This window comes from Lontra canadensis, unplaced genomic scaffold (assembly GCF_010015895.1).
Source record: "Lontra canadensis isolate GAN:19392208 unplaced genomic scaffold, GSC_riverotter_1.0 scaffold33, whole genome shotgun sequence".
Lineage (NCBI taxonomy): Eukaryota > Metazoa > Chordata > Mammalia > Carnivora > Mustelidae > Lontra > Lontra canadensis.
Window position 1 is genome coordinate 546,802 of NW_022631027.1, and position 72,089 is coordinate 618,890.

At 38.3% G+C, this 72,089-nt stretch overlaps 2 protein-coding genes across 2 annotated transcripts in view; both read left to right on the forward strand.

Annotated features, from left to right (window-relative positions):
• The first annotated feature begins 220 nt into the window (after positions 1–220).
• Positions 221–39,168, forward strand: CLCA2 (chloride channel accessory 2). The gene is made up of 14 exons (XM_032867041.1): positions 221–663; positions 1,547–1,684; positions 4,499–4,649; positions 7,385–7,493; positions 8,564–8,723; positions 10,745–10,972; positions 14,844–15,074; positions 15,907–16,084; positions 17,086–17,192; positions 19,490–19,714; positions 22,288–22,558; positions 25,590–25,760; positions 29,909–30,142; positions 37,897–39,168. Exons 1-14 carry the CDS (start codon positions 478–480, stop codon positions 38,337–38,339), a joined length of 2,832 nt encoding a protein of 943 aa, XP_032722932.1. The 5' UTR covers positions 221–477; the 3' UTR covers positions 38,340–39,168.
• Positions 39,169–58,080: 18,912 nt separating this feature from the next.
• The window catches only part of CLCA1 (chloride channel accessory 1), a 36,093-nt gene continuing 22,084 nt past the window's right edge, over positions 58,081–72,089 (forward strand). The window contains exons 1-3 of the mRNA XM_032867042.1: positions 58,081–58,298; positions 63,099–63,239; positions 63,986–64,133. Coding sequence (XP_032722933.1) covers positions 58,137–58,298; positions 63,099–63,239; positions 63,986–64,133 — 451 coding nt within the window. The 5' untranslated portion in view covers positions 58,081–58,136. The remainder of the gene's footprint in view (positions 58,299–63,098; positions 63,240–63,985; positions 64,134–72,089) is intronic.

Consider the following 72,089-nt stretch of genomic DNA (forward strand, 5'->3'; position numbering starts at 1 on the left):
GTGAAGTAGAAAAGCAGTAGAAGTCAGAGTGCAGCTGACGGATGGAGGAGGTTGTCAAGGATGAGGAGAGAAGAGTCACAACAGATTTCTGTCTTTCTGCTGTAAGTGGAGTGAACAATCCAGATCCTCTGATTTTTCAGCCCGGCCAGCCAGGCTTCCCTCTTTCAAGCTCCTTTTGTCTTATTTCCCCCTTCCTTCTGAAAAGATATACTGAATAAGGAGTAATTTCTTGACCAACCGTGATTCAAAAGGAAGCTCAGCCACAGAACAGGCAAGTGTGGTGTTGCCTAGAGGAAAAGGACATGTAGAGGCAGGTCTCAGAGAGATCCTCCCAGGTTTTGCAAAAAAAGGCACCTCCTTCACCACAAGGTCTAAGACCTTCCAAGTTCAGGAAGAAAGTATCAGCTCCCCCATGAACAAACTGGTGCAATGTACCCAGTAGGACCAGTGTGAGTGAACTGGAGGCTTCTCTACAACATGACCCATATGGACAACATGGGTCCTCTTGGCAGCCTGAAGTTTGTGACTCTCCTGGTGGCCCTAATTCCAGAACTCGTATTCCTGGGAGCCGGAGTGCAGCTTCAAGAAAATGGGTATGATGGATTACTCGTTGCAATCAATCCTCAGGTATCCGAAGATCAGAACCTCATCCCAAACATTAAGGTAAGTGACAGGTGTGAAATCAATACCATTATCCCATTAGAACAGGATTGTAGCCTTCTTTAAAGAGCTAACAACCTTACCTGGTCTGTATTGGGATAGTAAAGAGATCAGCATTTCTTTTAAGCACCAAAAATTATAATTATGGTCCAGCCAGTTTGTTCACTTAATTATGCGCAGTCTTGGCTCAGAGTGTTGAGCTAGCACTCCTTGATTTGTTCTTGCCGGTTACTACCGCTTTTAGCTTTTTTTGTTTTCCTAACATGACTGTTTTGGGGGTAGCAACTTAAAAAAAAATAACCTATTGTGGTAACAAAGACCAAATGTTTGACTGATGAATAAGCACAATTGTGCTTATTAAAATCAGGTTGTTGAATTCCATCCTGAGGCTGAGAATTCTCAGACAGAGAGTCTGGGTGGAGTGCCGAAGAGCAAAATTCTTTTCACCTGAATGTTCTGTAAAGTAATTGACTATTTTCTCCTCAGTGTGGTGGAGAAGGGTCATAGCTCCCTTACTTAAGATCCTCCTGTTGGTATTGCTTTAGAGAAATCAGTGTCATCATAAGGTGTGGTCTTGAACATGCCCACAGGAATGATATGAAAGGGATTTGTTTGGTAAAAGCTTAAAAGTCTTTCACAAAACTGGGAAAAATTACATAGGCAAACCCAGACTCACTGTTTGTGTCCTAAATTCTCTTCCTGTTAACCATTTGAGGTTTACTTTACTCCCAAGTTTTCCCATAGTCTAAGGCCATCTCTGAAAGAAATGGGCTGCTTTAAAACATTTTCATTATTCTTTACTGCTGCTTACTCAAGTATAATCAGAAAACCAAAACATGAAAGATATACAAGTGCCAAGATAAGCTTTTCTTCTATTTGATTATAGGAAATGATAACTGAAGCTTCTTTTTACCTATTCAATGCTACCAAGAGAAGAGTGTTTTTCAGAAATGTAAAGATTTTAATACCTGCCACATGGAAAGCTAATAATTACAGCAAAGTAAAACAAGAATTATATGAAAAGGTAAGAATTCAGGGTTTTCTTAAATAAGCTTAACTCCAGAAAAAAAAAACCAAAACAAAAAACAAGATATGCTCTGTTTAAACTTTAACTGTGAGAACTTAAGCAAAAACAAGTCATTGATATTAACACACAACTAGTATTGGGAAGATTGTTATCACAAGATACATGGAAATATAATAAATGAGTACAGATTATGGAACAAAAAATAAGCGAAATGCCATTGTCTAAGTAGCCTCTCAGAAGGCCTCTTTCCTTTTAAGTCCTTTCTGAAATGTTTCCTTAACAACCAAAAGCTGGTTTTATCCTACTGCATATGAAATGTGCAAGGAACAATTCCAATTATGACTACCTTCTTCTCCCATCCTGTCAGGGGCAGTAGACATGCATGTCCAGACAGAAATGTAAGCTATAAAATATGACTGACTTCTCCTGCCAGAGTGTAAATTAGCAGAATTTCACAGGAGCCCACGTCCAGGACATGGTATTTGAGGAGTATGGTGATTAGAAGGAAGGCAGAAAGGGGGAAGGGGAGGAGTGGCTGCTTTTTCTTTTCCAATCAAAAAGAACTTAACCTTCGAAGGACTCTCATAAGCTGCAGGTCATAGTTAAGCATCCATGATTATGTCTGCATGCTATAAACAATATCAAATATATTCGGCAAATGACTGTTTGAAGTTACTGTGAACAAGAATCCGGGCAGCTAGCAGAAGGGGCAGGAACAGACTGGAGTCCCCACGTGGGAACTCAGTCTCAGACCCTGAGATCATGACCTGAGGTGAGTCAGATGTTTAGTGGACTGAGCCACCTTGGTGCCCCTAGAGAGAGCCAGTGTTTAAGCTTTCACTTAGCACCAGGCAGTCTACATATATTGTTTAGTTCTTACGCACCTTAAAATTAGTGGCTATCACAAATTATTACCGTAAGTTAGGAAACAGAAGCTCAAATAAAGTAAGGATTTTGTCCCAAACAGTAAATTACAGAGCCATAATTTTGATCTACGCATATTTCCTTCCCAAACCCATGCTCTTTGCACCAAGCTATGCCGTCTCTAGTTATCTATGTAGATACTATTAATCAATTTGACCTTCCATGAAACAAAGATGTATTGGAGACAACTAGCATCAAAACTAGGTCATGCTCCTGATCCTAATGGAGGGCTGAGAAATGAATAATTAAAATAAAAATGAGAATATTACTGACCTGAAAGATTAAAAGAAAGAATAATCATTTAGTGATATTTTTATACCTGTTGGATACTGATTTCTTTAGCCTCAAATGTCAATTAAGCAAACAGTGAACTATCATTATCTACAGGGGCCATGCTAGGCACTATAGAGGACCCAAGGACAAGCAAGGTGGCTCCTGTCCCTGTGAATCCACAGTCAAATGCAGGTAGGAAGCAGGAGAGGGGAGGGAGAGGTAGAAAAAGTGGGTAAGAGCTGTATTACTATGGTCTATAATAGAATGAAGCCCCAAACAGCCTCTGAGTATTCCATGCCCAGCAAAGCTCTCCTTGCTTTTAGCTTCAGGACAAGTTTCCAGACATAGAAATGAGGTTTTGTCCATGTGAAAACTATCCAAGGGCATGACATTTGTAGCCCTTTTGTAGGTGTTGCTTTGCAAAGCCCCAGACTTGAATTCTTATCTTTCGAAAACTAAATGTTAATTATTATAAAAGTAATTCATGCTCATTGCAAAAACAAATCAAACACTATAGAAATAATGGAAAATAAATATGAGAACATTTCCTTCCTCTACTCTGGGGTGTGCACGTACACACACATAAAACAGTACACATATGGTACAGATAGTGATCGTGTGATGTGTATTTATAGGATCATATTAGATCTATAATTCTAAAATCAGCTTTGCTTAAAAAAAGTTAAGGACACAACTTCTAATGGTAAGTCTTGAAACAACATGTTTGTTTCTTCCTAGAAATAAAAGAAACAATGTTGTATATAAAATTGTATTCTCTAGATGGTTATTTGAATAGATATTTTCTTTGGTTTTGGCAATAACTGTTGAAATGGTCAGGGTACAAGATGAAATATAACTTCATTCCAATGATTGTACTGCTGATCTAATTGATAATGAGAATGAAAGGATATGGCTTAAAACAAACACAACTTACTGTCCCGTACTGGTGAAGTAACCTACAGAAAGCTGTTCACAACAGGCTGTGACACTTTACAGAACAGTCTGAATGACATTCATTGCTCTTAACATTTACTCAAATATTTTTATTATATTTTATAGGGTTTTATAATGTCAGAATTTCACAGTGTGGACTTTTGAGAAAATCCTAATCTGGAAGATGGGAAGGTCAAATGGAAACAATCAAACTCCATGGAAAGTTGCCAAGCTTTTAAAATATAGATATATATATTTTTTAAGATTTTATTTATTTATTTGACAGAGATCACAAGCAGGCAGAGAGGCAGGCAGAGAGAGAGAAAGGGAAGCAGGCTCCCTGCCGAGCAGAGCCCTTTTATGCGGGGCTCGATCCCAGGACCCTGAGATCATGACCTGAGCCGAAGGCAGAGGCTTTAACCCATTGAGCCACCCAGGCGCCCCTAAAATATAGATATTTTTGAAAGTGCCAAATAATTTTACCGATATTTAGTTGTGCATGCATTTTAAACCCCACTTATAAGACATACCTTTTAAAAAATGTCATCAAATTGGAATACAATTCATACAGTAAAATGCACAGATCATAAGAGTACAAAGTGTTTTAACAAATGTATATGTTTATGTCACCAACATCACAGTTGGGATATAGAGTATTATAAAGCCTTTCTTTTCATTTAGGCAAATGTCATAGTGACTGGCCGGTATGGGGCACATGGAGATGACCCATACACACTACAATACAGAGGTTGTGGAGAAGAGGGAAAATACATTCATTTCACATCTAACTTTCTCCTAAATGATGACTTAATAGCTGGCTATGGACCACGAGGTAAGTGTGATCAATCCAGAAACAGACATAGGACAAAACTATTTACAATGTTCTGTGCTTGGTGCTGAAAAGCAACTCAAAGAACCTGAAACTTGCTCAGGAGTTACCATCTGGATGGGGAGAGATAGGATACGTGTCCTTGAAAAGGTAAGAAACAAAGTGAGCCAGAAAAAAGTTGGACAGCAGCGTAGTGGCCCAGATGGTGAGTGCCGTAGGAATTCAGCAGAAGGAGAGAACCTCTTGCTCTAAGGGTGCTCGGAAAGGGCCTCACAAAGGAGAGACGCTCCAAGGTTAATGTCCTGTTGGTGACTGGAACCAAGAGAGAGAACAGGGCAAAGGGTATGAGTAAACAGAGGCAGCGGAAGAATTCAGAGCACATTTGAGGGACAGGAGCAGTAGCCACTCTAATGATGTACAGTGACTGCGAGCAGTGAAGTAGTGGAAGAAACGGCTGAAATGCACAGGGGGCGGGGGGATAGGGGATGGGGGATGGGGGATGGGGAGCCTCGACTGCCCAAGTTAGCCCCACACCACTGAAGGTTTATGAGCACAGGAGTGAAATCAACATAAAAGTGTTTTCAGAAGATGAATCTATAATAATGATAATCTGGCTCCCTCAAATCAATGAGAGGGAAAGTGAGTATCAGGAGAATAATTGCAAGTCCAGGCAGGAAACGAAGACTTGAATAAGAATAGGAGCAGTGAGGTGAGGATAGGAAAGAGTATTAAGAACAACAAGAACTTTCTATGTGCCCGGTGCTGTGCTATTTCTTTTTCTTTTTCTTTTTTTTTTTTTAAGGAATTTATTTATTTATTTGACAGACAGAGATCACAAGTAGGCAGAGAGGCAGGCAGAGAGAGAGGAGGAAGCAGGCTCCCCGCAGAGCAGAGAGCCCGACTATGACATGGGGCTCGATCCCAGGACCCTGAGATCATGACCTGAGCCGAAGGCAGAGGCTTTAATCCACTGAGCCACCCAGGCGCCCCTGCTATTTGTTTTTCAAATGTTGTTTTATTTAATCCTAACAACTAAGTGATGGGAGATATTCCAGAGGGGAAAAAAGAGAAATAGAGGTCGGACTGCTACAGAGTGAAAGGCAAGTTGATTGAGAGGAGCAGCAGATTGTCCTGGTGGAAAGACCCAGCTCGCGGTGGGTTTGGATGGCTGGAGTTTTGAAGAGAATGCAGGGTTGTAGATTTAGGGACTGGTGTTTAGTGGGTGAGATCTGAGGGAAAAACTGTCCAGAGAACAGATCAACAGGTCCAGGGCTAACTATCCCATGCTTAATTTTTTGTTTCTGATTTTAACAGAAGTAATGCCTTTCAAATGATGTTTTCACTTAACTCCATTTAAATCTAAATAGATGTTGTTATCCTTTGTATGACTGGCGGGAACTGGGGCAACACTCTGTATAAAACACACTTAAAAAAAAAAAAATCTTTTCCCTGTAACTATGAGGTGCTGATAATCTCTTCACCAGCACTTATAAATTCCCTGAGTAGGCTCAAACTTTCCCTTAATACCTTCCGCTTAGCTCCCTCCCTTCCTTTGTCCCCAAACTTGCGCAACACCTGCAGCCTCAGTCAGCTCTTCAAACACTTCCTGGTTCCCTAGAACTTAAAAGAATTCAGAAAAAAAGGAAAAATGCACTTCTGGCAGAGAGTTAATCCCAAAAGCGTCTCCTGGGGAGTAGTTTTGATTGGAACACTGAAGGAAATCCGAGATTTAGAGAAGTAGAGATAAAGATATAAAGGATTTGATGCTGAGGATGGGGGTTTCCATGAGCCAAGAGTTGGAGACAAATACCGTCATGGAGAATCAGAGATAAAATAAAAGAGAACTGACTGTCCAGGCTGGAGTGGAGACTTATGATCTTTTTTACTCCTTCATCCTTCTCTGGCCCCAGGGTTTCGATCATTGCTCTAGAGAGGAGGATTACTTACAAGGAAAAAGTAGGTATGCTTGCATAACACAGACTAAAGAAGAGGAAAACTTTATTTGCTTGTCTGGTATTTTAGTCTGTTTGGGCTGCTATAACAATACCGCAGATTGAGTGCCTTATCCACCACAGAAACGTATTTCACACGGTTCTGGAGGTTGGGAAATCCAAGATTGAGGTACTGGCAGATTTGGGGTCTAGTACCTACCTACTTCCTGGTACATAGACAACCATCTCCTCTCTGCGTCCTTACTTGATAGGAAGAGGAGGGACCTCTCTGGGGTCTCTTTATAAGGACACTAATCCCATTCATGAGGGCTCCACCTTTGTGACCTAATCTCTTCTCAAAGGCCCCATTTCCTAATACTATCACATAAGGCATTAGGATTTCAACATAGGAATTTGGGTGGAGGAGGCGGGTAATAAGCATTCAGTCCACTGTACTTAGATAAGCTTCTTTGTCTTCCCACAGTCCTGAAATGGTAGGCCTGTAAGAAGCTAAACAGAAATGTGTTAGGCAGCTTCACTGGGGAAATGAGACAATGTGGGGCTCATCACTAGTTTCAGGTATTTACACTTACAGGACTAAATATATTTTCAGAGTGCCTCATTTATGAGGGTAGAGGGTAAAGCAGGAGATAGGAATGGAAGGTGAGGAAGTGAAAAGTCGGAGAGAATTATACCTCGAGCCTTTGTAGTGAGGATATATAGTCAAGTGATGTTACATCTTCACTAGTTAGCAAAGCCCACTGCTGAGATTTCAGGAACACAAAACCAAAGCTCTCTCTTCCACAGGTAGAGTATTTGTCCATGAATGGGCCCATCTCCGTTGGGGTGTGTTCGATGAATACAATGATGAGAAACCTTTCTACATAAATGGGCAAAATCAAATTAAAGTAACAAGGTTGGTACTTTTCCTCATGTTTAAAATTCATTGTTTGTTTTTTTAACTCTAAAATGAAGTTGATAATGGTAGCTAAAACCTAACTGACAAGGAAGAGATCCTTTCATTTTTAAACTTTTAAATTCTATTTCATTTTTTTAAAAGTTGGTAAATATTTGTGGTTCAAATATGAGAACAATATAAAAAGTTATACTCTAAGATATTTTTTCCCACCGTTGTCTTTACCCTGTTCCTCTCATGCCCTCTAGGTTACCATTTTTATTAGTTTCTTGTTTATTTTTTAAGTATTTCTTCAGGCAAATCCAAATAAATATGAATATATACTTTTTTCATTCTTTTTTTCTTAAAAATAACTGCTTAATGTCCCACTGTGTGGATGTACCATCTCACTCATTTTCAACCAGTCTCCTATTGTTGGACAAGTGGGTTGTTACCAGTTTTTTATTACCAATAACACTGCAGGTCATAATGTTATATATTATTTTTCATGTATGCAGGCAGATCTATATATCTATTGAATAACTTCTAAGAATTACTGGATCAAAATGTACCCACAGCTGTAATTTTGGTAGATACTGAGCAATTATCAGTTGATCATCAATTGGAAGATACTTCTCTTCTAAAGGTTGTATAGTCCTTCACTCTCATTAGTAGGATTTGAGTTTGCTTATTTAGGAAGGAAACCTTTTAAATATCATCATTACGTGTTCATTCTCTTCTGTTCTTATGTCAAATGGCAATGAGCTCAAAGAAGCTGTGACTCAGGATACTGTCACTTGTGCTCCTCCTGGGGACTCCAAAAGTTCCTGCTGATTTCCTGGCATCTTTTCCTTTGACCCTGTTTAGCTGGTAAAATCCTTGGCAATAGAGAATTTCTCATCCAGATCAAATGCTTTAAAACACAATGGAGTGCATATCTAAATTAATGAACTTTCTTAACAGAGCAGTTTTTAAAATGTTTTAATGTGTATCTAGCAAGCTACAAGCCTTGAAACAAATTATTATATGAGCCAATGAAGAAGAAACATAAGTATTTCTGAAATAGACCCAATTTCTCTTTTTATTTTTAGGTGTTCCTCTGACATCGCAGGCATTTTTGTATGTGAAAAAGGCCCTTGCCCCCAAGAAAACTGTATTATTAGTAAACTTTTCAAAGAAGGATGTATGTTCATATACAACAGCACCCAAAATTCAACTGCGTCAATAATGTTCATGCAAAGTTTATCTTCTGTAAGTATGGCCTTGGAATGACAAACTCCTACAACATGCCATCTCTTCCCTAGATGACTGATATATTTGAAGTATTTAAACAAAAAGGCAATTAAGATTCACTAAATTTTAGATCTTGGGGAACTTAGAGTTCATCTAGTTTTTATTTCACAGATAAAGCAAAGAAAGCCCCAAAAGATCATCACCCCCGCAAAAAAAAAAATTCCTTTAGAAAAATGATTATTTGCTTTCTAGGGAAGGTGATTTAACAAGACAGCTCTGGAGACTTCAAAATAAATTGCTCATCTGGTAGTATTGAGGAAAAATGTATTGAGTCACTAAGAGTGATATAATACATGATTATATTTCTCTCATTTGAAGTAGCAAACCATTTCCCAGCATCTCCACCAAACAGAAAAAAGAAGAACAAGTAGCAAACCACTCTTATTTTAATTGTGTTTCCTAATTCTCTTTCCCTTGTTTTGCATAGTACAGAAATTAAAAAGGAAAACCAGGTCTTACCAAGAGAAATCAACTAACCCTTAGCTTTGCAGGTTCAGAAACTCAACATTGTCAATATTCTGCATTGGCAAGAGACCAGTGTATGGATCTAGAACACCACTTTTTACATTATTACTTAAAAATCGTACTCTGTCATGGGGATCCAATACTTGCATTCTCTAGCCAGTTCATTTTTCCTCTGAAGGAAGCACCATGGAAAAGCCAAATTCTCACCAGAAGCCTGCTTGGAGGGAATGGAATCAGAGAGGAGGGAGACTGATGCAGAGGCTTACTGGCATCAGTCTTCATGACCTGATCTATCCATCCGTTCTCACAAAGACCTAAAACTCATGTCTGTGCGTCATCTCCCCTCCACGGTGCCGGGAGCACATGAACACATGCCTCTGAGGTTTTCTGTTTCCACGACTGACCAATGTCCATTAGATTGATGCATTCTTTTCTTTAAATACCTTTTTTTCTTCAGTCTGGTTTAGTCAAGGCTACGAGTCATTCTGTCATTTTAAAGTGATTTTTCATATTTGTCTGATCCATTATGTTTTTAATTTCTAGCTTTAATATTAGAAGCCAACTGAATTCCACGTATTCCATCCACACTGTGCACGATCCTTTGAAAGACCTAATCATTAATATCCCGTCAAAAAAATTTCACAGTCCTCTAACCATAGTCACAAAATAGAGAAAAGAGTCAAAAACAAACAAATAACAAAACCCAAAATGGGTTATATTCTCATCTCCCCATGCTACTGAGAAAACCATGTCCTTGAGCAAGTATCAACCTTCTGGAGATTTAGCTTCCTTTTCTGTGAAGTTAGAGATGGGACAGGCAAGTTTTCTTCTGGCTCTAAGCTCCCATGGCTCTGCTAGCAGGAAGTACCTAATCTGCAGGAAAACAGCCACTGGGAATAGGCGGTAACTTATTACTTTGCAATGCAAACCATACTTTAAAAAAGGGTGGCATATGTTTGGTATTATTAATTGAGTTATATCTCTATTTCCAAATGGGGAGAAAGATCAGGAAGTAGGTTCAAGTTGGGGTTTTTTTTTCCTTATCCTATTCTTACAGAGATCAATATTTGAACTAGATCGATTTATGTTGACTGATCAATAAATAAAGGCACAGGTGGGCCATTAACTATAGTTCCAAGGAATAGGCTGACCCAGATAACATCTTGTAGAGTGTTTTCTTTAACACACTATCATACTAACAGAGGTAGAAGATTGTATTGTTTTCTTAAGACTAAGATATATATACACGGTCTGCTCTCTGTTTTCCAAGTGCAAACAGACCATAATTTAGACTGATCCCAAGTACCACAAGGGTGCCAATGTTTCAAGCAAAGGGTGTGAAGGTATATTTGTAAACTCACTGTCATTTTTGAAGTGATAAAGGACTGCTATAAAACTGCTGATATCTCATGTTTTAGCTTACCATGCCTGTTTAACTTTAGTTGCTTGAGAAGGAGAATTATGTCTAATATGAGAGGAGTGTCTTTATTCTCTGGGCTTTATTCTTTTTCTAGGTGGTTGAATTCTGTAACGCACGTACCCACAACCAAGAAGCTCCAAACCTACAGAACCAAATGTGCAGCCTCAGAAGTGTGTGGGATGTAATCACAGACTCTGCTGACTTTAACCACAGCTTTCCCATGAACGGGACTGAGCTTCCGCCTCCTCCTGTGTTCTCCCTTGCTCAGGCTGGTGACAAAGTGGTGTGTCTAGTCCTAGATGTGTCCAGTAAGATGGCAGAGGTAATAATTTGAACCAAAATGACTGTAAGCCATTCTTTTTTTTTTTTTTTTTTTTTAGTCTTTAATTCTTTTCATTTTCAGAGGTTAAGGGCAGAGGAGGAGAGGCCAAAGGTATGGAATTGTCATGCATTTCATCTTTTCTTGGGGACAGGAGGAACAAATTTAGAATGTAGGCCAGAAATTGAGATAAAGCAGATAAAAGAAACCCACAGATAATCCCTAGCCCTGATTTTTTGCTACTAATTGCAACTTTTTTCCAACCAAGACCCTTTTCCAAAACTCTGACGTGTAAGAGAATCTCTTGTCTGGCCATATTTTGCTCACTGGTACACAACCCTTGCTGAGGTAAGAGATGGTGAGTTTGCAAAGAGTGTACATATCCACTGTGTGTGTATTTTCCATGTCACCATGAATAGAAAACCATACCTCAGTCATGCAGGAAGCTCACATCCTTCCAGAAACCCACTCCTGAAAACCCAGCACTCTCAGATAATGGTTAAAATTTTAGTCTCTCCTGGCTTCTTCACTTGCTGTCTATAATCAGGAGCAAAATAAACTTCCTGAACTGTTCTCTCATCTGTAAAATAGGGAGTATAATACCTACTTTTAGTGTTGTGACAGAATCAGTTTATACTAGTTCATTGGAGTCAACTGTTAAATTTTAGGAAATTTGCAAGCCAGTAGTTAAATATAGCCATTATTAAAATTTAAACTCTGTATATTAGAGTTAAGTAAAATATATTTTTTAAAAAACATAATACATGCTTAAAACTCATTACTTCCTGATTATTTTCCTACTATTTTTTACTGTTATCATGACCAGAGTCAGGTCAAATTTGGCCCACCACCTGTTTTTGCATGGGCCATAGGCCAAAAATGGATTTACTCTTTAAATGGCTTAGAAAAAAAATCAAGAAAATAATAATATTTCATGATATGTGAACAAATTACGTGAATTTCAAATTTCAGTGTCCCTCAATAAAACTGTATTGGAACACAGCAACACTCATTTATTTTCATCTTATCTCTGGCCACTTCAATGTTAAAACAGCCTAGTTGAGTAGTTGCAACAGAGACCATATGGCCCACCAAGACTAAAACATTTAACTTTCTGGCCCTTTTCTGAAAATGTCTGGTGATCTCTGATCTATGCTCTTAAGATTATTTCTGGCCTGTTGTATATGTATGGTCTACTACTACACATCTCTTCCCCAACTCTGACTTCAGTGATGTCACGGTGACAGCTTGAAATCAGCCATGGTGGGAATATTTGCCCCACAGAAATTGTCAATTGCAACAAAGTCTCTCTTCTCTCTTTCTTTTGCCAGAAATCCAGTTTTTTAAAATACATTTTCCAGCATACCACCATCTACTTCATAAAGCTATTGAGGGGGAATAAATGAGAAAATGAATATGAAGGTCTTGGTTCAGAAATGGTAGTTACTATTTTATTATAGTACTTATCCTAAGGAAGAGTTTATCATCTTGTATTCTCTAGATCAACAGTCCCAGAAAATTTGCCTTTCTTGGCTTGTTTCTGAAATATTAGGAGCTCCACTAATACATCCAGCATATGGATAATTTTGTAATCTTGCTTGCCTGCAGTTGACTAGGGCATGATCTTCTAAAATATGGTCTCAGGGTAATTTATATTGGCTAGCTGCCTCTATTGAGGAGGAATAAGTACAGTGAAAGTGATCATTTTACTTGAGAGAAGACGTAAAGGAAGTAGAAGAGAAATAAGCCTAAAGTCACAGCAAAACAAGCTTCCTTCCCTTTTCCTGCCAATATTGTCCTTGAACCATCATGGCCATTCATTCATTAGGTGCCTGTACTGTTCTGGCTTGGGGGATGCAAAGATGATAGAACATAGTCTCTGCTTCAAAATGCTCACAGTCTGGGGCACCTGGGTGGCTCATCTGGTTAAGTGTCTGTTGATTTCCACTCAGGTCGTGATCTTGGGGTCATCAGATGGAACCCCACAACATGCTCCATGCTCATCACGGAGTCTGCTTGAAATTCTTTTCCTCTATCCCAACCCCCCCCCTCAAATAAATAAGTCTTTAAAAAATGTTCACAATCTAATGATGGATCCACAACATGCACATGTGAATAAATATAATACAATGTGACAAGTCTCCAAAGGGGTGTGAGTTGCTGTGGGAACATTGATGAGGCAGTATCTAGTGCCGTAGAAGAAAGTGACTGATAAAGACTTCATTGAGAGGATGAACTTGGAGTTAATCTTAAAGAATGAGAAGGTACTTGCTAGGTTAGATAATGTGAAGGAGAAAAAGGGAGGAAGGCCAGGGAAGGGATGAATTTGTGCAGTGGCTAACAGGCAAAATTAGAAAAATGTGTTTGGGGGAAGTACATCAGCTAGTGTGGTTATAACTAACATTGGATGTGTCTAAGGAAATGGCAGATAAGTTGGAGGGATAATATGAACTTGAGAGAAATTTAAGACAGTGAGCTGATAGGACTTGTTCAAGAATATGGGGGCTGATAACAGAGGGGTAATAAAAGACAGCTCCAGGCTTTTAGTTTAACTAGTTGGGAGTGGAAATCCTGATTAATAAGAGTGAATTAATTATAAAAAAGAATGATGACTTGATGACATGGTTAGCAAATAGGTGCTATTTACTGAGTGCTGACTATAAATCCGTTTTGCAGATGAGAAAACTGAAGCTACAAAAGATGAGCAATTTCTCTATGGTCACATAATTAGGAAAAGTTGAAGGCGGGAGTCAAAGTTCTTGCTTCATCCACTCTACCAACTTCTTTCCCAATACTGTAAGGGAAACAGCATTTGGGAAGGGAGGCAATGAATTCAAAGTGTGTCAAGTTTGAGACACCTGTGGGATGTTAAATTGGTGATGTTTCCTAAGCAATGTGAAATGTAGGTCCAGATATTAAGGGAGATGTCTGGGTTGGAGACAAGAGACTACAGTGATCCCTGAGCAGGTAGTCACTGCAGCTCAGCTTGCTGCTCTCACAGCCTTCAGAACAAGTGACCCTGCTGAACATGAGGATTATCACCTGCCCAAACCTGGTCATTAATACCACTCTGTAACTGGTTAACACTTCGAAGTATAACTGTACTGCCATATATGTATCTCAGTTGATCCTCCTAGCAATTCTATTTTAGTAAATAAGAAAAATACTATTATGCCCACTTTATAGATGAAGTGCCCAGCCTAAGATGACCACAGTAACAGAGCATAGTGGCAGCACACATATCCTAACTGCTACTTCTCTCTACTATCAGGTCTCTTTGCAGTGTTTCCTGTTGCCCAGACTGGATTTTAAAAGAAGCAGTTATAGGGTGCCTGGGTGGCTCAGTGGGTTAAGCCTCCGCCTTCAACTCAGGTCATGATCTCAGAGTCCTGGGATCGAGTCCCACATCGGGCTCTGCTCTGCAGAGAGCCTGCTTCCTCCTCTCTTTCTCTGCCTGCCTCTCTGACTGCTTGTGATCTCTCTGTCAAATAAATAAATAAATTCTTTTAACAAAATAAATAAAAAAAATAAAAGAAGCAGTTACAAATCTGGTTTTAACTGGTTTCATAGATCTCGAATTCTGAGCTGGAGAGAAAGAGTGGGATGATGTGTTCTTAGGTAGTGGTAAATATAAGCAGCTTATTGGGGGCAGGGTTCTAAACCACGCCCCCCTCCTTGAAAAATATTTATTTTTTGCAATTAATCAAACAAGATTCCAGCATTGCATCATACTTTTACAGCTCAAAAAATTACAATCTGACATTGCTAAATGATTTGCATAAATATTTGCTGATGAAGTTGTTTAGTCATACTTTCATCTACAATCAAATGTTATTATTTTTCTTTCTTTTTCTTTTTTCTTCTTGGGACATAGGCTGACAGACTCCTTCAACTGCAACAAGCAGCAGAATTCTACTTGATGCATATTGTTGAAATCCTTACCTTTGTGGGCATCGTCAGTTTCAACAGCAAAGGGGAGATCAGAGCCCAGCTACACCAAATTAACAGCGATGATGACCGAAAGCTGTTGGTTTCACATCTGCCTATGACTGTGTCAGCAGAAGCAGAAACCAGCATTTGTTCAGGGCTTAAGAAGGGATTTGAGGTACAGTAGAGCACCCCATGCCTCAAATCACCATCACTTTCTTTCCTTCATTTTGTGGTTATCTGTTTTGGGGTTATCTGTTCTGATAACAGATTTTGATTTGGGGTTATCTGTTACAGTGTGGTCATAACAGCCTTAACTGTAAGATAGTAATGATGGATTATTTTTAAGGTCAGGAACCATATCTTATTTAGCATTAAACCCTATGTGTCTAGCAAAGTACCTGTCACATAATAGTTGCTCCATAAATGCTTATTGAAGGAATGAGTAAACAAATAATAAATAACAATGGTCAAGACTGGGGGACTTCAGCATCATCTGGACAATTTCTAACACTGTCCCTATCCATTCTGGGACTGTCCCAACTGTAGCCATTTTTACTCAGGTTTTCCGGTCAAAATCAGCTTGTCTGTCTTCTGTGTGTAGTCATTCTAGACCTATCTAATTCTAACGTATAGCCAAGGTTGAGAACCACTGCTCTAAGTCCTCTTGGTGGTCATTCACTGGACATCAGAGGGAGTGATAACACATAAGAATGTGCCCCCATATCCTCTATCATGGACCCTATTCTAAACCAGGGGCAAGCTGTGATGATTCGAACAGGAAGAGTCCCTCTCTACAAGCAAACCGGTAATGGCATGTAGGGTGACAAGTCCTGTGTCGTGGAATGGAGTGAGTTGAGGACAGAATGGGGATGGGCATGGAGAGCAGCAAGCCACAGAAGACCTCAAAGAGGCATATGCCTCACAGGTGGGGAATCTGGAATGAGTTAATTCTTCTGTTCAATAAGACGATTTGATTTCCTTCCAAATGACTGATTCTCTGTGTTCAGGTGGTTGAAAAACTGAATGGAAAAGCCTATGGCTCTGTGATGATATTAGTGACTAGTGGAGATGATGAGCATATTGGCAACTGCTTACTCACCGTGCTCAGCAGTGGCTCAACCATTCATTCCATTGCCCTGGGTTCATCTGTGGTTGAAAATCTAGAGGAATTATCACATCGTACAGGTAAATATATTTCTACAAACTTATAGTTTAGAGCACTTCCTTCTAACTTGAATATTTAAAGCACAACCATGAAGCTCAGATTATGTCAATAAAATGTGTGACCTAAGTGAAAAAAAATAGAAACAGTTATCTTAAGGAAAACAACACAGAAATCATTGTTAAAATCTGCCAAAATTTCGCAGACATTTTTTTAAGAGAGGGAGAGAAAGAAGGGGTTGGGGAAGGGGTAGAAGGAGAGGAAGAGAGAGAAGAGAGAATCCCAAGCAGATTCCACTCCCAGTGGACTATCTCAAGACCCTGAGATCATGACCTGAGCCAAAATCGAGAGCTGGACACGCAACCAACTGAGACACCAAAGTGCCCCAAATTTTCCTGACTTTTAAATATTTTCCTTAGAAGGTGCCAATTATATAGATACAATGAAAATATAATTTTATCATTTCTTTGTTAAACCAATCTGAGCATGTATAATCACAGAGGTAAAAATATGTTTAAGATTAAATGCACTAACTTCCATGATAAGGACACATACCATATCGTAAAATACATATTTTTTTGTTCCAAATGAGGCATGAAATAATTTTATCTTCTATTCCTTATAATTAATAAAAATGACTATTGCTGACTTAAAAACTGAAAACTGGGTTTTATTGAATTATTATTGAAAGCAATGTTTTCAGAATATAAACGAAAATGTAAATATATAGCAATGATAGATAGCAATTACCCTAGGCTGTCTAGAAATTACTTTAATTACAAGAATATTTAATAAATATCTATCCTATACCAGACAGAGGCTTAGACCTTGACATTACGGTTGTGAACAAAACAGATAAAACCACTCACCTCTGCTGCTTACCATGTGGCCAGTAGGATACCATGCAAAGCAAGTCAAGCCCAACTCCTTCCCCACAAGAAAGGTTGTTGAAAAAGACCTAACATGTTATTTTTTGTTTTATTTTATACATTTTAATAGTTAACATCTTAATCATGTATTTCAGGAGGTTTAAAGTTCTTTGTTCCAGATAACTCAAACTCCAACAGCATGATTGATGCTTTCAGTAGAATTTCCTCTGGAACCGGAGACATTTTTCAACAACATTTTCAGGTCAGGTTTTGCTTGGTGTTACACCTACAGATGGGGCTAGAGGGGCAGGGAGGAGGAAGCAAGAAAAATAGATGAATTTTGCAAACTGCCTCATTAATCTTATTTAAATACGTAATAATTCTTGCACAGAAGGCTTTCTTTTTTTCAAGATTTTATTTATTTATTTGACAGAGAGAGAGAGATCACACGTAGGCAGAGAGGGAGTGACAGGCAGAGAAAGAGGGGGAAGCAGGCTCCCTGCCGAGCAGAGAGCCCAATCGGGGCCCTGATCCCAGGACCCTGAAATCACTGACCCTGAAATCCCTGAGCCAAAGGCAGAGGCTCAACTCACTGAGCCACCCAGGCACCCAGACAGAAGGCTTTTAATGAGCTTCTTGGTCTCACCAAAGCCGAGATTCACTTTTACCTGATGTCTGTTCTTCACCCTAGGAGTAATCTCCAATTGCTATCTCAGCCTTTTAAGGTCTGGAAGCAGAGTGTGCTCCTTCCTAAAAGCTCAAAATGAGGGTGGAGGTGGGGTGGAAGTAAGGCCAAGAAGAAAAGTAAGAAACTGTGTCTTCAGTTTTAGTTCTATAATAACTTTCATCACTCATAATCTTTTACCATTTTTGGCTTCTTTAAAAACTTCTTTGAAGCGCCTCCCTCATATTAACAGTATCAAGTATTTCATTAAATTCTAAAAAAATTTAAATATCTCTTTGACTACTGCAATTTACTAGACTTTGCTCACAAAGGCTTCCTCGAATCAAGCCATTTTCAAAGGGCCAGAGTTTTTCTAGGTGCTTTAAAGATATTTTGAACCTAACTGAGGGTTTGGACAAAATTTTATCTGCTGTTTCCTTACAGATGGTAAGTGAACCTGCCAAGTTAATGACTTGATGTGAACAACGGAGGCAGTTAAATTATTCTTAGAAAATATTTAACATGAAGATTATGTGTACACTGTAAGGCAATAACCACAATTCCATCATTAGAAGTGAGAAAAGGTGAACCATAAATGAGAACATATATAATAAATTAGATTGCAATGGGCTCTTCCAAATAATCTACCATGTAATTTCTTCTCTAATAATGTGAAATAAAAACAAATTTTCAAAAAAGTTTTTTAAAAATTTAACAATATATTATTAATATGGCTCAAACTAGCCTCATGTTCCCAAACTTGGCCACCTCTCCCCAGTTGTATGTCATTAACCTCACTAGACCTTGGGCAGAAACTATACCTAAATCCCCTTCAACAGCTCAGGCCCAGCACAGAATGTGTCCTGGTAGTCAGCAGTCCACAAACACTTGTAAAATAGACTTGAACAAATAATCCACAGTGTTTTTGCTGTCATCTACCAAAAATTTTACATGCTTTCAAGTTTGAGCAATATTACAGAACATTACACAGTATGTCTATTTAATAAATAAAAATTTTCCAAGTTATTTACTGACTTGTGTCTGTTGTGACTACAGAGTGATTAAATGTGTGGTCTCTGATGTCAGCTTGCCTGGGCTCTATCCCGGTGTCAGCTCCTTGCCATGTGACAACTGGACACATGACTTCTCTAAGTTGCGGTCTTCTCATCTGTGGATGTGGATAACAACAGTACTCACCTCAGAGGGTTTTCATGAGGATTAAGTGAGATAACATATGTAAAGCATTTCGCACAGTGCTGTCATGGGCTTGCACTTTGTATGTGTTGTATGCATACACACACACACGTGTGCACATGGCTTATTGTGAATGGTTAAATAATTATTTTAATGTACCCAAGCCCCCTGAAACTCAGTGTTTTATTCCTTATTAAAATATATAAAAGTAGGGGTGCCCAGGTGGCTCAATCATTTGAGAGCTGACTCGATCTCAGCTCAGGTCTTGATTTCAGAGTCATGAGTTTAAGCCTCCCACTAGGCTCAGTGCCCATAAAAGTATCTGAAGAGATAATGTATAAATTAAACCCTTCAGCACATTCACAAACAAAAAAATTTTTAGAAGCTTGTTATTATAATTGCTGATCTGAGGTTAATGTTGATTTGGATGAGAATTAGTATGAGAACAGCTAAAATCTCTCCGTAAAAAATAATGAAGTGACACTTGCATTAACTGTAATATCTTTTGTACTCCTATAGTATACAATATTTTGCTTTGGCAAGGTGTTTTTATGAAAAGTAATTTATCTAAATATAGTACATGTCAATAAATTATTTTTATTTTTGCCCACTTATTTGTGTTTGCCCAGAAATAAAGAAAAAGATGAAAAGTTTATGCCTACACTAGAAACTTTCACATATATGTGTATTTTCTCAAACAGCTCCAAAGTACAGGTGAAAATGTTAAACCTCACCATCAATTGAAAGACGCCGTGACTGTGGATAACAGTGTGGGCAATGACACTACCTTTCTAGTCACATGGCAGACCGGTGGCCCCCCCAAGATTTTATTATTTGATCCTAATGGAAGAAAATATTACACAAATAATTTTACCACCAATCCAGCTTTGCAGACTGCTCGTCTCTGTGTTCCCGGAACTGCTGAGGTAGGTACTGTGAGCTTGTTCATAATGATGACTCATAGTTAAGAACATAACTTTCAGTTGAATCACATAATTAAGTGCACTGTATAAAGAAATCCTACTCTGATCAAAATTTTACTTTAAATTCATATATACGCATTTTGTGAATGTTAAAGATTTAAGAGAAACAACTAAGATATGTTCAAAACATCAAATAATGGATATCAAAGTCTTTTCTCTTCAACAGTGGAAATTAACATGTGCATAGTACAAATAATTTTTTTGCTTACTTTCTTCTTTGCAAAATTCACACAGTTATCTATATGCTTAGCCAAAAAAAAAACAAAAACTATACCTAGAATTTATAATATGAATATATGCAATACATGTTTTTGAGAATCTGCTATGTGCTGGGTCTTGTTCTGGGTGCTTTACAATAAAATACCCTGGTATTTTACAATAAAATACCCAGCGTACTCAGCATACAGGAATGACGTACAGGCTTCGGGGGAAGGTGACTGCTTCCTGAAGTAGAAACATCAAAATGGAAATATGAAGGATAAAGAGGCCAGAGGTGTCAACGACATTCTCAGCAGAGAAAATAGCACATAGAAACGCTCAGAGAAAAGAGAATATAGCTCTTCATAGAACTACAAGTAGGTCAACATGGATGAACTACACAGCAGCATGGAAGGTGGAGATTTAGGGGAAAGAAAGAGAGGAAGTGATAAGGTTAGACACAAACAGAAGCCATGTCAGCAAGGGCTCTGTATGCCCATAAAAGCAAGAGAAGCTTGAGTCCTAAAGCGAAACAAAACCACTAGTGGTTCTCAGCAGGGTGGTGAATTAATGAGGTCCATTCGTACACTGCCCGAGTGCAGTCCTTAGCACCATCAGTTCTCCTGGGTCCCAGATCCCTGTTGCAGCCTCTGCTGGGGCTTCCCTGAGTCTGGGCTTCACCTCTACCCCACTGATTCTTCTGAAGCATGAATCTGATCAAACCTATCTCCTATTCAAAACTCATTAGTGGTCTCAGGATAAAATCCATGTGATTACTGATATATATCAGGCCGTTTATGTTCTGACTTTTGCCCAAGCTTATTTCTTAACCCTCTTCCCAAACACTTCCTGCTCTGCTCCTCCTTACTTTTCTCTCAACTCATCATGTTCTTTCCACATCATATTCTTTGTATAAAAACCAAGAACACTTTACCTATTTTTTTGCCTTTGCCTGACATCTTAGTCTGCATTAGGTGCCCTGTAGCAAAACACACATTACATCCAAAGAGAAGGTTTTGATATGGAGATTTGTATTAAGTGTCTGTTACTGATGTTATGATTACAAAAAAAAAAAAAGAAGAAGAAAGAAAGAAAGAAAGAAAGAAAGAAAGAAAGAAAGAAAGAAAGAAAGAAAGGATCTTAATACTTGAATTATGACCTCAGAGGAAAATGGCCAAGCACATGAATCCCAATGAAGAAGGCTGGGTGGGGTGTGGTGGCATCTTTACTTTCCACATTGAGTCACAACTTAACCACTTGCTGCTTTCTCTTTCCTCTCAAGCTCTACTGTGTTCCTCCTGTTACTTCTAGGGTTTAATAAGAAGCAGCAGTGGAGTGTGTGGGTGGCTCAGTCAGTTGGGCCACCAACTCTTGGTTTAGGCTCAGTTCATGATCTCACGGTTGTGAGACAGACCCCTGCATTGGGCTCCGTGCAGAGTGTGGAGCCTGCTTGAGAGTCTCTCTCTCTCTCCCCCGGCACCATGTGCCCCTCCCCCCACTTGTGCATGCTCACTCTCTCTCTCTCTCTTTCTCTAAAAATTTTTTAAAAAAAAGCAACAGCAAGAATGGGAAAAAAGGATATTTATATTAATCTTATCCAAAGAACAAATTTCTGTTATTTATAGTTTAAGCTTTTTTTTTTTTTCTTTCTGATATTCTTTTGCAGGTTTTCCCCAGGCAGCCTAGACAGGTAAAAGACAATGGTAGTTAGAAATATTTCTATATATTCCTCAACACAGACATTGTAGAATCCTGGCTTATTAAAAAACTGTGTTCCATTTCTCGGTCTGCAGTAGCGTATGTGGGTTTTGTTGCTTGAGATTTCTGGATATTCAGGGTGGGGGTTGAAGGACATGAAAGGAAGGAAGGATACTATTGCTTTTTAATCCAATTCACATAGATCATAATCATCAACTTAGTTTGCTATAATTTTCTCAATTGTAGAAAAGGGATAAAAACATTGAAATTTCTTTTGGATGAAGGGGCTCAAATTAATATTTACAAAGTACTTTGAAGCCAGACACTTATCACTATTTTCTAAAAATGTGAATTAAAATATGTCTTCCCCACAAAGAAGTTCATGGTATAATTCCCTAAAGAGTTACCTAACAATAAAAGTGGGTTGTTCTGTGAAAGCCATGTAAACAGTGAATTGTTATCCCTTAACAGATATTACTTTTCCTGACATTCTTCTGTAGTTACTTCAGAAGATACAGCATCAACAAAATAAAACCCCTAGGAGCTTAGACTTATGTGCTAAAATTAAGGGTTGGTTTTTCCCTTCACATGTGACAAAACAAAAAGACTTTTTTTTGCAGCCTGGGCTCTGGACCTATACTCTGAACAATACCCACCATTCTCGTCAACCCTTGAAAGTGACAGTGACCTCTCGTGCCTCCAGCTCAGCCATGCCCCCTGCTACTGTGGAAGCCTTTGTGGAAAGAGATAGCACCCGTTTCCCCCATCCAGTGATGATTTATGCAAATGTGAGAAAGGGGATTTATCCCATTCTTAATGCTACTGTTACCGCTATAATTGAGCCAGAGGCTGCAGACCCTGTTGCATTGGACCTTTTTGACAATGGAGCAGGTAACTAGGAATGTCATGTCGTTTTTGTCTTTTTTCGCGTACTCAGGAGCTGCTGTTGTGTTATAATGCTGCCGTATCAATCTTAAACTTATCTGTAAAAGTCCTTCAATTCGATTATTTTTCTCATCGAATCATTTGAGATTTTCAAGTCCTGAAGAGAGTCACTGACATACTGAGTAGTTATGGGTCCCGACTGCACAAGGAAAGAGAATGTGAACTTGGGAAGTGTCCTTCAGGTTCCTCGGTGTGGCTGTGGGGTGAACAAAAGGGTGGGAGGAAGTAGCTTGACACCTAGGTCTTAGTTTTTGTTTGGCCAGTGACACTAACACCTCATCGAGGTCACAGAGAACAGGCTTTTATGTCCTCGGGACATGTCCATATTCCTCTAAGATTTGCCAGCTGTATTATTCACTGAAATAACAATATTGGACAATTAAAATAGCAAATGAAAACCCAAGAAGTAAGATGCAGTGTGGTCTCCTCAGGCCCAGAAGTGAAGAGAAAATTGGAAACTGCTCGTATGACCCAGGAGATAACCCCAGACTATTCTTTAGCCAAGGAGCAGGGATGATAAGAGGGAAGAGCCAGTGTGTTTATGTGTTTACATGTGTGATTTGTTCACAAGATGATCAGGCCAGCAAGGCTAGTGGAATCATGATGGAGGTTTTCCCACCACTGGGAAAAAAAAGTCAAAGAAAAAAAAAACCCTACTTCAAGCACTCATTCTGCACGTGGAGTTCAGAGCCTCGTCATCACACCTCACACACAGCACAGCATCAGACCAGGAAATAGCAGCTTCTAGATCTTTCGGACTCTTTTTGACTTAAAAACAAATTCCTTTGTTGTTTTATCCTTCTTGTTCTGTTCTTTACCTAAATTAAATTCTCAGAAGGACAACAGACCTCAGAATCTATGTGGGTAGCCACAAGTGTTTGATCTCCTAATAAACCATACTCTTGCACTCTGGTGTTTGAAAGATAATGATTTTTCAAGAGTCTTGGTTTTGGCAAGCCATTAGCATCTTGCTATGGCAATCCCCCACGACGTCTGTGAGACAAAAGGTTATTCAAAGGATTTTAGTTCAAATCTACCTCAGAGGAACAGCAAAGAAGTCTTCTCATTTTGCCTGTTGGAATGGATCCAAATGAATGTCTCATGCTCTGATTGTTTACCCGTGGCCACACCTTTTAATTTCTGTATATAGTCCAAAAATACACTTTGCAGAACGCTTCTCCTTTGTTTCAGCCTGCGGGCTGGCCTGGAGAATAGATCCTGTTCTCTTAGGAGAGATCACCTGAGTCAACTCAGTAGCTTTTATATTTATTCCCTGGAATCATTTCATTTATTCGATGTCTAAATTTATACTCTAGGGGTGCCTGGTGCCTCAGCTGATTAAGTGTCAGACTCTTGATTGTGGCTCAGGTAGAGATCTCAGCCTGATGAGATCGAGCCCAGTGTTGGGCTCTGCATTGGGCATGGAGCTTATTTAAGATTCTCTCTCTCCCCCTTTCCCTCTGTCCCTCCCCCTGCTCACACTCTTTCATCAAAAAAAAAAATTATACTCTAATGAAAGAAACAGTGGAAGGTATTGCCTAGGCACCAAAGTATAAATTTAGGTTTGTTTTTTTTCCCCAATACTTAACACATAGCTAAAACTTATTTTTATAATGGAAGTAGTATTTATATGCTGTCAGATTCATGAACAATAATAAAATGTACACTTATGAAGTGCCTTATAATTTAAAATGTGCTTTCTCATGAACACTCTGAGATTAAAAAAATGCAACAGTCTTGTGAGATAAGTTGTCCCTGCTTTATAGATGTAGAAACTGAGGGTCAGAGAGATTATTTCACAGCTACTAAGTCGTGAATCCAGACCTTAAAACCAAGTCCCACGACCTTCAAGCTAGTGTTCTTTCCCATTTCTTTCTGAATCAGAAATTAAAAGAGGTGGATGTAGTAACTGTGGCTTGGAGAGATTTTCCTTTATCATTTCTTAACAAATAGGTTGACCTAATTAACCAGTAAACCACTAAATACCAAGATTTTATTACTTTCCAATAGGTAAAAAAATTTTAGACCTATTATGAGAATAAGTTGCTCAGCACTTTTTATTTTAATTCAATATACTCCTACTTTTCTCACATTAAGGAGTAGCCCTGCCTCTGCAGTGGGGAGTTGAGAGCACTTTAGTAGTGATACAGAGCTAGGGGCAAAGGCTGAGTATGTGGTGTGAACTGACTCAGAGACAGGACAAGCCATTTGCCCGGGGGCGGGGGGGCGACTGCACTTGAAGAGTGAATGTGTTCTGCACCTGGGCTAAGCTATACCCTGCACTGCTATCCTGAAGTCTGGGCCTCCCCGCCATTCAGTCATGGACTTGGTTCAGAATTGAACTGCTCTTCAAGGAAAGTCTAGCACTGGCCAAGCTTTCCAAATGCCTCCTGAAGCAAAGCACAGTGGATGGAACCAAAGCCTGTCAAACCCCAAGCCAGCAAACCACTCAGAATCTAGAACAACAGTTCCGTGTACCCTCTAATGAGGAAATTAATTTCACATTATCTTTTAAACTACCAGATTTTTTTCCATCAGGGCTGTAGGATGTTTGTAAATCCCTGGAAATTATATGAAATGTGTATATATGCATCTATATTTATTTCCTGGAACAGAATAGCTTTTATCTTAAAGAGTCTATAACCATAAACAAAAAGAGTATGTTTGATTTCCATGAGAAACTAGTATTTTCAATGGTAAGAAGGAGAGCTCTAAACGTGATTATTAAATGTTTTATTAGCACTGAAGCCCAACTCATTCACCTTCAGAAAATAATTTTTTAGAGGTTAAGGAATCACAGGGAGAAGTTAAGGAACTGTTGGATTTTAATATTAAAAGTAGCTATGATCATGACTGGATTTGCTAAAATGGGAAGAAAGAAGGGAGTGTAAAGCTTATTATTTAATGACTTAATCAAATATTAGTAATCAACTGTGATGACAAGTGGTGACATTGAGCTTTCTTTTTATATATGCAGGTGCTGATATTATAAAAAATGATGGAATTTACTCGAGGTATTTTTTCTCCTTTACTGCAAATGGTAGATATAGCTTGAAAGTGCATGTCAGTCACTCCCCCAGCCTAAGCGGCCTAGCCTACTCTATTCCAGGGAGTCGTGCTATGTATGTACCAGGTTACATAGCAAATGGTAAGAATCATGAGCACCATTATTTGAGTAACATCATTTAATATATATATCTCTGGTGTTTGTGTGTGTGTGTGTGTGTGTGTGTGTGTGTGTGTATGAGAGAGAAAGAAGAGAATGAGAAAGAGAGATGGAATTTCAAAACCCTTTATGCTTGGGGTGCCTGGGTGGCTCAGTGGGTTAAGCCTCTGCCTTCGGCTCAGGTCATGATCTCACGGTCCTGGGATCGAGCCCCGCATCTGGCTCTCTGCTCAGCAGGAAGCCTGCTTCCCCCTCTCTCTCTGCCTGTTACTTGTGATCTCTCTCTCTCTATCAAATAAATTTTTTAAAAAACCCTTTATGCTTAAGTCAATATATAATTTGTGCTATCTCTTCAATCCTCAGTGATTCAAAGTAGTCAATCAGGAAGGCAATAGATAATTCCCACAGATATTTGGTATATTCATTTTAGTCATTATTTTGACCTCTTTCTTGTGGCTGTTTCATCAGAATTATTGGCAGTTAAAAGAAATTTATTGGTTTTTTTTTCTCAGTCATAGCTCCTGTATTTCCTGTATAGAGGTTTACGCAAGAAAAAGAGGCAAAAGTTGATAGCAGTTGAAAGAAGGAAGCAAACAGCCCAAACAATCCACACAAAAATGAGTTCCTGAATAAATATGAATTTGGATGTTACAGACAACTGACCGATTCCTGAAGATGTGCTGTCTTCCTTTAAGGGAAAAGCACCAAATAAATAGAAGATATACGTCTTTTCTTAACACCATAAGAAGGAAGGGAAGCAGTGGTTAAAGTATTTAGTGGCATGTTCCTGAAGGGAAGCAGTGGTTAAAGTATTTAGTGGCATGAAAACAGAGCAGCTCCCATTATCTAATGAAGTGTCTGAAGAATGAAGACAAACAAAAATACTCTGTAATTATTTTAAACAATCTCAGAAAACATTTCTTATTTCCAAAACTGCAGAATCTTTATGAACACTTTTCATTAATTTTAGCAGCTTATAACTAATCATAACTATTCCATAACATGATTCTATATAAGTACCCTTAAGTAGAAAATAATCAAGATGTTCCAGTAAATTTGCATCTCCTGATAATTTTAGTTTTGCCTAAAATATAATTTACTTTCCTGTGTATTTACTTTGGTTTACATCAAAACCTGTGTAAATCAAATTGCAAGGTAACATGGCTTTACAGCGTGGATATGATTTCACATATAGATATAATACTTCAGTTATAAATAAATTTTCCTTCTTTCATTTATACCTCAAACATTTTTAAAGGCTTACTAGGTGATAGGCTTAGTCCTAGGAACTTGGGATGGCCAGCAGAATAAGACTTGATTCCTACTGAAGAGCTTGAAGGCTTCTTTTTTGTCTAGTATCTTTCTAAAATCTATGAGTTTGAAGGATACACATATCAGCAACTAGTATACAGTGAGATTGGAAAAGTAATATTCAACTGTCTTTTTAATCTGTGTATTTTGTAGAGGCTCTTAGCAGCACAGCAAGAAAAAGGTAGGCTGGGGCGCCTGGGTGGCTCAGTGGTTAAAGCCTCTGCCTTCGGCTCAGGTCACGATCTCAGGGTCCTGGGATCGAGTCTCACGTCGGGCTCTCTGCTCAGCAGGGAGCCTGCCTCCTCCTCTCTCTCTCTCTGCCTACTTGTGATCTGTCAAATAAATAAAAATCTTTAAAAAAAAAAAAAAAGAAAAAGGTAGGCTTCCCTAGGCATGTCTACTAAACATAACATTCACTTTATCATCTCACTTTTAGAAGACCACTTTGAGCACACACTTCATTAAATAATGGGAGCTGCTCTATTTTCATGCCACAAATCTCCAGACACAAGAGTGCACCCTTCTCCTCTCCAAAGGCCAGTGTCTCTGCTGGATCTGCTCTGGATCCCATCCAGAGGCCTTGAGAGCTCAGCCTTTCATGGTCCCACTCTACCGACCCCTCTGAGCAGCATTCAAGCATGAATTATCATCCCGTATTTTTAAAAAAATTTATTGTTTGTCTCCCTTCAGATACTGTCCACCTCCCTGTCATCAACTTCCTTGACATTAGTCTAAACCTGCTGCCTACATTTTCTCACCTCCAATTTTGACTTTGTTCACCACAATCTGACTTCCACCCAAACCACCCCACTGGAATGGCTCTGGCCCTAGTCACCAGTGACCACTCTGCTGTTAAGTCCAAAGAATATATGTCAGTCCTCAGCAGTGTCTGACACAACTGATTGATTTTGTCTTTGTCATCTCTTGGCTTCTACAATTACCTCTTATGCTCTGGATTTTCTTTTTTTTTTGGGTTGGGGGGAGTCAGGCTCCTTTTCTATCAAGCCTCTAAGTGTTGGCAGTTCTCAGAGCTCATGTCTAAACTTCTTACCCTATCACCTGGAGCCACTCTGCCTGGGTTCGGAACCTTGCTCCTCCATCTACTGCTAGCTGTGTGACTTTGGGCAAGTTAGTTAGCTTCTCTTTGCTTCAGTTGCATCATCTTGAAAAGGGAGGCTATAATAACTGTACTCTCCTCTAGCATTGCTAGGAAAATTAAATAGTCGATACATGTAAGATAAATAAGTACCTGACAAGTAGTGAGCCAGGGACTCAATAAATGCTATTGATTGCTACAGTTGAAATTGTTATTAGGTAACCTCATTAACCTGTATGGGTTTTATAATATCTATAGGCTTATAACTTCCCAATTCATAAGTTTAAAATTATTAAATCTAAATAAAACCTCTTTTTTTGAGCTAGAAATCCATGTCCAACTGGTTCTTGTCATCTTCAAATAGATACTTTAAAGGAATCACAAACCAGTCTCCTTCCCTTTAGCTTGCTTCTCCGCCCAAGTTGCTCATTTTAGAAACCTGGGAGAGGTTTCTTTTTCTTTTCTTTTTTTTTCCTACCAACTTTCTCTCCTTCACCATTCCATACTCAAACCTATCACCAGCTTTTATTGATTTTATTTCCAAATCACATCTCAAAATGCCTACTTCTGTCCTCCTTCCCACTGCTGTCACCCAGCCCACCCTGCCATGTTACCCTGTCTGGACTGTTGCAGTGGATATCTCAACAGCCCAGTGTTTGCCCATTCTCTAATGAGAGCAGCCACAGTGACCTGTTAGGAAGAAATATGGTCATGTCACTGCCCTGCTTCCCCACAGCTTGTAAGATTAAACTCTAAAATCATTAGAGTAGGCTGCAAGGGCCTCTACGAGCCTCTATGAGTCTTCTCTGGTCTTATCTCAAACTACTTGCCTCCTTGCTTTAAATTTTTTCTAATTTGCAAGGCTCTTTAGGACCTCAGAGTTTTTACACAACCTGTTCCCTCTGCCTGAGATATTATTACCTCCACTCTGCCTGGCTGACTCCTACTCACCCTTTAGGATGCCTTTAAATGTTATTTCCTTGAGAACACTATAAATTATGTACCTGTGTTATTTTTCTTCACAGCACCCTGTCTTTTTTTCTTATGTTTATCATGACTTATAAACATAGTTTTATTAGTATGACTATAAATTCTAAGAGGGATACTCTTTTATCTGTGATTATTACCCTCAAAATATTTATTTAGTGAAAGGATGGATGAATGAATGAATGAACGAACGAATGAATGAATGAATTGTGGAAAAAACAAATTCAATTATTCTAAGGATGTCGTAAAGAAAAAAAGTTTTTATTTTATTTTTTTAAAGATTTTATTTATTTGGGGGAGGGGGTTGGGGGGGTGGGGTTATGGACATCGGGGAGGGTATGTGCTATGGTGAGTGCTGTGAAGTGTGTAAACCTGGCGATTCACAGACCTGTACCCCTCGGGATAAAAATATATGTTTATAAAAAATAAAATTAAAAAAAATAAAAATAAAAATAAAAGATTTTATTTATTTATTTGACAAAGAGAGAGATCACAAGTAAGCAGAGAGGCAGGCTGGGGGGGAATCAGGCTCCCTGCTGAGCAGAGAGCCCGATGTGGGACTCGATCCCAGGGACCCTGAGATCATGACCTGAGCCGAAGGCAGTGGCTTAACCCACTGAGCCACCCAGGTGTCCCGAAAAAAAAAGTTTTTAAAATATCTCTCCAGAATCTCTCAAAAACAAGCTATTTGGGAAAAGGTCACTTGTTGTTTTGGCCGTTCTTTTCTTGGTCACAGGCAACATTCAGATGAATGCCCCAAGAAAATCAGCAGGCAGGAGTGAGGAGGAGCAAAAATGGGGCTTTAGCCGAATAAGTTCCGGAGGCTCCTTTTCCGTGCTAGGAGTTCCAGCCGGCCCCCATCCTGATGTGTTTCCACCATGCAAAATCACTGACCTGCATGCTGTCAAAGTGGAAGAGGAGGTGACTTTATCTTGGACAGCACCTGGAGAAGACTATGACCAAGGCCAGGGTAGGTTTCTTGTTTCACTCCCTGTGTTTCTACCAGGTGGCATTTCTAATAACTATGTCAGGGGTTTGCTGGGTAAAAATAGCTTTGGGGGCTTTGAGCCAACCAAACTGCAGAGGGCTGTTATGAAAAGCTTTGAGCTGTTGATAGGGCCTTATATGCTGGAGTGTAGGAACGGGAGATTGTCAGCTCCCCCAGAACTGAGAAGGCCCTAGTAAAAGAACTGACACTGATCATCTAGCAATCTTGACTGGAAACATAAATACTGTATGTAAGAGTAGTGTAGTCAACAGAAATGGGTTCTGCATTACAGAGCACGGGCTTCTAAATACTGGAGGTTATTTAGTTTTCTGAATATTAGATAGTGGATAGTGAATTCAAAGATTTACAAGTCACAGGGGAATAATTCCCATAAATCATGCAAAACTTGGTCCATTTTCCACCCCCACTTCTGGTCATCACTTTTGTTAGGGAGACTAGACCCAGTTCTGTTAGGTGGGCTTTCTTACCCTTGTATGCGTGAACACTGATGAAGTTCTTTCTCAACATTCCTTTTTCCAAGGTCTACACTAGGTTCAGGCTTCCAGCATCATTTCTTGATCCCTGTAGCAACTCAACAAAATAATTTTCCTCAGAGAATAGTTTTTCTAACAGCTTTGCCATCACCAAAACATGGTTATCATTGATTATACATTAGATACTTTCTTTCCTGTTGCCTCTGATTGAGGTGCCTGTAGGAACCAACCTTCTCTACTGAAAGCTTACTTTTTCAATATCAGTCAAAGTGACCACCTTGGGCCTTTGCCAGTCTTTTTCCAACTTGGGTCATCTTTATTTGGTTTATAATTCTTTACCCATTTACTACATTCACCAGAAAGCATCTCAATTACAAATAATTCTGTGCTCCTGAGGAGCATCTCTATTGTAGCTTTGTCTTCCTGATCTTTTATCCAAAATCTGTCTCTTCTGGTCAGAGAAGGAAGAGTGAAATACTTTACACTCTGAATTAAGGATTCTCCTATTTTAAAGACTGGAGATGTGCAATGATTGAAACTCTGGGATGGGTATGTCCTTTGTATAAAGGAAAAAGCTGTAATTTTCATGTCAGGAAAAAAATTGTTCCCACTCTGGCTTTCAGTCCAGCTGTTTGATCTTTGGCCAGTTGCTTAGCCTCTATTGGCTTCAGTTTCCTCATATGGAAAATAGGACTACAAATATTTATTTCATAAGGTATCGTGAAGAGGAAACGAAGTGACACATATAAAATCAGACAGGGAAGAGAAAGTATGCCAAGTTTCCTGGGCCGCTGGTTTGTCGCTACTGTCTTCTATCTACCTTTTTATTTAGATTTAAGGAGCCACAAGCGCTCCCACCAGTATTTAAAGGTAAGAGTGGTGCCACCTAGTGGCACCTCGTGAGAACCTAGTGTTCTCACTCTTGCCTCAGTGCCTCCCTCAGAAACACCTCGTGTACTGAAAGAGACAAATGCAAGTTCAGTCTCTCATTTCTACTGGAAACTGTTCCTTTCAAGAGCCCTAGGAATCTCAGCTACACTGCTGAATTAAAAGAGGAGAAAGAAAGTGTGCAGTGTCAGTGGTTATTAACGTCTTGAAAAGAAGAAATACAACCATATGGGACTTTAGAATTGGCATCACAAATGGCATTAATCAAGGGAATAGAGAGATCTTCACGCATCTTCACTGATGAGCAGGATGATTGAAGTAGACCTGGCTTGTTATAATATAAAAACCATAAACCACAAAAGATAAGTGGTGGGGGGCGGTGCCTGGATGTGTATTAAGTTGCTAAAATCACTGTCATAACTGATTGATGACTCAGCAAAAGCAAAATTGACCAATTAGTCATGAATAGACCAACTAACAAATAGGTACCTGTTTAATCCATAAACATGTGGTTTCATTGACTATTTTCCCTCACAAGTTATTGTCTAGAAAGGCGTTCTCACCTTTATGATCAGAGTTCAAAATAATGGGGGTATGTCTCTGGCTTCACAATTATAAAAAATGTGACTATTCTTAGGAACCCTGTTAGCAATAAATGAATATCATATATGGACAGGTATATCAGTATTTATCCAGGTAGCAGCCCTTTACTATACACAATATCCTAGAAAAGATGACCCGTTATGTGGAATAAACAAAACATTATCAGATCGTCATTATGTATACAGACTAGGCATTATGGAAATGGGTCACCTCATTGGGTTTTCATTAAAAGTCTGGGGTAAAATAATTGCTAAAACTGAGTACCAAGCATGTTCTGCATCTCCTTTGTATTTCTTTTATAGAAATTAGGAACACCTGGGTGGCTCAGTCTATAAAGCGTCCACCTTGGGCTCAGGTCACCATCCCAGAGTCCTGGCATCGAGTCCTGCATAAATAAAATCTTTAAAAAATAAATTAAAGTGAAAATATATTTATTAAGTACTATTCATGCCCACCACAGCACTAAACATTATATAAGCATCATTTAAGATGGTCATTGCACTCTAAGAATTTAAAACCGTACGCTGAGGAAAAACGGCACAAAATGGTCAAAAACCACGGTTTAACACAGTGCCATTTGTATGGCTTGGAAGCCATAGAAATTAAAAGGCTGTAGAGATCAGTGTGGGTGGGAACAGAGGAGAAGCCAGGTGCTTACACCAGGGCCCAAGCAGAGCCCTTGGAGTGGGGCCAGACTCCAAAAAGTGCTATCTTGTACCTCCTTCCCTGCATTGACTACCTTCCCTATGTGCCTAACAGCCTGACATTCACACTCATCCTCTGACATCGTTTCACCGTGTTCTTATATAACCATTGCTACAACTTACTATCTTTAAAAATTGTTGAAAATGTGCTGCTTCTGAAGAAGCTGTTCCATGACAGCAATTGTTCTTTCTACTAGCCCTCCTCTATCCCTCAGTTATACTATAAACTGGAAGAAGACTTAATGTAGGAGAGACCCAAAATAATCCTTAGGGGATGAACTGGATTTCAAATGAAGAGAGGAAGTAGCAACTGTTAACAGTTGAGAGTGCTCCCTGAAGATGGGACCAAGTCTTCAGCTTCCTGCCCCAGATCTCAGTCCAAGCTCAGAACTTTCCCTACTAGGAATTTACTGATAAAGATGCTAATTGAGATGTAAGCCTCAATAACTGGAAAAGCAGCACAGTTACTGGGAAATAAGAAACAGGAGGGAGTGTAGCAAGGGAGTGTAGCCTAGTGGGAGGCTGCACAGCACAGTGCTAAGGTATCGGGCTTTGAAATCAGACACCACATTTTACCAGTGTAAACTGAGGCAAGTTACTTAATTTCTCTCACCTTCTGATTATTAATCTGCAAAAGCAGATAGGACGAGTAGCTATCTCAGAGTGTTGTTAAGAGAGTTAAATGAAGTAAGGCACAGAGAGGGATTAAAACGATGTCTGGTCCATACAAAGTGTTCAATAAATGTCAGCATTTGTAACAGTTTGGAGACAGAAGAGATCTTAAAGATGTGCTAGTTTGACCCCATTGTTTCAAATGTAAGCGAATGACCCAGAGAGTCTAAGGGTCTTGTCCAAGGCCATAGAGCTATTTTCATTGGCTAAAATACACTGTGAAAAAAGAGAGACCAAACCTAGAGATATATACCCAAGAGGTCAAAAACGCAGAACCAGTCTGACTTCTCTTTCTCACAAGGAGAGAGGTACATAACAAGTATTGTAAATGGAAGGTGCTTCTCCATGAATGCATGAACTGAGTTTGAGTCTTTGCAGTTGCATAGCTGTTCTGCATAAAGTTTAATAGGTGCTTATAGTAGAAAGGAATGGGATTTGGAGTTGGAAGAAATGAATTCATTACCAGCACTACTATTTCCTAATTATTCATCATGGTAGCACATTTAACTTCCCGAGTCCCTGCCTTTTTATTTAAAATGAGATGATCAATTTCACATAGAGAGAGCGGTGGATGTGGAAAATCTTTGTCAATGCTAAGACTTATGAAATATTACTTGTTTCATTATCTAGGAGAGGACTCTGGGAAAGCACCATGGAGAGGGCTTTCTCCAGAGAGAGCAATGGACATGTTCCACTGTGAGTGTAGAGAGGCTGGTCAGCCTAGCTTCTCACCCATGTCTGTCCCCCTGTATTGGAACCACCTCAGGAAGCCCAGTGGGTTTACTCAGAGGGAATCAGCTGATTGATAAATTTGAATATAAAAGCTATTTTGTTTTGACAACTGTCTCTAATGGTGTTTTATTCTAATTACTAGGCAGGATAGAAATAGTCTATCAAAAATTATTATAGATTTGGAAACTGTTCAAAACATAGTCAGAATATTTTCACTTTTTAACTAAACTTGAAATGTCCTATGGTTTTCATTCCTCAGAACAAAATCCTTCTTTGAAGCTGCTCTATTCATTATTAAATTTATTTTTGGCCATTGTAGATAAGAATTTTGATATTATTAGAGTGGGTTAGTACTACAGGTGGATTCCATTTTTGCATAATTATTTATTATTCATAATTTTAGTTTTGAATTGGTAATACATTCACATGGTTGAAAATCAAAATGGCACAACAATGTGAATGTAACACTTAAAAAGCACTGAACTATACCTTCAACTATACACATTAAAATTGGTTAAGATGATAAATTTTATTTTATATGAATCTTACTCCAATTTTGAAAAATCAAAACAATAAAAGGAAAATCAAAATAATAAAATTCCTGCCATTAGCTTCTCCAAATTTAGCTTTTCTATAACATGCAGTTTTTTTTAACCTATCACAGACTTCCCTGAATTTAATGTCATACCACTTCACATAAAATGTGAGAATCTTTCAAAAGTATAATTCCATGTACCCTCCATCATCTTTTGTGGGGCTGCTGTCATATATTGTGCTGCTGTATTTTTATAAAGACCACAATGCATTGTTATGGCTTCTGTTTTAAACAATCCATTGTCTTTTTGATAAATTTTAAAGAGAAAAAAGTGACCCTTTTTAGTAACCCATATAGTCACCATTTCTAGTCTTCTTTTCTGTAGGTCTGCATTTTTCTCTATCACCATTTAGCTTGTAGCTCAGGTCTTCAGGTGAAATTCTCTGAGGATTCAGTTATTGAAAATGTGTTCATTTCACTTTCAGTTTTAAAGTACATTTTCACTCTTTTAAAAAAAAGTACATTTTCACTAGATATAAAATTCTAGGGCAATAAATTTTTCTTTCAGCACTTTAATTATGTTATTTCATTGTCTTATGGCTCCATTTTTTTTTTTTTTTCTGATGAGAAGTCAGCTATCATTCTTACTGTTATTCTCCTGAGTGTAAAGTGCCTTTCTTTCCCTTTGGCTGCTTTAAATTGTTTTTATCTTTGGTGTTCACCAGATTGACCAAGATGTGCCTCAGTGTGGTTTTCCTGATGCCTATTCTATTTGGGGATTGCTGAGTTTCCTGGATCTGTATTCTTTTTGACCAGATTTGAAACATTTCCAGCTAACACATCTTCAAAAAACTTCTGTTCTATTCTTTTTCTTCTTTTCTTCTTAGATAATATTGATATGATATAATATGATGTGATATGATATGATATAATATGATTATATTATACCCACATACACTAAATGGGTATGTCAGTAAATCACAAAAATCATTGAAATTGTATTTAATTTTTATCTTTTGTCCTGAGTGCTCCAGTTTGATTTTTATGAACTTGTCTTCAAGCTTACTGATCTTTTCCTTCTATTGTGTCCAATCTGCTATTAATGTCAAATTAATTTTTTCATTGTTTTTTTTTTCCAATTCTAGAATTTCCATTTTCTTCTTTTTTTAACTTTCCATATATCTCCTCAAATTTCCTATCTCTCCATTTGCTATATCCCAACTTGTCCTACTGACTTTTCACATACTCATCATGGGTTTGTTTTATTTTTTAAGATTTATTTATTTGACAGAGAAAGAGCAGAAGCAGGTGGAGCAACAGGCAGAGGGAGTGGGAAAAGCAGGCTTCCTGCCTGATGTGGGGCTCAATCCCAGGACCCTGGGATTATGACCTGAGCTAAAGGCAGATGCCTAACTCACTGAGCCACCCAGGTGCCCCTCATCATGGTTACTTTAAAGTCCTTATCTATTAATTTGAAATCTCAGTCATTTGCGACTCATTTTATTTCCTGATATTTTCCTGATATTACATTTTCTACTTCTTTGCATGTCTAGGGATTTTACTGTTGTATATTGGGCATGTGGTAGTAAATTATAGACTCTGGAATCTGTTATACTCTTCTGAAGAGTTTTGAAATATTTTCTCTTCCTTCTTTTTTTTCCTTCCTTCCTTCCTTCTTTCCTCCTATCTTTCTTTTCCTTTCAGAGAGAGAGAGAGAGAGAGCACATGAGAGTGGGGAGGGGCAAAGGGAGAAGCAGGTTCCCTGCTGAGCAGACAGCCCAATGCAGGACTTGATTCCAGGACCCTGAGATCATGACCTGAGCCAAAGATAGATGCTCAACTGACTCAGGCACCCCAAGAGTTTTGAAAATTTTTTGATATATAGTTTGGTTCACCTTGAATTTGAGGAGGCTTGGTTTTGCTTTTGGCTAGGATTTGTCTATTTCAGTTTTGCTCTTAATCCAGGGCATATCCCTTAATTCTGAAACCCAATCTTTATTCCTAAAGCATGGCTCTTTCAGTGTTTTAATGGCTATCTTCACATATTTACCATGCTCCTCTAATTTGAGAAGAACCACACTCCAAACTCTATACCCTTGATGAGCATTAAAATAAAACTCTGTTCAGTTTTTCAGCCTTCTAGCTGTTGTTTGTCCCTTGAGCCCTTATTGTTTCATACATACATGAATAATTAGAAGTCTTCCAATGGTCTGAAAAAAGTCAATGCATAGATTTGGGGGTGGTCCCTCTCCAGCTCCCTTAACTTTCAGTTACTCAGGCAATCCCATATTCAGTCTTCTGATTTCTCAGCTCCAAAAGGTAGCAGCTTTCCATTCCAGCTCCCATATCTGTACAGGAGAGGGAAGTTCCTTAAGAGGAAAAGCTGCACAAACATGAATCATCCCTACTCTGATTTCCTTATTTTAAGGATTGTAACACCTCTTGTTTCTGCCTATTTTTACTTGAATCCAGTGCTTTAATAGCTTTGTGGGGTTTGGGGGGGGGGTTGGTTGTTTTTTTTGCTTTCTTCAGATTTCGTACCTGTTATCTTCTGGACAGTTAGTCTAAGCCATATAACCCTTACCAGAACTCAGAACTAAACTTTTACCTTTGACTCAAGTAACATATATTTTTATTTTAAGATTTTATTTATTTGAGAGAGAGAAAGCTAGAGAGAGGGGGAGCACACAAGCAGGGGGAGGAGCAGAGGGAGAAGCAGACTCCCCACTGAGCAGGGACCCTGATGTGGGGCTTGGTACCAGGACCCCAGGATCATGACCCCAGCTGAATGCAGACACTTAACTGACTGAGCCACCCAGGCACCCCTAGAGGGTTTAATAGAATCATGTAAAATTTACAAATAACTTAGGGAAAAATAATATCTTTATTACGCTGAATCTCCCTATCCAAAAAACAGTAAGTTTTTCCTCTTGTCTAGGTTTCAATATGAGTTTTTATGTAGTGTTTTAAAGTTTTCTTCATATGCAATTTTTGTTATGTTTATTTCTAGGTATTTTTAGTTTTGTTGCTATTCCCATAGTCATTTCTAGTAAACTAGAAAATTTACCCAAGTGACTTAACCTTTCCATTTATATTTTTTATTTTCAGCCAACAGCTATGAAATAAGAATCAGTAAACATTTACAGAATATTCAAGATGACTTTAACGATGCCATTTTAGTGAATACATCAAAACTAAATCCTCAGAAAGCTGGGACCAAGGAGGTATTTACATTCTCACCAAAGTTTTTAACAAATGGACCTGACCACCAACCTGATGGAGAGACGCAAGAAAGCCACAGAATTTATGTGGCAATACGAGCAATAGACAGGAACTCCTTAAAGTCTGCTGTATCTAACATTGCCCAGGCATCTCTGTTTATCCCCCCATATTCTGCTCCTATACTTGCCAGAGACAATCTTATATTGAAAGGAGTTTTGACAGCAGTGGGTTTAATAGGAATCATTTGCCTCACTATAGTCATAACACACTGTATTTTAAACAGGAAAAAGAGAGCAGACAAGAAAAAGAATGGAACAAAATTAATATGAGCAAATGTACAGAGTACCTTCCTCCTTAGATATAAAATCCATGGCCTTTTACACTTTACAAAAACATACCAGTAAAGTCAAATTAACACCAGAACTATTAAAAATGCTTTGAGTTTTTGTATAATACAGGTCAGATTTTTACATGGTAAGCAGACAAAAATTCTTTTATAACACTATTTTTGAAAGGAAGTTAGGAAACCCTTAAGCTTTGGTTATGGACAAAATAATAAAAATTATTCTCCAAGGTAATGTCTTTAAAAGCAAAGGCAAGGGCAAGGTTGAACCAAAGTAAAAGAAAAGCTTGTTTTATTGTAGAGGAAAAATAGCTCAGATAAAGGAAAGGAGGTTGGTATAACTGTCCATATGAGCAGTTGCTTAGTTACTCTGATTAATTTTTATTTCCCCTTATCTTTTCAGAATAGGTTGCTTTTTTATGACTAAAGATCAAGCTGCTTTTTATATATGAAGCCCCTCTTGTAAAGTTCTTCACCTCTTGACATTTGGTTAATTATACAACAGATCAAATCCCACTGCAAGTGGTCAAAGAGATCTTTGTTCACTGTAAGAGTTATTATTAAAATGTGGGTATTATCCCTGTCCCATGACATTTGTTTTGTAACAGAGGTCTACTGAATTTATTGCATATGAGATTGTACTCTTATCAAAGCAGGTTTCCAAGTTATTGCCTTGGTGCTATTTGATAAAAATGGTTATAACTCTCATAAGGCTTTAAATAAAGCATAAAAGACATAGTTCTGGGCTTATCTTAATGCATACACAGGCTATATGGTTTTATTTTATTTCAACTACAGAAGAGGCCATGGGGGACCCTGGGGAAAGGAAAAAAGTGACCTTTGGAAATGGTTAATTGATACTATCTTTTGTTCAAAGAAGAGTCTAGAATCTAGTGAATCCTTTCTCCATCAAAGGTTATTTATCTATGGGTGTGGGGGGTGAATAGAGAGTGAAGCATGGGTCACAAGGAAATAAAAATCATCTTTCATCTAATTTTACTATCCTTATTTTTTAAAAGATTATTGAGCAATAGAATAATTTGCCTTGTATATTAAAGAACTTCAAACTTTATTGGATAATAGAAATAATAATGTGGAATAGATCTATTTTAAAACCAGGGCCAATTAAGAATGAAAATTTGATTAAATTCTGGAGAAGAAGGGAGGGAACTGTGGGAAACTGGGACAAGAAGAAAGAGAAAGAAGCCTGAGTCAGAGACTCAGAGCAGTGTTGAAGAGTAAAATTACTAGTAAATCTCTGTTCCCAAGCTGCCTCTTTACAGCTTAGACTACATCCCAGGTCTGACTTGTTATTTTCTTTCCTTCCTTCTTTCTTTCTTTCTTTCTTTCTTTCTTTCTTTCTTTCTTTCTTTCTTTCTTTCCTTCTTTCTTTCTTTCTAACATATAATGTATTATTTGCTTCAGGGGCACAGGTATGTGAATCATCAGTCTTACACAATATTCTAAGTCTCACAGTGCCTAAATTTTTGCTGATGCAGACTCAAGTCCCTAGGCAGTGAGTCCCTCCTCCCTCATTGCCATTAAGCCTGCTAGCCTGGTATTTGCCTCTCTGTAACTTCAGTGAGTTGATACTATATAGTACTGAGATGGGGTGTGGTGGGTTTTAAGCCTTTGAATGTCTTCATTTTATAGATAAAAAAATTAAGGTTAAGGGAGTAATCCAAAGCACTGTGATGGTTAACAGCAGAGATATGTAGGAGTATAGTCAGGTACTCATACTACTTCTTCATTTCCATTTAAGAAGGTGTGGGAAGATAGTGGGGATTATGCCTAGAAATATTTAACTCTTCCAAGAACCACATCCCCAGACTGAAGTTATGCCCTAGAACAAGAGCAAAACAGATATAGATCTGCTCTGACAAAGCCTAAAACCAAGTCTCCACAGAATCAAGATGATTTGTGAATAACTAAACTACTGCTAGAACATAACTCAGAAGAAGAAAACATATACAGAGTCTCTGCAACACACCATGCAGTATCTAATAAAAAATCAACAGACATGCCAACAAGCAGGAAACGTGTCCCATAATTAATAAGAATAGAAATCTGTCAAGAGAATGTGCAAAATTTTTCCAGAATTGGAATTAGCAGACAATAAGTTGACAATAGCTATTATAAATATGATTAAGAAATTATAGGAAATGATAGGTATAAGTAATGAATAGAGAAGAAATTTCAGGAAAGATGCCAAAATTATTTAAAAAGAAGCAAATGAAAATACTAAAACAGAAAAATACAATATATGAAAGAAGACTTTTGTAATGGATTAACAGCAGACTGGAACTACAGATGAAAGGATCAGATGACTTGAAAACAGGAACATAGAAATCATGCAAACCGAAACATTTCATTTTTGAAAAAATGGAAAAGTCAAAATGACCCATGGAACATTATCAAGATGTTTCACATACATATAAATGCGTCCCAGAAGTAGAAGGAGGAAAAACAGAGCACAAAATATTCAAAGACATACTAGTTGAAATTTTTCCCAGTTTAACTTAAACTCTCAACCCATTGTTCTAAGATGCTCAGTAAACCTAACATAGGATCTATGCAAAGAAAATAACACCTCAGTATATCATAGGAATAATGACTGATTACTCATCAGAAACAACTGAGGCCAGAAGACAACAAAATGACATCTTTGAGTGCCAAAAGTAAAATCTGTCAAAGCAGAACTCTATATTCAGCGAAAATCCCTTTCAAAATGAAGGTAGATAAATAAAAGCCAAAATCATGTTCACCAGCAAGAAATAACAAAGTAATTTCTTTAATTTAAAGGAAAATGATGTCTGGTAAAAATACAGAGCTACAGTATGGGATGAAGATCACTGGAAATTGTAAATAGGTAAATGCAATATATTGTTGGTTTTCTTTACTTTTAATTCCTTTAAAAGGCAGTTATCTGTTTAAAGTAAAAACAAAAACAATGTGTTATTCTATTAATAACATAATTAAGTAAGATGTATGACAGAAAGAGCAGAACAGACAGATGACAGATGGACTTACACTGTTAAAATGTATTTACACTACTCTTAAAGTTGTATATTCAAGTACACTGGGATAAATTAAGGATGCATTTATAAACCCCTTGCCACACATTAATAGTAGAGAAAGATATATCTAAAAAGATGATAAATGGGATAAAAATGGTCACTAAAACTAACCAATTAACATAAAACAGGTAAAGTAGAAGAAAGGAACAAAGAACAGAGGTAATTAACAGAAAGCAAATAGCAAGATGGTAGACTTAAGGCCAGCTAAATTAATAATTATGTTAAATATAAATGAACTAAACACTTCAATTAAAAAGCAGAGATTTTTTGGACTTGATAAAAAAAAGCAGACTCAACTATATAGAATTTACAACAGATTCATTTTAAATACAATGACATAGGGGAGTCAAGATGGCAGAGGAGTAGCAGACTGAGATGACATCAGGTAACAGGAGATCACCTAGATAGTTTATCAAACCATTCCGAACACCTACAAATCCAACAGGGGATCTAAGAGAAGAGGAGTAACAATTCTAGAAACAGAAAATCAACCACTTTCTGAAAGGTAGGACTTGCAGAGAACTGAATCCAAAGTGACGGGAAGATACACTGCAGGGGAAGGGGCTGGCTCCCGGCAAGCAGTGGAGCAATGGAACACAAAATAAGAACTTTTAAAAGTCTGCTCCATGGAGGGACATAGCTCCAGAGACTAAGCAGGGGTGGAGCCCTCGAGGGGACAGCGTGGTCTCAGGTCCCATGGGGTCACTGAAGGATCAGGAGTGTCTGAGTATCACAGAGCTCACATGTATTAGAGCAGGGAAACCGGTAGAGAGATGGAGCCGAGGAGTGAGCTCTCAGCTCAGGGCACAGTGATCTGTGGCACAGTTAGGCCACTGCTCTTTGAGCAGGGACCCCACAAATGGCAGATCCAGGGAGACATCCCTGGAAAAGCGGCAGTGATCTGCTGGATTTGGAGACTCCAGGCAGGGCTGTGTGCTAGAGACAGAGATGCTAGATCACAGGTTGGGTGAGCTCAGAGTGCAGCCAGAGGCCAGGGAGATGGGAGTGATTGAGCGCTTTTCTCTGAGGGCGCACTGAGGATGGGGGCCCCAAGCTCTCGGTTCCTTGGGGCCAGAGATTGGGAGGCCGCCATTTTCATTCCCATCCTCCAGAACTCTATGGAAAGTGATCAGGGAACAAAAGCTTCTGAAAGCAAACCCAAGCAGATTACTTAGCCTGGCCCCTGACAAGGGCGGTGCAATTCCACCTCGGGCAAAGACTCTTGAGAATCACTACAACAGGCCCTTCCCCAAGAAAATCAGCAAGAAATCCAGCCAACACCAAGCTCACTTATCAAGGAGAACAGCGGAATTCCAGAGGAGGAGAAAGCAAAGCATGGAATTCATGGCTTTCTCCCCATGATTCTTTAGTCTTGCAAAGTTAATTAATTTATTTTTATTTTATTTTTTTCTTATTCTAATTTTTTTTAACTTTTATTCTTTCCTCTTTCAACGTTTCTTAACTAGTTTATCTTAACAATACCTTTCATAAAAAATTTTTTTTGAACCTTCATTATTATAGTCATATTTTATCCTTTGTTGTATCTAACTTTATTTTTTGTATACACATAGGGTTTTTTCTTCTAAAAAATTTTGGGATATAACTTCTTCTAATAGATCAAAATATACCTTAAATCTAGCACAGGGCTTTCTTCTAGTCTCCAGCCTGAGTAAATTCTCTCCACTTTTTCTTTCTTTTCCCAACCAACTTATCTTATCAACTCCTTTTTTAGAATTTTTTTTAAATTTTCATCTTTACAGTCATATTCCATCCCTTCATCATGTTTACCCTTATTTGTGTGTATGTTTTTCTTTCTTTAAAATTTTGGGAGGTAGTTTCTTCTAAGAGACCAAAGTCTCTCAAAATTAAGTGGGTGGCTCTGTTCTAGTCACCAGTATAATATCTATATTTCCTTTTTTCTTTAAAATTTTTTAACTTCTTTTTACCCCCTCTCTTCCCCCCATGACTTGAGGTCTCTTCTGATTTGGTTAACACACATTTTTCTGGGGTATTTGCCACCCTTTTAGCATGTTATTCTCTCCTTCATATATTCTTATCTGGATAAAATGACAAGGCAGAAAAACTCACCACAAAAAAAGGAACAAGAGGCAGTACCAAAGGCTAGGGACCCAATCAATATGGACATTGGTAATATGTCAGATCTAGAGTTCAGAATGATTATTCTCAAGGTGCTAGTTGGGCTTGAAAAAGGCATGGAAGATATTAGAGAAAACTGTGTGGAGAAATAAAAGCCCTTTCTGGAGAAATAAAAGAACTAAAATCCAACCAAGCTGAAATTAAAAAAGCTATTAATGAGGTGCAATAAAAAATGGAGGCTCTTACTGCTAGGATAAATGAGGCAGAAGAGAGAATTAGTGATATAGAAGACCAAATGACAGAGCATAAAGTAGCTGAGCAAAAGTGAAACAAACAACTACTGGACCACAAGGGGAGAATTCAAGAGATAAGTGATACCATAAGACAAAACAATATTAGAATAATTGGGATTCCAGAAGAAGAAAGAGAGAGGGGAGCAGAAGATATATTGGAGCAAAGTACTGTAGAGAATTTCCCTAATATGGCAAAGGGAACAAGCATCAAAATCCAAAAGGCGCAGAGAACCCCCTCAAAATCAGTAAGAACAGGTCCACACTTCATCACCTAACAGTAAAACTTACAAGTCTTAGTGGCAAAGAGAAAATCCTGAAAGCAGCTGGGGACAAGAAGTCTGTAACATACAATGGTAAAAATATTAGATTGGCAGCAGACTTATCCACAGAGAACTGGCAGGCCAGAAAGAACTGGCATGATATATTCAGAGCACTAAATGAGAAAAACACATGGCCAAAAATACTATATCCAGCTAAGCTATCATTGAAAATAGAAGAGAGATAAAGCTTCCAGGACAAACAAAAACTAAAAAAAAAATTGTAAACACCAAACCAGCTCTACAGGAAATATTGAAAGGGGTTCACTAAGCACAGAGAGAGACTACAAATAGTAGACCAGAAAGGAACAGACAATATACAGTAACAGCCACTTTACAGGCAAGACAATGGCACTAAATTAATATATCTCAATAGTTACCCTGAATGTAAATGGGCTAAATGCCCTAATCAAAAGACACAGGGTATTAGAATGGGAAAAAAAAAAAAAAAAAAAAAACACATCAATATGCTGTCTACAAGAAACTCATTTTAGACCCAAAGACACCTCCAGATTTAAAGTAAGGGGGTGGAAAATAATTTACCATGCTAATGGACATCAAAAGAAAGCTGGGGGTAGTAATCCTTATATCAGATAAATTAGATTTTAAGTCAAAGACTATAATAAGAGATGAGGAAGGACACTACATCATACTCAATTTTAAATATCTATACCCCTAACATGGGAGCAGCCAACTATATAAACCAATTAATAACAAAATCAGAGAAACACATTGACAATAATACAATAATAGTAGGGGACTTTAACATCCCCCCTTGAAATGGACAGATCATCCAAGCAAAAGATCAACAAGGAAATAAAGGCCTTAAATGACACACTGGACCAGATGGATATCACAGATATATTCAGAACATTCCAACCTAAAGCAATAGAATACACAATCTTCTCTAGTGCACATGGAACATTCTCCAGAATATTTCACATCCTGGGTCACAAATCAGGTCTCAACCAGTACCAAAGGATTGGGATCATTCCCTGCATATTTTCAGACCACAATGCTCTGAAGCTAGAACTCAATAACAAGAGGAAGTTTGGAAAGAACCCAAACACATGGAGACTAAAGAGCATCCTTCTAAAGAATGAATGGGTCAACCAGGAAATTAAAGAAGAATTGAAAAAATTCATGGAAACAAATGATAATGAAAACATAACGGTTCAAAATCTGTGGGACACAGCAAAGGCATTCCTGAGAGAAAAATATATAGTGATAAAAGCCTTTCTCAAGAAACAAGAAAGGTCTCAAATACACAACCTAACCCTACACCTAAAGGAGCTGGAGAAAGAACAACAAAGAAAGCCTAAATGCAGCAGAAGAGAAATAATAAAGATCAGAGCAGAAATCAATGAAATAGAAACCAAAAAAACAGCAGAGCAAATCAACGAAACTAGGAGCTCGTTCATTGAAAGAATTAATAAGATTGGGGCGCCTGGGTGGCTCAGTGGGTTAAGCTGCTGCCTTCGGCTCAGGTCGTGATCTCAGGGTCCTGGGATTGAGCCTCGCATCAGGCTCTCTGCTCAGCGGAGAGCCTGCTTCCCCCTCTTTCTCTGCCTGACTCTCTGCCTACTTGTGATCTTTCTCTCTGTCAAATAAATAAATAAAATCTTAAAAAAAAAGAATTAATAAGATTGATAAACCCCTGACCAGACTTAACAAAAAGAAAAGAGAAAGAACCCAAATAAATAAAATCATGAATGAAAGAGGAAAGATCACAACCAACACCAAGGAAATACAAACAATTATAAGAATATATTATGAGCAACTATACACCAGCAAATTTGACAATCTGGAAGAAATGGATGCATTCCTAGAGACATATAAACTACTACAACTGAACCAGGAAGAAATAGAAAACCTGAACAGACCCATAACCAGTAAGGAGATTCAAACAGTCATCAAAAATCTCCCAAAAAACAAGAACCCAGGGCCAGATGGCTTCCCAGGGGAATTCTACCAAACATTTAAAGAAGAATTAATTCCTATACTCCTGAAACTCTTCCAAAAAATAGAAATGGAAGGAAAACTTTCAAACTCATTTTATGAGGCCAGCATTACCTTGATCCCAAAACCAGACGAAGATCCCATCAAAAAAGAGAAATACAGACCAATATCCTTGATGGACACAGATGCAAAAATTCTCACAAAAATACTAGCCAATAGGATCCAACAGTACATTAAAAGGATTATTCACCACGATGAAGTGGATTTTTTCTGGGGCTGCAAGGTTGGTTCAACATCCACAAATCAATCATTGTGAAACAATATATTAATAAAAGAAAGAATAAGAACCATGTAATACTCTCAGTAGATGCTGAAAAAGTCTTTGACAAAGTACAGCATCCCTTCCCAATCAAAACTCTTCAAAGTGTAGGGATAGAGGGTGCATACCTCAATATTATCAAAGCCATCTATGAAAAACCCACCGCAAATATCATTCTCAATGGAGAAAAACTGAGAGCTTTTCCACTAAGGTCAGGAACATGGCAGGGATATCCATTATCACTGCTGCTATTCAACATAGTACTAGAAGTCCTAGCCTCAGCAATCAGACAACAAAAAGAAATTAAAGGCATCCAAATCAGCAAAGAAGTCAAACTATTGTTCTTTGCAGATTATATGATACTTTATGTGGAAAACCCAAAAGACTCCACTCCAAATCTGTTAGAACTTGCATGGGAATTTAGTAAAGTTTCGGGATAAAAAATCAATGCACAGATCAGTTGCATCTCTACACACCAACAACAAAACAGAAGAAAGAGAAATTAAGGAGTCAACCCCATTTATAATTGTACCCAAAACCATAAGATACCTCGGAATAAACCTAACCAAAGAGGCAAAAAATCTGTACACAGAAAATTATAAAGTACTCATGGAAGAAATTGAGGAAGACAAAAAGGAATGGAAAAATGTTCCATGCTCATGGATTTGAAGAACAAACATTGTGAAAATGTCTAGGCTACCTAAAGCAATCTACACGTTTAATGCAATCCTTATCAAAATACCATCCATTTTTTTCAAAGAAATGGAACAAATGATCCTAAAATTTCTATGGAACCATAAAAGACCCCGAATAGCCAGAGGAATGTTGAAAAGGAAAGCCCAAGTTGGTGGCATCACAATTCCCAACTTCAAGCTCTATTACAAAGCTGTCATCATCAAGACAGTATGGTACTGGCACAAAAACAGACACATAGATCAATGGAACAGAATAGAGAGCCCAGAAATAGACCCTCAACTCTATGGTCAACTAATCTTCGACAAAGCAGGAAAGAATGTCCAATGGAAAAAAGACAGCCTCTTCAACAAACAGTGTTGGGAAAATTGGACAGCCACATGCAGAAAAATGAAATTGGACCATTTCCTTACATCACACACGAAAATAAACTCAAAATGGATGAAGGACCTCAATGTGAGACAGGAATCCATCAAAATCCTTGAGAAGAACACAGGTCTCTTCGACCTGAGCTGCAGCAACTTCTTCCTAGGAACATCACCAAAGACAAGGGAAGCAAGGGCAAAAATGAACTATTAGGACTTCATCAAGATCAAAAGCTTTTGCACAGCAAAGGAAACAGTCAACAAAACCAAAAGACAACTGACAGAATGGTAGAGGATATTTGCAAATGACATATCAAATAAAGGGCTACTATCCAAAATCTATAAAGAACTTATCAAGCTCAACACCCAAAGAACAAATAATCCAATCAAGAAATGGGCAGAGCACTTCAACAGACATTTCTGCAAAAGGAGACATCGAGGTGGCTAACAGACACATGAAAAAGTGCTCAACATCCCTCAGCATCTGGGAAATACAAATCAAAACCACAATGAGATACCACCTCACACCAGTCAGAATGACTAAATTTAACAAGTCAGGAAATGACAGATGCTGGTGAGGATGTGGAGAAAGGGGAACCCTCTTACACTGTTGGTGGGAATGCAAGCTGGTGCAACCACTCTGGAAAACAGCCTGGAGGTTCCTCAAAAAGTTGAAAATAGAGCTACCTAACAACCCAGCAATTGCACTACTAGGTATTTACCCTAAAGATACAAACGTAGTGATCCGAAGGGGCACGTGCACCCAAATGTTTATAGCAGCAATGTCCACAATAGCCAAACTATGGAAAGAACCTAGATGTCCATCAACAGATGAATGGATAAAGAAGTAGTAGTAGTAGTAGTAGTATATATATATTATATATATATGTATATATATATGTATATATATACACACACACATATACACACACACACACATATATATATGTACATGCATATGATGGGATCAGGATGGAGACAAACCATGAGACTCTTAATTTCACAAAACAAACTGAGGGTTGCTGGGGGAAGGGGGGTAGGGAGAGGTTGGTGGGGTTATGGACATTGGGAAAGTTATGTGCTATGATGAGTGCTGTGAAGTGTAAACCTGGCGATTCACAGACCTTTACCCCTGGGGCTAATAATACATTACATGTTAATAAAAAAATTGTTTAATTAATTATAAATAAATAAATTAATAAATACAGTGACATAGAAGTCAAAAATGAAACAAGGAAATAGTATATTATGCAAATGCTAAGCATAAGATGGCTGGTATTAATATATTACTATAAGACAAAACAGGCCTTGAGAAAAGAGAGAAAAGAGTGTCATTTTATAAGGACAAACATAAATTTGCTAAGAAGATATACAAATCCTACATATGCATATACCTATTAACAGAGCTTCAAAATACCAGAAATAAAATTTGGCTAAACTAAAGGGAGAAATAGACAAACTAACAATCAACCTTGGATATATAAATCTCCCACTGTCAAAAATTGTGGCAACTAGATGGAAAGACTCAATAAGATTGGAATATCATTCAACAATGAAACAAGAATTTGAATAATATTATCAACTAATCCAACCTTGACATTTATAAAATACTGTGACCAACTACTGCACAGTACACATTTTTTTTAAGCACTCATGAAACAGTCACCAAATGAGATCATGAGGTAGGCCATAAAACATCCCAGAATGTAAAGCCCAGAAATAGACCTATACACATAGGTCAATAGATTTTCTTCAAAGGTGTGTGGGGAAGGCAAATGGGGGAAGGTAACTCAATGGATAAAGGAGAGTTCTTTTCAATAAATGATGTTGGAATAACTAAATGTAGTTTGGGAAAATAATTTTACTCCTACCTTATAAAAATACAAATTCATGATGAATCACAGATATAAAGTAGAATTAAGATATAAACTTCTAGAAAAAATATCGTATCTTCACAACTATAGTGTAGAAAGGTTTCTTAGAACAGAGAAAACACTAAGCATAAAAGAAAAAAAGTTGGACTGCATCAAAACTAAATATTTGTGCTCATGAAAGGACACTGCTAATAATGAAAAGGCAAGCTAGAGTGGAAGAAATATTCACAAGATGTATATATGACAAAGAAGTCTTATGTAGAATATGTAAAAATTATTATAAATAAAATATGTAATATTTTATAAATTATAAATAAAATATATATTTTAAAATAATGTTATAAATCAGTAATAAAAAGGTAAAGAACCCAATAAAAATGGGCAAAATTTAAATAGACACTTCTCAAGAAGTATATATAAATGGCCAATAAGCACATACATAGGCTATCAACACCACCAGTCATTAACAAATGAAAATAATAAATATCATGAAATACATCTCCATTCCCACCAGAACAACTAAAGAATAAAGATTGACAATAAGAAATGTCAACAAGGATATGGAGCAATTGGAAGTTTCCTACATTGGTGAATGTGCAACCATTTTGGAATACTGCTTGGCAGTTTCTTAAAGTTATATATCTAACTCATGACCCAGAAATTCCACTTCCAAAGAGATGAAAAGATGTCCACCAAAAAAATTCCTCAAGAATTTTTATGGCCACTTTAGGGGCACCTGGGTGGCTCAGTAAGTTAGGCATCTGCCTTTGGCTCAGGTTATGATCCTAGGGTCCTGGGATGGAGCCCCATGTGAGGCTCCCTGCTCACTGGAGAGTCTGCTTCTCCCCTCCCTCCGCTGTTCCCCCTGCTTATCACTCTCTATCTCTCAAATAGATAAAGTCTTCTAAAAAAATTTTTTTTATAGCCACTTTATTCATAATAACCCCAAACAGGAAACAATCAAGTTTCTATTAAAAGAATGGATAAAATATATGTTGCTGTTTATATGAATTCACAAGGAAATACCATTCAGCAGCAAAAAGAAACAAACAACTGACACATGCTACAATGTACATGAATCTCAGACGCATTATCCTGAGCTAAAGAAGTCAGACTCAAAGGAACACACACTGTATGACTCCACTCCTAAGAAGTTTGAGAACAGTAATATTCTTTGGACACAGAAATCTAATAGTGGTTGGTTGTCTCAGAGCAGAAGTGTTGGAGTTGCCTGAAAGGGGCAGAAGGAGGCTTTCTGAAGTAATGAAAATTTATATATATTGATTGGGATGGTGGTTTACATGGGTGTATACATTTGTCTACATTCATTTATTTGTGTACATTTGATCTGTGCATTTTATTGTACATAAATGTTAACTCAAAGAAACAATATGAATAAACTTATTATATCCTTACCTTTATAGCAATCTTTATAGCAATTGGTCTTAACCAGAGGTGATTTTACCCTTTCAGGGAACATGTGGCAATACCTGTGGACATTTTTGTTTCACAGGCAAGGGAGTTCTCTAGTGAGTACAGGCCAGGGATGCTGCTGAACATCTTACAATGCATAGAACAGCCCCACAACAAATAATTACTCAACGAAAATGTCAATAGTTCCAAGACCGAGAAACCATGCTTTATAGTAGGAAAGTGAAAGGGATCATTTGTAAGGATATTTGATACATTAATATAAGAAAAAGTGGACTTAGTGTGGTGGAAAGGGGACACAAAACTGTGAGGCAGATTTAAGTGTGGTTGAGAAGACAAGAATGAAGAGAATTATACTGGGTTCTGGGATCGAGCCCCGCATCGGGCTCTCTGCTCAGCAGGGAGCCTGTTTCCTCCTCTCTCTGCCTGCCTTTCTGCCTACCTGTGATCTCTGTCTGTCAAATAAATAAATAAAATATTTTAAAAAATTGACTCTTAAGTATCCATGTCTTTAAAATACATACTGGTCATTCTTGATACCATCTAATATAAAGCCCCAGCTTTCTCCAGCTTGTTGCTTTTTCTCCTATCTCTCGCCACAAAGTTAAGGTTTGGGTGAGTGGAAGAAAAGGGGAAGCACATTATTTGTTTGTTAAATAAATTTTTTGTTTATTAAATGCTTGTTTTTGTTTTTATTCTATTTTTTGTTTATTAAATAAATTCTATGTGCCAGGCATTGTGCTGACTGTGTTATATTTATTTTGCTTTATTTTTTCAATATTTAAATACCAGTATACCACAGCTAATGTCATAAAAAAGTAGATTTGATGCAAGAAATATTAGAGAAAATATAGGTACTATAGAAAAGGCATTTTATAATGACAATGATATAACAATCCTAAATTTGTATTCAGCAAATGACATAGCTTTAAATACATAAAGCAAAAGTTGACAGAACTAAAAAAAGAGACAGAAAGAAAGAAGAAAAAAAAGAAATAAACAAATTCACAATCATAATTGGAGATCTTAACACAACTCTTTCAATAACTGAAAGAACAAACAGACAAGAAATTGATAAGAATAAAGAGGATCTGAATAATGTGATCAACCAACTTGGCCTAACATACATAGAATACTATTCCTCACAACTACAGAATGCCCATTTTTCTCAAAAGCACATGGAAGATCTTATCAAAATAGACCAAATCTGATTCAAAAAGCAAGTTTCAACAAATTTCCAAGTATTTAAATTTACAGTATGTTTTCTGACTATAGTGAAATTAAGCTAGATATCTGTAATAACTTAACCCCAAATGTCTGGGAAATTAAACAACATACTTCTATACGGTTCCTATGTTAAAAAAAAGAACTTGAAAGTTAGAAAATAATTAGAAATGAATGATGATTAAAATGTGATATATCAAAATTTCTTACATGATGAAGCTAAAGCAATAGTCAAAAGGAATTTTAAGAAGGAAATAATATCTGTTTCAGAGAATAGAAAAAAGGAAATTCTTCCCAACTCATTTTTTGAGGGAGATAGTCTTGATTCTAATACCCAGCAAGGACATTACAAGAAAGGAAAAGTACAGACCAATCTTTCTCATGAACATAGATGCAAAAACCCTAAACAAAATATAAGCAAATTGAAAAGGATACTATCTATCTATCTATCTATCTATCTATATCAAATAGAATTTATGCTAGAAATATAATGTTAATTTAATATTGAAAAATCAATGTAAGTCACCACATTACCCAAACGAAGAAAAATCACAATCATCTCAATAGGTGCAAAAAAAAGCATTTGACTAAATTCCGAGATGCGTAGGTGGCTCAGTCAGTTAAGCATCCTCCTTCAGGTCAGATCATGATCCCAGGGTCCTGAGATTGAGTCCCGCACATGGCTCCTTGCTCAGTGGGGAGCCTGCTTCTCCCTTTGCCTGCACTGCCTGCCACTCTCCCTGACTATGCTCTCTCTCTCTCTCTTTCTGACAAATAAGTAAATAAAATCTTTAAAAACAAACAAACAAAAATTTATAGAAAAGCATTTGATAAAATTCAACACTTATTCATGGCTTAAAAAAAGAAAACTAGGAATAGAAGGAGACTTTCTTAATCTGGTAAAGGTATCTATAAAATATCTCTAGATAAAAGCATTCTTAATGGTAAAATATAGAATGTTTTCCACTCAGGATTGAGAACAAGAAAAAAGATGTCCATTCTCTTCACTTGTATTCAACATTATATTGGAAATCCTAGCAAGTATAATAAGTGAAAGAAACAAAATAAAAGACATAAGATTGGAAAGGAAGAAGTAAACAGGTTATTATTCACAGGTGGCATAATTATATATGTACAAAATCCAAAAGAATCTAGTTACTAAAAATAATAGGAATTTAGGAAATTTACTGAATATAAGGTCAATACATAAAAACCTATTATATTTCTATATACCAGCATAAACAATAAGGAAATGAAAAGTTATAAAAATATCATTTATAATAACGCCCCCCTCCAAAAAAACCTATAAGTAAATCTAATGAAAGACCTCTACCCTGAAAACGGTAAGACATGGTTGAGATCAATTAAATAAAACCTAAAATGAGAAAGGTCATGTTCATGGATTGAAAGACTCAGTATTATAAAGATGTCAATTCTCCTCAAACTGATATACAAATTCAATGGAATCCTACCAAACCCAGCAGATTTTTTTTTGGCGCGGGGGGTGGTGAAATTGAAAAGCTGATTCTAAATATTATGTCAAAATGCAAAGGACTTAAAATATCTCCAAATAATCCTGAAGAAAAACAAATCTAGAACAATACCAGATGTCAAGACATGCAAAGCAGCAATAATTAAGACTCTATACTACTGAGGTAAGGAGAGTCACATAGACTAATGAAACAGAAAAGAGTTCAGAAACAGACAAGTACATTTGCAACCACCTCATTCACAACAAAAGCACAACTGCAATCCAGTGGGAGGCAAGTATGGTCTTTTCAATAAATGGTCTGGGCCTACCGGCCACACTTAAAGGAAAATCAAACAAAACAAGACAAAAATCTTGAATCTTACCTCCTACTATGTAAAAAAAAAGACTTGAGATAGACCACAGACCTAATTATGAAAGGCAGAACAATATAGCAGAACAGAATACTGTATATTTTCATGAACTTGAAAAAGCTGTCCTAAATATGATACAAAAAACACTACCCATAAAAGAAAAGATTAAATTAGACTCCCTCTGCCTGCTGCTCCCCCTGCTTGTGTTTTCTCTCTCTCTCTCTCTCTCTGACAAATAAACAAATAATTTTTTTATTTAAAAAATAAAAAAAATTAAAATTGGGCAAAAAGACTTGAACAGGCACTTTACAACAGAGGACATCCAAATGACCAAAAGTACATGAAAAGGTACTTAACAACATTAGTCATTAGGGAAAATGCAAATTAAAACCACAGTACAATATGATTACATTCCTACTAGATAAGCTAAAATCATAAGGACTGACATTACCACATACTGATAGAAATGTGCAACAAGCAGTGAAACCACTTTGAAAAGTGTTTGGCAGACCAACTAAAAAAAGCTGGACAGGGACGCTCTTCCTCTGTAGCTTCCCACTGCTTGTGCTCTCTCTCTCTCTCTGTCAAATAAATAAAATCTTATAAGTTAATAATAAATAAATATATAAATAAAGCTAGACCTATGTATAACCTGTGACTCAGCAATTCTGCTCTTGGTATATATCCAACTGAAATCAATGCTTACAGTTTTATTAACAATAGTCCCAAACAGGAAATAATCTAAATGTTCTACAACAGTAGCCAGTGAGCAAACTGTGCTATATTCTTAAAATGGAATACAGTGGATAAAGAACATATTGCTGCTACATTCAACATGGCTGAATTTCATGCAGCAAATGTTATGTGAAAGTAGCCAGATACAAGAGGATGTACTGTGTATTTCTATTTACATGAAGTTGAAAAACAGGTATAATTAATCTACGTGGCAATGGAGGTCAGAATAGTGATGACCATTTGGGTGGGGGTTTCTGACTAGAAGGGAACAAAAAAGAGACTCTGGGATGCTGAAAATACTTTACACCTTTGGCAAAAGTTGTCACTCAGGGTGTTAACTTCCTGTACCTCTGCTTAGTGTCATCTGGCCCATCTGGGCTGTCTCTGACAAAACCAGATCCCGTGTGCCATCATACAATGTTTTATCTGAGCCAAAGACTCTATGAATCTGTTTAGGCTGAACATGGACACCAGCGAGAGTGGAGCTGCCACTCCAGCTCATACTAAACGAGGCACTCTCCCGGGGGAGACAAAGATGAGACAAAGATGAGGAAATGAGGCAGTCACGGCAGCTGCATGGAGTCTCCATTGAGCAAGGAGCCAAGGCTCAGTCAGCAGAGAAGGCCAGGCAAATCTGGGAAGTGCCTAAACTGGGTCTGTCACATCTTTGTCACAGACAACTGCAGAAGCCACTATCTAATAAGAGCAGGGCAGCTAAGGGCTCAGATCCTTCAGGAATGAAGTCTCTGGTTATACCAACAGGCAAACAAACAATAAGATGAGCCAAAATGCTGGCTAAAAGTGAGGGAAATTGGAGATAAAGGAAGGAGATAATGGCTGTGAAAATTAATACAGGGCAACATCAGTAAAGTGGAATCAGGAGGACAGGAGGGGAGGCTGGAAGGGGGAACCATAGCACTCAACATCAATTGCAGAAAGAACTGTCAGTTATAGACCCCAAAAGAGAATCATCAAGAGGAAAAAATAATCCATTACATGCCTCAACCAGGAAAGATGTACATGGCATTTCCTATGAGAAAGCAACTTGGTCAATTTCGCCAATGGATGGACTTTCTTTCAAAACAACTCTTCCCAATTTCCTCAAATAATGTTCCCTTCCCTTCCTTTTTTTTTTTTTTTTTTGGGGGGGGGGGGGAGTTGCCATAGCTTGCATGCCCCAAATTACAATTCTCTATTATTCCTGAATAAACCCATTTTGCTGGCAAAAGAACTGACTTTTATTTTAAGATTAACATGGTTTTGAGACCAGCTCTAGCAGCAGACTTTAATTTATTTCGGTATGTCTCTTGCTTTAGGTATTTTAGGAGATTGCAAATGGTGACCACTTTGAAGAAGATTCTACGAATGATTAGACTTGTACCTTCTTTCAGAGAAAAAAAAAAATAGCTTGGGCCCACACACACAAAATGTAAACTTTACATTATAACATTAGAGCTAAATATTATGGAAGGACAACAGTAGATCCCAGCAGTTGAAGGGGTAAATTATGTTGGATTAATCTGACAGAACCCCCTTAGATTTTCTTGGCCCCATCTGTGCAACTGGACCCTCAGTTACTTACTCCCCCTCAGTCCCTACCTCCTACTTGAGGGCCCGAATGGTTCCACTGCCAGAGGCCAACCATTCACCACTTGGAATGTACCTCCTTAAGCACAAGAAGGCAAATGATCTCTCTTTCTAAGCTGCTGCTGAAGGGGCTGGACAACACAGCCAGAAAGTTCAGGGAGCTGATCACCTATAGGAGATGAGAAGCCAAACACTTCCCCTTCCTCCCTCCCACAGACTGTTCTAAGGCCTGGTTTCTTTCCATAGCCCCTTAGTAGACATCCCAGATATCAGGACAAGCGCAGTGGTCAGCTTCAATAACATTTCACCTTTCACTGCTTCCCAGCCATCCCCGACTATTTTCCCCTTTCCCTCACTCTCACTGTTCTGGGATTAAATTCTCCAATCATTACACACAAGCTTGCCTTAGGCTCTGTTTTTTAGGGAACTCAGGAAAAATGTATATAGTTGGGGGTGTGAGATGTTTTAGATATAAATTTTATGTATAATAAATGCATGTGCTTATTCAATTATTGAATAAGTTATTTCTGTATAAAAGCATATTTAGATCATCTGGACAACCACTTTATAATTGAGTATTTCCACTCCTATGAGAAATCAACTACCCTGCAACTTGGTCAATTTCCCCAACGGATGGACTTTCTTTCAAAACAACTCTTCCCGATTTCCTCAAATAATGTTTTTATCTCAATCTCAATGGCTCACTTTGTATTAAAGATTATGTATTTAAGCAGTAAGTTCTATTTATTAGCTATAAATACTAATCTAATTTTTATGAGCCAATGTCAAAGAAAGGGGGTGGACAAGGTGAAATAGATGCTTACTACAGTGTGAAGACCAAATGAAGCCACAGGATGAATGGATATTTCAACTAATTTGAATATAGTGAAATGGTGGACCAATTTGTGTTTCCACCTGAGGTTCAGCAAACTTAAAAGTGTCTATACAGTAGCTGGCAGTTCATAATTCATATTCTTTTTTTTTTAAGATTTTATTTATTCATTTGACAGACAGAGGCAGGTAGAGAGAGAGGAAGGGAAGCAGGCTCCCGGCTGAGCAGAGAGCCCGATGTGGGGCTCAATCCCAGGACCCTGGGATCATGACCTGAGCTGAAGGCAGAGGCTTTAACCCACTGAGCCACCCAGCTGCCCCCATAATTCATATTCTGAGAGACACTTAGTTTCAATAAAATAATTTAATGTTGTTAATTTTCATTATATTGACCAATGGGAGCTTTGGAATAGAGAAAGAGATCTGATGAGGAAACCGGAGGGAGTTTGCTTTGCACAGTGATATGGAAATTTTATCTTTTCTCTCCATTATAAAATATCCAATAGTATGTTGCTTTCTAATGTTTTTGGGTGCAAGTGGATTCTGTAAGAGAGTACGAAGAAGTGATGAGGCTATGTCAAAATCAATGAGGGTTACAAAAAAGGGGGGGGCAACACCATAAAGGATAACTGGGTATACGGCTGACACTTAATAAATGCTCATTGAATATGCAGAACAGTCAGACCTCCATGGGCAGGTGAAGGTTGGAGGGTGGTGCTGGGTGGGTCAGTGTCCCTGGTTGGCAAACATTTGTAATAAGTAAATATCTTTCAATGGCCAAGCTGCTTGTCACCTGTGAGTCCCTCCAGGGAACCGGATGTGGGCTCCCCACCCTCATTCCCAGCATCTGGCACAGGTGAAGGCAAGGCTAATAATCCTTTCAAAATGAAACATTTGAAAGTACACAGAATTTGAGACCAAGTTTTATTTCCTTATGGAGGAAACAAATGCAATAGTGAAAGAATTTTGGGTCAAAGGGTTAAACACTTTGATAAACTACCTCTGATAGCTTGGAAACAATGTGTGTCTATATATTCATGTATATATATATATATATATATATAGGTATATATAGGGGTAAAGAAGACCTCTAAAAGCATCATTCTCCAAAGAGAGAAATTAAAGTGCAATGTACAGCAATGGGGTCATTTAAGAGTTCTGTTTTCATCTTGGTCTTTCATCTCCTTGAAGGGGCCCTGAGCAATTCACTCATTCAGCTCAATAATAATGGCTATGAAGGCATTGTCATTGCAATTGACCCTAATGTGCCAGAAGATGAAACACTCATTCGAAATATAAAGGTAAGTTCAGGGGCGCCTGGGTGGCTCAGACCATTAAGCCTTTGCCTTTGGCTCAGGTCATGATCCCAGGGTCCTGGGATCAAGACCTGCATTGGGCTGCCAGCTCAGCAGGGAGCCTGCTTCTCCCTCTCCCACTCCCCCTGCTTTTGTTTCCTCTCTCTGTGTGTCTCTTTCTGTCAAATTAAATAAATAAAATCTTTTTAAAAAAATCAATCAATTAATCAATCAAGGTAAATTCAAAATGGTAATTATCCATGCTTTAAAAAAAAAAAATCAAGTGTAATCTTGTGATAGAGCAAACGTGAGTTCTCTAAGTCCAACTGTGTGACATTAGCAAATTATTTTCATATCTAAGCCTGTTTCTTCAGCTATAAAATGAAAATAATAACACTAAACTGCTAAGATTCTTGTGACAGATGAGATTATAAATGCAGTCACATAACTCAGAGTTTGATACATTGTGGGAGCTTAATAAATGACAGGTTATAGACGATATCGTTGAAAACTATTTAGCTTCACACTAAGGTAGGGCCAGCATCATTTGACAGATATTGTGAGATATGGGGAAGTTAATTCCTTTGCTTAATTTCACCATTGGCTTATATCATATTCTCCTTTTATGGTCCCAATTGTAACCCCCTTGCCTGTTATCCTAATATAGGAGCCTAGGAAGCAAATCTCTGATTTTAGAAAGATCCCAACCCTTCCAATGAGAGGAAACTGTGCATTTTACCAGCCCTAATGCAAAGGAACCCTCTCAGGGCTGCTAGGCAGCCTCACTTCACTTACTACTTCTCCTATGGGAGAAGGAAAAACTAGGGAAAAAGACTCTTTGTATTCCAGCAGAGGCATCTGACCACTGCAAGGCAGAGGGATTAGGGAGGTCGTGTGCAACAGCAAACAGCTAAGAATAAAAAGGAAATGCCTTACAAAAGGCTGTAGCACACATCCAGAGGCAGTATTGTATAGTGAATAGAAGTGTCAGTCTGTAAAATGGGAATAATAATAAGTACCTTCCTCATAGGACTTTGTGAGGATTCAACGTAACAATGCATGAATATAAGGGAAGCAGAGTGAAGTGTATATGGGAACTCTGTACAATTTTTGTATATCTTCTATAATCCTAAATTTATCTCAAAATTAAAAAAAAAAAAACAGCTTCAAAAACATATGCATAGTGCCTTGTATGTAATGAAAGCCCAGTAAATGGTAGGCATAGTCATCAACTACCAGTACCACTTTTAATTCTAGATCAGGAGTTCCTCCCTCTTAACCAAGCCAAAGGGACTGAAGCTTGTTTCTGGGCAAAGTTCTTGAGTGTGAGCTCAGAAGTTAGTAGAGCAAGGGCTCCAAAGTTCACCCTCAAAGGTTCTTTGCTCTCAGCAGCAGCAAGGCTAAAAAGATGAGTTTGGAGAGAACCATTTTATCACCAAGAGCATTTTAGGGGTGGAGAAGTGCAGCAGTTGATGGGGGCAGGGAGTTTACCTATTGAACTAGAAGACTATCAGGTTTACCACCATTGGTGAAAGAAATTCACACCTTTTGAAATCTCTCAATATCAGAAACCTTGGGTAAGTTTTTGATTACCTCTAAATTTAGAAATGACTACTTCAAAAATGAAGTAGTCACTGGAGCAACATGTGGAAGAAAAATGTGGCCAGTGATGTTTCTGTCTCTGGCTGGACAGTGAGAAGGGCTCAGAAACTGCCAGAAGGAGGATACAGATGACTTACTTGAATGACAAAGGTCATTTGTATTTATATGGTGCCTTAGAGTTTTCAAAGTGCTTTCACCTAATATCTCTGGGGGTTTTCCTCCTGAAAAAAATGCACTTCTCACTTCAGTTCGACTTTTATGGTTGAAGTCCTGAATGTGCTGCCTGTAAGTTCGTTTCCACATCTTCTCTATAAAAGGAACACGGGGAAGGGCAGTAAGTGTGCTCAGTGTCCCTGAGTAGCTAATAAAAGTAGTTTCCCCTATTTGATGTTCCAGATCCTCAGAGTTGAGGGCTTTGCTGCCTTTCCTGGCCATTCCTGACTCTGCTTTCTGAGGGGATTTTCTCCCTCCTGCCCTCAGAGGGACAGAAGCCGCAGCTCTTAAATACCGGCTTCCCCAGGACAGTCCCCAACTTTTTCCCACCTACAAGGCCGGCAGATGGCGCTGCAGCTGTTCTAGCCACCGCGCCTACACTCTACCCCCCGTTAGAGAAGCAATGGGAGCACATCTACAAGATGAGGGAATGAGAGTCAGAGACTCACTCTCTGTGCGTCCTCTCTCTCTTCCCCCTTCTCTCTCTCTCCCTCTCCCTCTCTCTCTCTCTCTCTCATACACACACACACACACACACACACACACACACACACAGATACACAATCGGAGTAGTTTGGGGTCTCCTCGATGCATGGGAGCCCAGGCATCTCCTGACTTGGCACTCCTGGACAGTTTACCACTCATCATAACCACTTACTTCATTCATTCAGTTTGTTCATTCATTCAACAAATATTTACAGAGCATTTACATTATGTTGGCACCAGGAACCTAGTGATGAACGATATGATATCCTTGTCCTTAAGGAATTATCAGCCCTTCTTATAAACTGTCATCCTCAACTTTCTCCAAACCTCAAAAGTTTAAATGTCTATTTGGATGTGAGGTCATCTCAAAACCTGGAACAAATGCCGAAGCAAAGATCCCTTATTAATGGTTCCATTAAAACATGGAAGATAAGAGCATTTCATGCTACTTATTGTTCCGGGAGATACTGAAAATTCACATTTCACAAGTCAAATTGTGATATAACACCCTGAGGTCGGAAGTTAAAACTTACCAACTTTTCAACTTTTTGGCAATCTTGACTCGATGTTTTTGTTTCTTTTTTTTTTTTTAAACAGTCTACTTTTCTTTTTTTAAGTTTTTATTTATTTATTCGACAGAGATCACAAGTAGGCAGAGTGCAGGCAGAGGGAGAGGGAGAAGCAGGCTCCCCACTGAGCAGGGGCCCCAATGCAGGGCTCGATCCCAGGACCCTGGGACCATGACCTGAGCTGAAGCCAGAGGCTTTAACCCACTGAGCCACTCAGGTGCCCCTCTGTGTTTTTATTTCTAAAAATGATACAATGTTAAATTCTCCTAGTGGATTGTTAAAAATCTGTCTTTGGGGGAAGGAGGCAATGCAAATTATTACAAGAACTTTTTAAATAATATCCAGGCAGCCATAATTATTATCACTATCTGAAAGGAGGGAAACAGACTCTTCGAGATAAATTCCCCAAGTTTATCCTGTTAGGAAGTGGCAGAGCGAGAGTCCTCCTGTATCAATGCTCAAGCACTGCTTCCCCATGTAATGATGAACTGTTCCTGCCTCTAAGGCCATCCCCACTGGGCACTGGGGGCTAGTCACTTTGGTCTGCTCCTGCAAGGACTTTGCTCCCTCAAGTCTCTTTTCTCTTACATTATCTGGGTTGTTTTTTGTCATTGTTGTTGTTGTTTTCTCCATAGTGTACACATATAATAGTTTCCATTTTAAAAAAAACAAACAAAACAAAACCCCTTACCCTGAAGTCCTCCTTCAGCTACTTCTTCATTTCTGCATTCTTCTTTAATTCATAGGAAAACTTCTTGATCTCTTGTATTCACTGCCTCTGCTTCCTCAGCTCCTATTCTTTTGAACTCATATGGAGCTATCATCTCTCTTCCACTAAAACGGATCGCTCAGGTTGCTAGATCCATTGCTCAGTTCTTAGTCCTCACCACACTTGATTGCCCAGGAGCATGAGACACCGACAAGGCCTCTCTCCTTCCTGAAACACTCACCCCAGTGCCTTTTGACTTCTTCCCCATGCACTTGCTGCTCCCTGAGTCTCCTTTGCTGGCTCCTCCTCACCGCACCTCTAATGCTGGGGGCCTGAGGCTCAGTCCTCAGCCCTCTTTTTTCTTCTATCTGTACTTGCTTTTGCACTTTTCGATGGGTTTTGGTTCCAGTAGACCCAATGCCCCCTGGTATAATGAATCTCCTGCAATACCCTCTCTACTCTCTTGTCATGAAGCAACTCAGGGAATCTGCAGAGGCATTTAAAATTTAACACTATGGCTCTTTCATTTCAGAGAAATAAAGTTAGGTGTAACCTGAAGATAAATTAATTATGCCACTTCCTTATATTGAACACTTAGTACTATACTAAAAATAAATGCTCTCATAACATTTAGTTAACCCCCAATTTATTACAGTGACGTGAGCAGCTGTACTCATTTTAATTTGGGTTTCTCTCCCAGTACTACTTGGTGCATGACTTTGAGCCCTATACTCTCCAATTGACAGTTTCTCCCTGAAAGGTTTATTGATACTCCAAAGAGCAAACGAAATGAAACCAATAGCTAACATTCAAAAGCACTTGTGCTAAGTAAACATGGTCTGAAGTGCTTTCCTGACTTCCTTTGACCCTCACGACAACTTTATGAGCTAGTCAATAGAATATTTTCCATTCTATACCTGGAGAAACTGAGGTTCAGGAGGGCTTGAGAAAATTGCAAGATGTGCTAATGTAAGTGGTGGAGCTAGAATTAGTGTCTGCCTCTGGGGTCTGCACTGTCAACCATTACAGCGTGACACAGCATATGGTAAGTGCACAGAAAAGGTTAACTATTATTATTAATAAAAGGCAATTCCACATTTCCCTTTCCAGCCTGATAAATAGCTAGTCTTTGGAGATGTGAAATACAGGTGTAAATTTGAAGGATTGGCAGCTTTGCCTATTTTCTGTCATAATTGTGCTGGTTACATATGTTTTCTTTTTTCCCAGGACATGGTGACCCAGGCATCTCCATATTTGTTTGAAGCTACAGAAAAAAGATTCTACTTCAAAAGTGTTGCCATTTTGATTCCTGAAAAATGGAAGACAAAGCCTGAGTATGTGAGACCAAAACTCGAGACCTACAAAAATGTGAGAATCTCAAGTTCTTTTTTTCAAGTTCAATTTCCTTCCCTGATTCAGATTTTTTTCATCAAAATATTCTAGAATCAAATGAAATTGGTTCAAAATCCTCCTGTGTGAATAAAGTCATTTATTTGCTGATACTGATGTGGGAAAAAAAAAGTAGAAGAAAACTTACTAAGTTTCCTTACTACCTACAGCCTATGGATGGATAAGTCCTTAAAACAGGCAGAATGACATTCCTCTAGGGACTCAACTGTCTTTGTTGATACTTTGCTAGCGGCAAATGCAACCTTAGCCCAACTTCCTGGAACCCATAAGTCTACTTTAACACATAAAAATTCCTTTGGAAACTTCCTTATCTCTACCCTCCCAAGATACTTGGGATACATCCCCCAAGCATATGACCTACTGATATACATTGGAAAAGTCTTATGACTAGGTTTTACTAAATAGGAATATATGACCTTTCCTAACAATAGCTAGCCCCCTCAGGATCCCGGAAACCTTGTTTCCAAAATACTGGGGAGTCTTACACTATCCCTAACCCCTTTCCAACTTGAAAGTTTTTAAGGAGCCACTCCTCATGACTCCAGTGCAGCTTGTTCTGCCCACAGGTTCTGTCCCTGTGCTTTAATAAGACCACATTTTTGCACCAAAGATGTCTCAAGAATTCTTTCTTGACCACTGGCTTTGAAACCTAATGTCTTTCTTACATCAATATTTTGTAATAATGACTTTTCCTTAAATTTCAGGCTGATGTTCTAGTTGCTGAACCGAATACTCCAGGTGACGATGAACCCTACACAGAGCAGATGGGAAAATGTGGAGAAAAGGGTGAAAGGATTAATTTCACTCCTGACTTCCTAGCAGGGAAAAAGTTGAATATATATGGATCACAAGGTAGGGGTAGAAATAAAATATTCTGCTATATTTCTCACAATTTAATAATTTCATGTTCAAAGTAGATCAGCAATCAACATGATCTGAGTGAGCATATATAAGCAAAATAAACTATTATAACTCACTTAAAATAGGGAATAAGAATAATGCATTTCTCGGTTAAAGTTTAACTTCTTCGTATTTAGCATACGTGTGTAAATGCAGTATTTTTAATTTTTAGAGACTGTTATCTGGTAATATTAGTATGAGATAATAACTGTAAGATAGTTTTATGTGTATATTAGGTTTCTATGGATCCTGGGGTGGGCTGTGAACACCTGAACAAATTAAACCTCCCGCCTGCAACTCAGGTAGTAGCCACCAGATGGCAGAGATGCACAGTGCGCTCAGACTCTTCTGTACATTAACTTCAGAAATGGATTACAACGCAGATGCTGTTTAATAGGTGTGGGACCAGACTCAAGAATTCACATTTTTTTTATATGAGAATAAATTTTATTTGATACCTGAATATATTTTCAAAATTAAGATTTCTACATGCTTCCATAAGGTAAAAATGATACAGCTTGATTCTTATCCTTCTGATAACTTACAGAAAAATGTAAGGTTGTTTACAGAAAATAGAATTTGTAAGCATTTATATATTTGTGCATTCTCCAGTGCAAAATTTATTTTTTCCACTTTTTTTTAATAATTTATTTTTTTTAATTTTTATTTTTTATAAACATATAATATATTTTTATCTCCAGGGGTACAGGTCTGTGAATCGCCAGGTTTACACACTTCACAGCACTCACCATAGCACATACCCTCCCCAATGTCCATAACCCCACCCCCCAACCCCCCTCCCCCCATCAACCCTCAGTTTGTTTTGTGAGATTAAGAGTCACTTATGGTTTGTCTCCCTCCCAATCCCATCTTGTTTCATTTACTCTTCTCCTACCCCCTTAACCCCCCATGTTGCATCTCCACTTCCTCATATCAGGGAGATCATATGATAGTTGTCTTTCTCCGATTGACTTATTCACTAAGCATGATACCCTCTAGTTCCATCCACGTCATTGCAAATGGCAAGATTTCATTTCTTTTGATGGCTGCATAGTATTCCATTGTGTATATATACCACATCTTCTTTATCCATTCATCTGTTGATGGACATCTAGGTTCTTTCCATAGTTTGGCTATTGTAGACATTGCTGCTATAAACATTCGGGTGCACGTGCCCCTTCGGATCACTATGTTTGTATCTTTAGGGTAAATACCCAGTAGTGCGATTGCTGGGTCATAGGGTAGTTCTATTTTCAACATTTTGAGGAACCTCCATGCTGTTTTCCAGAGTGGTTGCAAAAGCTTGCATTCCCACCAACAGTGTAGGAGGGTTCCCCTTTCTCCACATCCTCGCCAGCATCTGTCATTTCCTGACTTGTTAATTTTAGCCATTCTGACTGGTGTGAGGTGATATCTCATTGTGGTTTTGATTTGTATTTCCCTGATGCCAAGTGATATGGAGCATTTTTTCATGTGTCTGTTGGCCATCTGGATGTCTTCTTTGCAGAAATGTCTGTTCATGTCTTCTGCCCATTTCTTGATTGGATTATTTGTTCTTTGGGTGTTGAGTTTGCTAAGTTCTTTATAGATTTTGGACACTAGCCCGTTATCTGATATGTTCTTTGCAAATATCTTCTCCCATTCTGTCAGTTGTCTTTTGGTTTTGTTAACTATTTCCTTTGCTGTACAAAAGCTTTTGATCTTGATAAAATCCCAATAGTTCATTTTTGCCCTTGCTTCCCTTGCCTTTGCCGATGTTCCTAAGATGTTGTTGCTGCGGCTGAGGTCCAAGAGGTTGCTGCCTGTGTTCTCCTCAAGGATTTGGATGGATTCCTTTCTCACATTGAGGTCCTTCATCCATTTTGAGTCTATTTTCGTGTGTGGTATAAGGAAATGGTCCAATTTCATTTTTCTGCATGTGGCTGTCCAATTTTCCCAACACCGTCCATTGAAGAGGCTGTCTTTTTTCCATTGGACATTCTTTCCTGCTTTGCCGAAGATTAGTTGACCATAGAGTTGAGGGTCTATTTCTGGGCTCTCTATCCTGTTCCATTGATCTATGTGTCTGTTTTTGTGCCAGTACCATGCTGTGTTGATGATGACAGCTTTGTAATAGAGCTTGAAGTCGGGAATTGTGATGCCACCAACTTTGGCTTTCTTTTTCAATATTCCTTTGGCTACCGAGGTCTTTTCTGGTTCCATATAAATTTTAGGATTATTTGTTCCATTTCTTTGAAAAAAGATGGATGGTACTTTGATAGGAATTGCATTAAATGTGTAGATTGCTTTGGTAGCATAGACATTTTCACAATATTTATTCTTCCAATCCAGGAGCATGGAACATTTTTCCATTTCTTTGTGTCTTCCTCAATTTCTTTCATGAGTACTTTATAGTTTTTGGAGTATAGATTCTTAGCCTCTTTGGTTAGGTTTATTCCTAGGTATCTTATAGTTGTGGGTGCAATTGTAAATGGGATGGACTCCTTAATTTCTCTTTCTTCTGTCTTGTTGTTGGTGTAGAGAAATGCAACTGATTTCTGTGCATTGATTTTATATCCTGACGCTTTACTGAATTCCTGTACAAGTTCTAGCAGTTTTGGAGTGGAACCTTTTGGGTTTTCCACATATAGTATCATATCATCTACGAAGAGTGATAGTTTGACTTCTTCTTTGCCGATTTGGATGCCTTTAATTTCCTTCTGTTGTCTGATTGCTGAGGCTAGGACTTCTAGTACTATGTTGAATAGCAGTGGTGATAATGGACATCCCTGCCGTGTTCCTGACCTTAGCGGAAAAGCTTTCAGTTTTTCTCCATTGAGAATTATATTTGCGGTGGGTTTTTCATAGATGTCTTTGATAATATTGAGGTATGTGCCCTCTATCCCTACACTTTGAAGAGTTTTGGTCAGGAAGGGATGCTGTATTTTGTCAAATGCTTTCTCAGCATCTATTGAGAGTATCATATGGTTCTTATTCTTTCTTTTATTAATGTGTTGTATCACATTGATTGATTTGCGGATGTTGAACCAATCTTGCAGCCCTGGAATAAATCCCACTTGGTCGTGGGGAATAATCCTTTTAATGTACTGTTGAATCCTATTGGCTAGTATTTTGGTGAGAAATTTTGCATCTGTGTTCATCAAGGATATTGGTCTATAGTTCTCTTTTTTGATGGGATCCTTGTCTAGTTTTGGGATCAAGGTGATGCTGGCCTCATAAAATGAGTTTGGAAGTTTTCCTTCCATTTCTATTTTTTGGAACAGTTTCAGGAGAATAGGAATTAGTTCTTTAAATGTTTGGTAGAATTCCCCTGGGAAGCCGTCTGGCCCTGGGCTTTTGTTTGGAGATGTTTGATGACTATTTCAATCTCCTTACTGGTTATGGGTCTGTTCAGGCTTTCTATTTCTTCCTGGTTCAGTTGTGGTAGTTTATATGTCTCTAGGAATGCATCCATTTCTTCCAGATTGTCAAATCTGTTTGCGTAGAGTTGCTCATAGTATGTTCTTATAATTGTTTGTATTTCTTTGGTGTTAGTTGTGATCTCTCCTCTTTCATTCATGATTTTATTTATTTGGATCCTTTCTCTTTTCTTTTTGATAAGTCTGGCCAGGGGTTTATCGATCTTGTTAATTCTTTCAAAGAACCAGCTCCTAGTTTCGATGATTTGTTCTATTGTTTTTTTGGTTTCTATTTCATTGATTTCTGCTCTGATCTTTATGATTTCTCTTCTCCTGCTGGTTTTAGGGTTTCTTTCTTGTTCTTTCTCCAGCTCCTTTAGGTGTAGAGTTAGGTTGTGTACCTGAAACCTTTCTTGTTTCTTGAGAAAGGCTTGTACCACTATATATTTTCCTCTCAGGACTGCCTTTGTTGTGTCCCACAGATTTTGAACCGTTGTGTTTTCATTATCATTTATTTCCATGAATTTTTTCAATTCTTCTTTAATTTCCTGGTTGACCCATTCATTCTTTAGAAGGATGCTGTTTAGTCTCCATGTATTTGGGCTCTTTCCAAATTTCCTCTTGTGATTGAGTTCTAGCTTCAGAGCATTGTGGCCTGAAAATACGCAGGGAATGATCCCAATCTTTTAATACCGGTTGAGACCTGATTTAGGACTGAGGATGTGATCTATTCTGCAGAATGTTCCATGTGCACCAGAGAAGAATGTGTATTCTGTTGCTTTGGGATGAAATGTTCTGAATATATCTGTGATGTCCATCTGGTCCAGTGTGTCATTTAAGGCCTTTATTTCCTTGTTGATCTTTTGCTTGGATGATCTGTCCATTTCAGTGAGGGGAGTGTTAAAGTCCCCTACTATTATTGTATTATTGTTGATGTGTTTCTTTGATTTTGTTATTAATTGGTTTACATAGTTGGCTGCTCCCACATTGGGGGCATAGACATTTAAAATTGTTAGATCTTCTTGCTGGACAGATCCTTTGAGTATGATATAGTGTCCTCTTCATCTCTTATTATAGTCTTTGGCTTAAAATCTAATTGATCTGATATAAGGATTGCCACTCCTGCTTTCTTCTGATGTCCATTAGCATGGTAAATTCTTTTCCACTCCCTCACCTTAAATCTGGAGGTGACTTCGGGTTTAAAATTAGTTTCTTGTAGGCAAGATATAGATGGGTTTTGTTTTCTTATCCATTCTGATACCCTGTGTCTTTTGATTGGGGCATTTAGCCCATTAACATTCAGGGTAACTATTGAGAGATATGAATTTAGTGCCATTGTATTGCCTGTAAGGTGACTGTTACTGTATATTGTCTCTGTTCCTTTCTGATCTACTACTTTTAGGGTCTCTCTTTGCTTAGAGGACCCCTTTCAATATTTCCTGTAGAGCTGGTTTGGTGTTTGCAAATTCTTTCAGTTTTTGTTTGTCCTGGAAGCTTTTAATCTCTCCTTCTATTTTCAATGATAGCCTAGCTGGATATAGTATTCTTGGCTGCATGTTTTTCTCGTTTAGTGCTCTGAATCTATCATGCCAGCTCTTTCTGGCCTGCCAGGTCTCTGTGGATAAGTCTGCTGCCAATCTAATATTTTTACCATTGTATGTTACAGACTTCTTTTCCCGGGCTGCTTTCAGGATTTTCTCTTTGTCACTAAGACTTGTAAATTTTACTATTAGGTGATGGGGTGTGGACTTATTCTTATTGATTTTGAGGGGGGTTCTCTGAACCTCCTGGATTTTGATGCTTGTTCCCTTTGCCATATTGGGAAAATTCTCTCTAATAATTCTCTCCAATATACCTTCTGCTCCCCTCTCCTTTCTTCTTCTTCTGGAATCCCAATTATTCTAATGTTGTTTCATCTTATGATGTCACTTATCTCTCGAATTCTCCCCTTGTGGTCCAGTAGCTGTTTGTCCCTCTTTTGCTAAGCTTCTTTATTCTCTGTCATTTGGTCTTCTATATATATATAATTCTTTCTTCTGCCTCATTTATCCTAGCAGTGAGAGCCTCCATTTTTGATTGCACCTCATTAATAGCTTTTTTTATTTCAACTTGGTTAGATTTTATTTCTTTTATTTCTCCAGAAAGGGCTTTTATATCTCCCGAGAGGGTTTCTCTAATATCTTCCATGCCTTTTTCGAGCCCGGCTAGAACCTTGAGAATCGTCATCCTGAACTCTAGACCTGACAAATTACCAATGTCTGTATTGATTAGGTCCCTAGCCTTTGGTACTGCCTCTTGTTCTTTTCTTTTGTGGTGAATTTTTCCGCCTTGTCATTTTGTCCAGATAAGAGTATATGAAGGAGCAAGTAAAATACTAGAAGGGTGGCAACAACCCCAGGAAAATATGCTTTAACCAAATCAGAAGAGATCCCAAATTGAGGGGGGAGAAAGGGGATAAAAAGAGGTTCAGAAAGAAAAAGAAAAAAAAAAAAACAATTAAAAAAAGAAAATGAAAAAAGAAAAAATATAAAAAAGAAAAAAATATATATATATTAGATAAGCTAGTTAAAAAACGTTAAAAAAGAAAAGGGTAAAAGTTAAAAAAAAATTGGCAGAAGAAGAGAAAAAAATTGAAAAAGAAAAGAATTAAATTAACTGCAAGGCTAAAGAATCATGGGGAGAAAGCCATGAGTTCCGTGCTTTGCTTTCTCCTCCTCTGGAATTCCGCTGCTCTCCTTGGTATTGAAACTGCACTCCTTGGTAGGTGAACTTGGTCCTGGCTGGATTTCTTGTTGATCCTCAGGGGGAGGGGCCTGTTGTAGTGATTCTCAAGTGTCTTTGCCCCAGGCGGAATTGCACCCGCTCAGGTTTGCTTTTGGGAGCTTTTGTTCCCTGAGTGCTTTCCGTAGAGTTCCGGAGGACAGGAATGAAGATGGCTCCCCGAGAGCCCGGGGCCCCACTCTTCAGTGCGCCCTTAGAGAACAGCCCCCAATTATTCCCGTCACCCTGGCCTCCGGCCACACTCCGAGCTGACCGAGCCTGCGACCGGTTCAAGGTAACCCCGAGCTGTGAGCTCACTCCTCGGCTCTGTCTCTGTAGCCAGCTTCCCCGTTCTAATACCTGCAAGCTCTGTGACACTCAGACACCCCCGATCCTTCTGTGACCCTGCGGGACCTGAGGCCACGCTGACCCCCCGTGGGCTTCACCCCGGTTAAGCCTCTAGAGCGATGTCCCTCAGCGGAACAGACTTTTAGAAGTCCTTATTTTGTGCTCCGTTGCTCCGCCGCTTGCCGGGAGCCGGCCCCTCCCCCCGCGGTCTATCTTCCCGTCGCTTTGGATTCACTTCTCCGCCAGTCCTACCTTTCAGAAAGTGGTTGATTTTCTGTTTCCAGAATTGCCGTTCTTCTTCTTTTCTATCTCCCGTTGGATTTGTAGGTGTTTGCAATCTTTAGATAAGCTATCTAGCTGATCTCCTGCTACCTGAAGTAGTCTCAGCCTGCTACTTCTCCGCCATCTTGACCAAGAATTCACATTTTTAATAAGTTCCCAGATAATGCTGATACTGTGAGGCCATGGACCACACTTTGAGTACCAGATAGAATATCTCAAAAACCCGAGACTAAAGAAAAGGTCCAATTGTCCTTCACAAAATAAACTACCATTCCCATATCAGCTATTTAGAGCAACCTTTGGAGAAAATTTTAAAAGAAACAAGCAATGGAGTATACATATTATGTACTTTCCAAGTATAATAAAATATGATTCCTTTTAGATAATTAGGTTAACTAATAACTAGTAGTAGATTTCTTTACTATCTTGAAAAGGTTAGAACCAGTTTGATTTTCTTCATTTAAATGGGCAAGGCAGAGAAAACAAACAAAAGAGTGCTAGCACCTCCATACCCCACCCCCAAATACCCTAGAACACCGACAGACCTTATCAGAAAGAGGTGTCAAACAAATGTACTTCTTTGTTGTTCGTTTACAACACTCGATCTCAACTCCATATCAAAGAGAAAATTCCCAACATATGGCTCAATGTGTGTTGAATAGATTTACCTAACTGCCCCCTCCCACTCCTGAGCCCACCTTAGCCACAATGATCACCACAAATAATGCCATTCCTTTATAATCTTTCCTTTCTGTACTGTGACTCCATGCCTGCTCCCCCAAAACCTACCCTTTCCTTTAAGAAACCATGAGTTTTTCACCAGCACTGATAGAATAGTTTAAATCTTCAGTGTGATATACAAGATCTTTCTTAGCATGTGCCCTCTTATTTAACCTTCCAAATTCAGCATACCTAGGAATTTACATTCCAGAAAAACTGAGCTGAATATAAGTCACTAAGATTCATGCAAATTTAACAAATACTGAGTGCCTATTTAGTTTTAGGCACTATTTCCAAGGCAAGACAGTGAAGAAATCATGGTGTCTGTTCTTATGAAAACAAGTGCCTAGGGGAGAGACTAGCATGTAAGCAGCAATGAAAATATAACATGTTAAGTGCC

Coding starts and splice junctions, on each gene's coding strand:
- CLCA2 (XM_032867041.1), top strand. CDS start 478: ATGACCCATATGGACAACATGGGTCCTCTTGGCAGCCTGAAGTTTGTG. Junction 15,075..15,906: donor GGCTTAAGAAGGGATTTGAG/GTACAGTAGAGC, acceptor CTCTGTGTTCAG/GTGGTTGAAAAACTGAATGG. Junction 16,085..17,085: donor GGAATTATCACATCGTACAG/GTAAATATATTT, acceptor CATGTATTTCAG/GAGGTTTAAAGTTCTTTGTT.